Genomic DNA, 60948 nt, shown 5'->3' with positions numbered 1-60948 from the left:
TAATACTAAATAAAACGACAGACAAAATACTACCTTGAGGGACACCCTGAACCTGATTGTAATGATCAGACCGGGTTGAACCCACTCGGACTTGAAATTGCCTGTTTTTAAAAACTGTGGTATAAAAAGAGGCAAAGTCATGTAAATCCTTTAAAATACCATACTTCCAGGTCGTATCATAAGCTTTCTCGAGATCAAAGAAAATTGATACAGTATGTTGTTTATTTACTATAGCATTTTAACAAAGGATTCTAAACGTAAAAAATGATCAATGGTATTTCGATTTTTTCCGGAAACCACATGGAATATTTGTAATAAGGTTGTTGGTTTCAAGATACCAAATTAAACGATTGTTTACCATTCGTTCCATTGTTTTGCAGACACAGCTCGTTAGAGAAATTGGTCTGTAATTAGACGGAACAGAATGATCCCGTGAAGGTTTTGGTATACGGATGACAATGGCATTACGCCATGAAGATGGGGCATCCCCCAAAGTTCATATAGTATCAAAAATGTGTAGAAGTGTTTCCAAACATGATTCTGGTAAATGCTTCAAGAGCTGATAGTGAATATTATCATCTCCTGTTGCTGTATCATGAGCTTGCTCAAGGGGAGTATGTAGCTCATGTAGTGAAAATAGTTCGTTGTAATCCTCACCATTGTCTGACTTAAAATAAATTCTTTTCTTTTCTTCTTGTGTCTGGTATTTCTGAAACGCAGGGACATAGTTGGCTGAAGAGGAATGCTTAGCGAGTGTTTCACCAAGCTTGCTGGCAATGTCAGCTTTACCTGTCAATAAAGAATCACCATCCTTGACATGATAAACTGAAGATTTCGAACCTTTACCCTTGATACGTTGAATCATATTCCACACTTTTGAAATCGGTGCACGAGAACTGATTTTGGAAACATAGTTGCGCCAAGACTGACGTTTATTTTGTTTGAATGCACGTCGAGCCTTGGCATTTGAAAGTTTTACTTTATTATCAATAATAATAATAATATCAATATTATTATCTTAATTATCAACTGTTGGATGTTGACGAAAGTATTTTTCGGCTTTCTTCCTACACTTTCTGGCCTCTTTACATTCATTGGTAAACCATGGTATACGAATGTAAGGATTTGCAGAGGACTTAGCTATTGTGTGATCAGCTATAGCATTGAGCTTAGGTTATCTGAAAATAACTGAATGGGATCTTCGGTATTATTAAAATGGTCAGGAGTTAGATTTGAAGAACACAATACCTCATACAGTTGCCAGTTTGCTTTTTTAAAATTCCACCTAGATGACGATGAATCAGCATGTGGGCTGATCACTTTCAGAACAGTGGGAAAATGATCGCTGCCACAAAGGTCGTCATGAACTGACCATTGAAATTCATTTAATAAGTTGGCATCTGTAAGAGAAAGGTCCAGTGCTGAATACGTTCCAGTGGCAGGATGTACGTGTTTGAATCGTCATTAAATATGCACAGATTATTGTCATTTATGAATTCCTCGAGTATTCTCCCTTTGATGTTTGTATTTATGCTTCCCCACAGAGGGTTGTGTCCATTCAGCCCCCCACCCCACCCCCATGATAATGCAGGGCCTAGGAAGCTGATCATATAGCTGTCGAAGATCAGATTGTTGTAGTGTAGTAGATGGAGGGATATACAATGAACACAGAGTAAATACAATGTGCATAGTCAACCGTACAGCAACAGCTTGGAGATTTGTCTTAAGAGGAATGGAGCTACTTATGGCATCCTGACGAATCAAAATAGAAGATCCTCCTGAAGCCTTATCTCCCGCTGGAGAGAAGGAATCGTAACAGTTGTATCTTCTTAAAGCCAAGTCGTCAGTAGATTTAAGATACGTCTCTTGGAGACAAACTGCTATGGGCTGAAAATCTTGGACTAATAATTGTACCTCATTGAAATTTTTCCTGAGTCCTCTGCAGTTCCACTGAATGAGATATGAGCCGCTCGTGGGGGCTGAACTGGGGATCTAGGACATATAGAAGGGCCACTCCCATGCAAGATACAGTGTGAGGAAGTGATATCCATCTCAAGCTGTTCAAATGAATTATGAACCGCCACAGGGGCTTCCAAAGTGGAAGGCACCTCCAAACGCATAAACGTTTTAAGCTTTCTCTTTGAATGTTTCTTTTTATTTCTTGATAGTTGACTTTTCTCATTTTCTTGGTCACTTGTAGAATGAAAGGTATGAACAGATAGCGATTCAGAGAGATCGTCCGTCTGAGAGGCTGATGAACATTTCTGCGAAGTTGGAGATGAGATAAATTTATCAAGGCTGATCTGCTTCTCTGTCACCCAAGACATATCTGTTTGCCATGAGACAGAATCTTGAGTTTGCTGAGTTAAAGAAACTGCAGTGGAGTAAGTAGAAGCAGTAGACTGAGTTATAGTGGAAACTAATATTTCTTGCTTCACTGAAAGATATATTGTTTGTGTACCTAATTGTGAGGTTTTAAGATTTGGTTTCTAAACTGGGACAGGATTTGGATGATGCTAAGTGCTGTCCGTGACAGTTAGCACACTTGATTTCATTATTGCAGTCAGGGCTCTCATGCGCCCCGCTGCAAAGGACACAGATAACCTTGTGATTGCAAGTCTTGGTACCATGACCAAATCTTTGGTATTTAAAACATCTCAGCGGTGTTGGTATATAAACGTCCACAGCAATGTTATAATACCCGGCCTTTATAGATTTGGGTAAAGAGGACAAGGCAAATGTAAGGAGGTATGTGTGTGTTTTGTCATCTTGTTTCCTAGTGAACCGTTTTACGGATGTAACACCTTGACTTTTTAAAGCAGCTGATATTTCATCTTCTGCCATGTCAGACAGACACTTTGCATAATCCCGTACTATTCCTCTACATGAATTGAGTGACTTGTGCACCGAGACAACAACCTTGGTGTTAACAAATTGCTGAAGGTTCAGCAAATTGACAGATTGTTGCCTCCGTACACATTCAACAAGCAGTGAACCATTTCGGAGAACAGTGACATTTTTCACCTCTCCACATACACTTTGAATGCCTTTGGACACAACGAAAGAATTACGTTTTAGTGGGTTTCCATCAAAAAAAGAGATAACAATAAACTTTGGCCAAGAATTAGCTACATCTGAAGAAGCTTCTGGGGTTTTGAGAAATGGCGTGTGAATAATACTCAGCACCCTTGACCCCCACCCGCGATCGAGCGTCAACAAGGACGATGTTGCAGAGGCAACCATCTACAACACCAGAGATATAAGAGTGGTATACTCCAGGAAATACAACTTGAATAGCCATATTGCCTACCAAAAAGCACAGTCTGGCTGGTTCAGTCTTAAACAGGTAATTGGAGGCATACGGAATTCAGAGGTTGACATTACCAGATTGGCCCATGAGCCACCGCCTTCTGGCATAGGACTCTAGGCAATATAAGATCAGGAATAATTTGAAAAAAATTTGAATTACAGATATCAAAGACACCAATACCCAATTGATTAACTGTGCAAAAATAGTTCTACGCACAGGGAATGGCGTGCCCAGCCGATTGGTTGAACCGGGCCCATTCAACCTCCCGTCTAGGTGAAGTAAGGGTCGAAGGGGTTTGTTGAGCAAAGAGAATGCGGTCACAGGCCCCAGAGCCCTCAACCCCCAGACTCCCGTCCTCCACCGACACAGGGCCGCAACCCATGGCGAACGGGTTGGTGGACCAAATATGCACCCGGGTCCACTACAGGGGTGTTGGCGAGCTCTTGGCGTTACCCAGCACCCACCACGAGGAGGTGGCTCGCCACGTGTGCCTTTTGGAAAAAGAGACCTGAAATGGAAATCACAAAGAAAGGAAGTTAGGAGCAAAAACAGGAAATCCAATTTAATCAGCTAGCATAATCAAAAGAACTAGAAAATAGTTAATATTCACAGATTTGGCTATAACCCTGAAGTAGAGATCATGGGGTCGCAATTACAAATATATAAATATAAATATCGAAATAAGATATACAAATAACTAAAATAACGAGAACAATCACTGTAAGCATTTCTAAGTGCTGCCAAAGTGCACTCTCCCATATGAAGATTTCCAAAACGCCATAAGTTTTTTCATCAAGGTGACATTATTCAAAGCCTTTCAACCCCTTTTGAAAAATGGCATAGCAGAAATGTCCTACGCACTAACCTGTTGGACGGGCGTTTCTCTGTTGTCTCAGATGAACAAATAACTTATCTTTGGATGTCCAAGGTCACCTTCAAGTGAGACATATTTGTGTGTGTTTAAAGGTATATTTAATTAATGATTCATTGAACCTATAAATAATTGTCACAATGGAATGATTTAAGTAAGTTTACTGGCCTAGTGGAATTATGTGACGTACACTGGGATTAAAGTAGGGATACAGTGGATCTACAACATATCTAAGCTTACTGTGTGAGTGAGTGAGTGAGTGAGTTAACGAGTTAAAGTTTATAGTCACAGCAGAAGTATTTTAGTCATACCGGGACGTAAAAACATTATAAATTCCTGGGATTTCAAATAAAGACAATACATAATATAAAAAAGGCTGAGGGTCGCTAGTAACCTAAGGTCGATCACCTCTCTAAGAACCATGGGGACTTAGAGTACTTTGGCTACCTGCATGGACTCTAGCTGGATTTGTACCATCCTTTCAACTAATTGCGATATTACTGATATTTAGCCATAATAAAACAAGAAATATTCTAAGATCAAAATCCTGTGTAGGGCTAAACTGAATTTCCGGACTAGCGTACCCTTTCAGGAGGACAATCATTCACAGTACTTCACCCTCTTCGAGGATGGAGCTAGTAACTATCCTAGTTGATAAATTATTCTACCGATTATAAGACGTCAGTTGCAGCATACTACAAAAATCAATTTTTGACATTGCTCACTATAAAATATATAATTAGTTTTAGAATTCCTGAGGAATTTGATAATCAATGCACTGATCTGACAGGATTTTAAGACCAACAGCAGAGTTCTCATGCCCGATTGCTATTGGGGGAGATCCGACACCAACCCGCCGGCCAGCAATAGAAAGAATCTGTCTTATACCACTGATTAATCTCTAGGGGATATTAATGTGAAAGGAGTGTATATAGAAGTATGACATTTCAAGATACAATGCCTCTTAAGAGCTGGTTTGATGTTTCTGTGCTCATATTGCACACTTTACTATAACTCTTTAAAAAGAGTTGGTTGATGTAACAAACACCAGCATGTAAGAAACAACACAACAATAGAATAGTAACTCATATATCTTTACCTGTCAAGGTATGAAGTTCATTTAACCCCACAATTTGGACAATGAAGAAAAAATACTAAATGTATTTGATGCATCTGAAAAACTTATAACCATGTTATTATAAAACAGATGCGATTTTCACAGTATATGTATGACCACTAGTTGAGAGTATAATGTCATATAGATGTCGGTGTTGGACATTGATGTTAGAGGAGACTGTACAGTTGGAATCCCGCTCACTGTGTGTTGTGCTGTTTCGAGTTCTGTTGTGTTGTGATGTGATGTGTTTAACTTAATTCATATTCCTCTGAAGTGGGACTTAACCCCTCAAAAGCAACAGAATCTCTACTTTAACGTAGAAAGTGTATTCCAAAGTCAACATATGGTACACAATTAAGGAAAGACTATTAATGTTACTACTACAATTTCTTCCAATTTTCTTTATGGTTGTAGCATGGTGTGTCCATCAATGAGTTTTGACACAACTAAGGGACACAACTGTTCCAACGTACTGATATACATTGGATGTATTCATGACGGGTCCCTGCAGTGGTGCAGGATACACTCACATTTTCACCGATGTCATCACAATTGGAACGTGACTATAAACAGATGACAGGGTAGCAGCGGTACATTTCCTTAAACATTACAGTGCTATTCCGTGGCGCTGTATTGTGTAACAGTCCCGCTGTGTATTGTAATTATGACGGTTGCAGGTGTACCTTCCCTCATGGTTGTAGCATGGTATATCCATCATCGGATTTTGACACTACTAAGGGACGCAACTCTGATTCCCTAAGGATGAAGAACAGACACGAGACAGTTCTAGTGTACCCACATTATTATTGAAATCTTGTAATAAACACTGTGATAAGGATCATTACTCTGAGTCGAAAGCGTCAGCAAACTCCTTCTCCAGTACATTTTGCAAATCAGGGTCTGAAAAGAAATATTAGGCACAGATTACAATATACACAGACAACTATAGTTCAGCCATACTTCAAATCCAATCTTGCAGTCCCGAGGACTGGTTGTACATGCTTCCTGATTACGATCCTCGGTCTGTTTTCACTGTAGGACATGTTTTCATGTTGTTGATAGAATGTAATACATGAAGAACACTGTTAATATCAGCTTTAGACTTCACTTGAATATGAACATTTCAAGTTAATCTTACGTGCAAGAACGTATACAATTTTATCTGTAATGTTCGATTGTACAAAACCAGTACAATTCAACTCGTCATGTCCGATTACCTGAATCTATGGTCATGAAGTCATGGATGCTCCTCGAGAACTCCTCCAAACTCACGTTTGAATCATCTGAAATTGTTGAAATGATCAGTCCAAATCTCTTCATTACTTAAGCATTATTTTCATGTTCACAATGAAATAACTTGTGATTAAAGTCAGGGTTACAGGGACTGTATATATCGTCATTATGTGAACGGTGAGTCAAGTTTACCTTTTTCATCAGCAAGTGAAAGTAGATCCTCGGCCGTCCTTCTCTGCATCAGTTCCTCAGCTTCTGATTGGTCAATATTGCCATCCTTGTTCTTATCAAGGTCGTCAATGCTTCGCTTACCAAGTAGGGCTCCTGAAAGCGAAAATCACACGTCTTGAAGAAATCCCTTGCAGTTTCCAGTGTCACAAAGTAATTGCATCAAACAGATTTTTCCACAAACAAACAAATGGCTGCATGTTGTGTACGTTGACAGTAACATTATTCTGTCTCCTTTATTAGTCCGATGTTCTATCAATACGGATGAACCAGTACTCCCAGAAGCAGTAATTCACGGTTCGGAGTTGAATCCGCAATACATGGAAAAACACTTCTTTAACTGAAAGTGTTTTCATAGAAGTATAATCATAACTCATTGAAAAACTCAAACACCCACGAACAGCCTTGTGGAAACCTGACATGCTACATAATTTCACTAGCTCATACGTTCCTTAGACTCAAAGCACCATATACATACAAAGATATATTTGCTATGATGATGTTTATTTTTAGTGGGACGAGTTATCTTTCACACTGTTCAATATGTCATACCTCCTTGCTGTCCTTCCATCCGTTTATTGCAGAACGATCTTCAGTGTTGCCGCTGGAGACGAACTAGCATATCAGATATTGCAAATGTACTTGGAGAAACTTTAGCCAAACACTTCCTTATCGAATTATGTACCTCAATTCCAAAAATATAAACAACAGGAAACGAAAACTATTAACTTTCATTCAGATAATGGGGAAGACTACAATGAAATATTTTCTATTCATGAGTTTTGTACTGCTCTGGAACAAGCTCATGATAATGGTACAAGAGCTGATACTGCTACAGGAGCTGATAACAGACATTATCAGCTCCTGAAACACTTACTGGAATCATGTTTAGAGACTCTCTTAAACATTTCTGATGATATTTGGACCTCTGAAAACTTTCCTTTTTCATGGCGTGATGCTGTCGTTGTCCCTATCCCTAAACCTGGACGTGATCATACCGATCCTTCGATCTGTGGACCTATTTCGCTTATTAGCCGCGTTTGCAAAACCATTAAGTGCATGATCAATAATCGACTTGTTTGGTACCTGGAAATGAATAACCTAATTACAGATATTCAACGTGGTTTCCGCAAAAACAAAAGTACCGTTGGTCTCTTAGTGCGCTTGGAATCATTTGTTATAAACGCTCTACTTAATAAACAACATGCAGTGTCTATCTTTTTTTTTATCTAGAAAAAGCATACGACACAATCTGGAAATATGGCTATCATCTATCATTGGATCCAGAACAATATCGTCTCGATTACTGGACAGCTACTTTCACAGCTGAAGCTAACGCCATATTAATGCCTCTTAAATATTTTCAAAGACACCCTAAACATAAACAGTATATATTCTATTCAGACTCTCTTTCTTGCCTTCAGGCTATTAAAATATTTCTTGTGAACATCCACTTTTAATGGAAATTATTGAACTGTGTAATAATCTTGCTACTGGCCAATACGACATCGTCTCCTGTTGGTTACCAAGACATGTAGGAATCTCTGGTAACACATCGGCTGACCTGCTGCTAGAGCATCACTCAACAAATCTATTCAATGCATGTGATCTAGATGTCCAGCTGGACATTATGTACATGCCGGAAGGGACTCAACGCCAGGAGAGAAAATGGGATACAGCAAAAATAAGCAACATGTCAAAATTACGATTAACTGGTTAACGACGAGGAGTGCCGTTGTCTTTTGTTGTGCTTTGATTATATACTTAGAATAAAAAGTTAAGCGCCACCCATTTTCTTTGCCAAAATAGGTTATCTGATAGGAACTCTTTCAGAACGCTATCATAATTAGGTTTAGTACTTTCCAGTTTAAAAACAAAACCATTAATGAATTTATCCTTTACTTTAAACAGGCATTGTGTTTTTCGCAAACAAGTTCCCATATTTTGAATAGTTATTTAGCTTTAAAAAGCAGTAACATCATATCATTAGCAACAGTTCCTTTAATTTTAAATACAAGTGATTATGATATCCCTATATCAATTACTAGATGAACCTTCTCTAAATATGGATTGGCCTCAATATTTTGGCGTAACGTTTCCACAGCATCACATCACAGTTTAACTTTGTAATCTGAGTTAGCCCAAATCATTATCACAGACACCCATGACGTAAGTGAACTGATGTCTTCAACGAATATATGAAGTCTTAAACATGTTTGTAGAACATCTTCCTGTACCGGCTAACCGACGGCTGGGTTGATGATGTGTTTGTATCGCCTGTAAACTCGGTACACCCGTCCAGCGGTTCGAAGTAAACGCCGGCCGCGGACCCTCAACCTGAATCTTCTCCAGGCGTCCGATTCCGACATCAGAACCACGGCCACAAGCAGGAGGACGAGGAACAGACGCATTCTGGTCAGTTGATATTATCTGCTTGACATATAGATCATTGTGCAAATTTCAAACGCAATCAAAAGTGGAATAAACTACTGACAATATGTTTTGTCTCTTGTATCCGCTTTAACAAGGATAACACGGCAATTGTTGTTGACTATGATGATGTCTCCAGACACAATAACCACCTCTCACAAAGTAGCTAATATTTCTGTGTTAGACAATTGCGGGTGGTGCGATGTTCTCTTAAATCATCGAACAAAGAACTGATATCAACATTCAGTAAAAAGTACCGGTGATGGGATCCGCCGAATTGAGACACTTCTCAAGAGTAGCACTTAGTGATGAAATGTGGGGTGATCACTCAACATTAGTGCTGACACCAGGTGTTATCGAACATGTTTTAATTCAGGATAGGACTTCTGTGTACAAGTTCACAAATTAAGCTGCATACCCATCCAGTGTAAAAAACGTGCTTCCATACATGGACAAGGATATCAGAAAAATGTTACTCACCAAAACAGACCTCAAATGGAGTTTCAACAGATACCATGTATAGACCGCACATATTTATGAATATCTGCATGAGACACGCGTGAAAACAAAAAGATAATATCTGATGTAGAATGACATTTGATTGGAGGATATGTTGGGCATCTCTACCATCATGACAAGAAACAGCTGGGAGAGAAACATTGTTTTGCCGCCCTTATCTCGAGTCTGACGTGTTATTTAGTCAGTGGTAAATGATATTTTAACACGTTCATCACAGGTTCATAGAACTTGGAATCAAGTGGAAAAACCTGAAATTTCGAAAAGTGAGGTTCTAGCAATTGAAGCTGAAGAAAATTCTTCGAATACCCAGTTTTCGGAATAACCTTGCAATATCGACCAAGTGCCAGTAAATATTGAAATATGTTTACAAATAACGAGAATATACCTCTCAAACATTGGAAACAGATAATTGAAACAGGACGATTTCTTTAAATATTTCTACATTCTGCCAAGGTGACACGACTTCGCTATTGTGCTGTCGAAAATGCTATATGAAGATTGAGCCTAAATAGAATGTTTCAGAACGTCTTCGGAAAAGTGATATAGCAGACATGTGGAGGACTATTTAATATTATACAAAACTTTTACCTGATATAGTTCCCATCCATTGAACTATTGCACATATGTCCCTAATGGAACCCCGGTCACTGAGTGTACAGTGTTGTGTTGTATTGTGTGTTTAATGTGTATTCAGTGTTTCGGTTGAAGTCGTTGCTGTCCTTCTCAGACGTATCAATTATACTTTGTCTTTCTGGTCATCATAATGGATAGTTTTATGAATTTGGGAGGTGTGTTAAAACACCTGTATAATGTCTTACGCTAACAATACTGTTCCACACCGAACATCACTGCAATATGCCAATGCTAAAGTCTTAGTTATCACAGGTAATTGCAGACAAAATGAGAATTGCATAAACGTTTCACCCAGTCATCAACAAACAGTTAATATCATTAACACACATCACAACATAACACAACACAACACAACACAACACAACACAACATATCTCATCACAACGTAATGCAAAGCTGCTTCAAAGAACACAACACACAGTGAGGGGGATTGCAACTTAGTTCTCCTCTAACAGCAACGTACAATGCCGACATCTATGTGACATCTATATTGTCAGCATGTGATCATACCAGGCGTTCACGTGAAGGTGAAAAAAGACTTTGAATAATGTCACCTTGATGAAACAACTTAGGATATTTTGGAAATCTTCATATGGGAGAGTGCACTTCAGCAGTACTTAGAAATGCTTACAGTGATTGTTCTCGTTATTTTAGTTATTTGTATATCTTATTTCGATATTTATATTTATATATTTGTGATTGCGACCGCATGATCTCTACTTCAGGGTTATGGCCAAATCTGTGAATATTAACTACTTGCTCGTACCTTTGATTATTCTAGCTTATTAAATTGGATTTCCTGTTTTTGCTCCTAACTTCATTTCTTTGTGATTTCCATTTCACTCGCGTCATTTCAGGTCTCTTTTTCCAAACTCGAACTGGTTCTTTAATTACTTGTATTTTTTTGTGTGCATCTACAACATTTCTCGTCACTATATGGCTGCAATATTGCCGATGTGACGTTAAATTTTAACTCACTCACTCACTCTTTATCCAAACTCGAAATTTCGTTTTGCTTCTTGTTACTTTGTTCAAACTTGAAGTGAAAAATAATTGATTACAGAACGTCAATGCGAAGGAATACGCCGTCTTAAATGGTCTTAAAGGAAAAGTAACTTTGAACATCATTGGAATGGATCACTGAAAATCAAATTGATCAACTCGTCAAGATTACGAAACAAAGAATAAATAATGGCTGAAGTAGCGGGAAAATACTAGCAATTTTAGAGAGTAAAAGTAAGGTAGGTTTGAAACAAAATGTTTGTTGCCAAAAAGGCGCGATTAGCACCATGGTGGGCTTGTGTTGCCATTACAGGCAGAGTGGGAACATGTGTTTCGCTGTTGCCGTCACAAACTGCTGACGCCAACAACATCCGAGTGGTCGTTATCCACCTATCTAGCCATCTGCTGGTAAACATGTTAAAATATCATTTCCAAAGACCTAAATAACACGTCAGTATGGCAATAGCTGTGTTAAATCAATATTCCACATTGACATCCATCTCTCCCAGCTGTTTCTTGTAACGATGGTACAGATACCCAACATGTTGTCCAATCAAGCGCCATTATTTGTGAGATGTTATCTTTTAGATCTCAAGTGATTTTCCTGTTTCCTTTCACGAGTTTCTGATCCATACAAGCATAAATATGTGTGGTTTATACATACAATCTGCAGAAACTCTTTTCGTCGTCTATTTTGGTAAGTAACATTTCTATGATTTCTTGATTTGATGATTGTAGTTAAACAGCAGCATCCTGAAGTACACAGTAGACCTATCCCAACAGAATCAAGACACACCACATTGCCACAGGAGTGGTTCTTCTACTGCATCAGACAACAAACACAAAGTCACTTCTTTTGTACAGAAATCAGCGGTGGTTGCCATCTGAGACATTATAATGATTAAAATGGAGCATTTTCACAATTTAGAACTTTAGAGCTGCTGATATTTTAAACGCCATTTCAACTGCCTACTGTATCCATATAAGCGTCCCCTTCATAAATGAAAAAAGAAGTTACAAACAAGAGAATATATCAGTCATGCCCATGACATACCTATAAAGGCCTATCTCGTATTTCACGTCATTATCTCAAGGTATTATTGTCTGAAACAGTTGTGATGAATAATAAGCGTGTTATCCTTCTAAAGGCAGATATAGGAGACAAAAATATTGTCAGTAGTGTGTTCCACTATTCATTGCGTTTGTAATTTGCACAATGATCTATATGTCAAGCAGATAATATCAACTGACCAGAATGCGTCTGTTCCTCGTCCTCCTGCTTGTGGCCGTGGTTCTGATGTCGGAATCGGACGCCTGGAGAAGATTCAGGTTGAGGGTCCGCGGCCGGCGTTTACTTCGAACCGCTGGACGGGTGTACCGAGTTTACAGGCGATACAAACACATCATCAACCCAGCCGTCGGTAAGCCAGTGCAGGAAAGTGTTCTACAAACATGTTTAAGACTTCATACCTCTCAGTATATCAATATTTCTTGAGGACATCAGTTCAGTTATTTGAAGATTATCTGTGGTAATAATGTGGGATCCACTTATTTCTGCCATAAGTAGAATCAAGGCACAACAGAAGACAATGGTAGTCGTCGTCGTTTAGAATGTAATCAAAGTTTGGACATTTTTGGCATGCATTAGTTTTGCTATATCGCATTTTCTCTCCTTGAGTCCCATCCGGTATCTACAAAATGTGTAACTGGATGTCAAAACCACTCTGAAAAGTATCAGAGGTCGAAAGCTATTAATACACTGTACCTTTCAGTAAGTGATGACTTTTAATAGTAAAAAGTGTCCACATTATGTGTTTCTCCTTTGTTTTCAATGTGAACATCATCAACGGATTTGAACGCCAACATACTGAAGACCGTTCACTAAGAGACTGATAAACAGGTGGAACCATTAGACTAAGAAACAAGTTAGCTTATGAAGAAATGCCAAAATTCAGGTGTCTTATTTAACAAACAAATAATGTTCTTGGGTGTTTGAGTGATCGAATGAGTTATAATTGTGCTTCTTTGAAAACACGTTCAGTTAAATAGGCGGTTTTCATTGTACTGGGGACTCAACTCTGAAACATGAATTACTGTGTTTGGAAGTACTGTTTCTTCTGTTCTGAGAGAATATTGAAATAGTCAAGGGGACAGAATCCTGTTATTATCAATCTCAACAAACCGTAGCAATTTGTGTTTGTTTTGCTTTTTTGTGTGAAAAAATTTCATTGTGTTTGTTTGAAGCCATTGCTTTGTAACTTTTGCTACTGCGCGAGAATATATTTGTGTGTTCTTTGCTTTCAGGAGCCCTAGTTGGTAAGCGAAGTATTGACGACCTCGATAAGAACAAGGATGGCAACATTGACCAATCAGAAGCTGAGGAACTGATGGAGAGAAGGGCGGCCGAGGATCTACTTTCACTTGCTGATGAAAACGGTAAACTTGACTCACCGTTCACATAATGACGATATATACAGTCCCTATAACCCTGACTTTAATCACAAGTTATTTCATTGTGAACATGAAAATAATGCTTAAGTAATGAAGAGTTTTGGACTGATCATTTCAACAATTTCAGATGATTCAAACGTGAGTTTGGAGGAGTTCTCGAGGAGCATCCATGACTTCATGACCATAGATTCAGGTAATCGGACATGACGAGTTGAATTGTACTGGTTTTGTACAATCGAACATTACAGATAAAATTGTATACGTTCTTGCACATAAGATTAACTTGAAATGTTCATATTCAAGTGAAGTCTAAAGCTGATATTAACAGTGTTCTACTTATATTACATTCTATCAACAACATGAAAACATGTGCTACAGTGAAAACAGGAAGCATGTACAACCAGTCCTCGGGACTGCAAGATTGGATTTGAAGTATGGCTGAACTATAGTTGTCTGTGTATATTGTAATGAGTGCCTAATATTTCCTTTCAGACCCAGATTTGCAAAATGTACTGGAGAAGGAGTTTGCTGACGCTTTCGACTCAGAGTAATGATCCTTATCACAGTGTTTATTACAAGATTTCAATAATAATGTGGGTACACTAGAACTGTCTCGTGTCTGTTCTTCATCCTTAGGGAATCAGAGTTGCGTCCCTTAGTAGTGTCAAAATCCGATGATGGATATACCATGCTACAACCATGAGGGAAGGTACACCTACAGGCGTCATAATTACAATACACAGCGGGACTGTTACACAACACAGCGGCACGGAATAGCACTGTAATGTTTAAGGAAATGTGGCGAGTTGAGTTGATTGTACCGCTGCTACCCTGTCATCTGTTTATAGTCACGTTCCAATTGTGATGACATCACGTCTCGGTGAAAATGTGAGTGTATCCTGCTCCACTGCAGGGACCCGTCATGAATACATCCAAAGTATATCAGTACGTTGGAACAGTTGTGTCCCTCAGTTATCCCTGGATATGTATATTCGTTGACAACGGACATACATTCACCTTTAAAGTAGCATTTCTTTGTAGCTGCCGTTAGGCCACCCTTACGAAGAACAACATTTTTGGTCTTTTCAAGATTAACGTCAAGTCGCCAGTTATCTGAATAATGTGATAGTCTATTAATTTGCCTCTGAAGGCCAAAATAGTGCTTGGCATTAGGATCACATCGTCAGCAAAAAGTAAAATAAAGAGTTCAGCAAGATCAGGAGATAATTGGATGCCATGCCTGCCAGAGTGTATAATGTCAAAATATAGTTCGTTAATAAAGAATGAAAAAAGTATGGGGCTTAGAACACAACCTTGTCGTACACCAACAGGGTAATCAAAATAGTCGCTGAAAACATTATCGCATCGAACGCAAGACTTTACATTTGAATACATTGATCTGATAATATCAAACATTTTGTTTTTAAGACCCCCATTTCCAAGGCATTTCCACAGTTTATTTCTATCTACGGAATCAAAAGCCTTTCTAAAATCAACAAAAGGTACATACAATTTTCTTTTACTAAAAAGTAAACGTCGCTCGACTACTGAGTATAGAGTCAAAATATGATCAAAGGTTGAGTATTCTTTTCTAAACCCAGGTTGTGAATCTGGAATCAGGTCTCTCATATTTGACCATTGGTCTAGCTTATTATTGATAATGGATACAAACGTCTGTCCAATGACACTTGTCAGAGAGATGCCCCGATAATTGTTAGGATTATATGTGTTTCCGTTTTTAAATACTGGAACAATTATTCATTTAGCCCATTCAGACGGGAAACATCTGGAGTCAAATACCAAGTTAAAGCCTTTAATAAGGAACGTCATTATCTCAGGCAAGGCAGTTTTGATCATCACTGGAATAGCACCATCCACCCCAGCAGACTTTCCAGCTTTAAGACGAGATATTGCGTTAACTATTGCTAATTCTGTAATAGGAGACCCAAGTAGAGACTTATCAACATCACTCAACTCGTCACATCCACGATCTGTATCTGTTGTATCATCATGTGCATCATAGATAATATCGTCCTTAGAAAACAAGTCCCTGAAGTGGCAAAACCCTTCTGCCTGTGATATACTCGATAAGGGTAGGGAGCCTCTTTGGAGGGTGCGAATATTTTGCCAAAATAGCTTTGGACTGTGGAGGGTACTATTCAGTCGAGATATCCTTGTGTTTTGCACTTCCCGCTTGAAAGCTCTACAGGCACTCTTATACTTATTTCTGATTTTACAATACCTTCTACGATCCTGCACAGAGCGATAACGTCTAAACTGCCTAAGGGCCTTCCTGGATCCCGATCTAGCTACAATACACCCTTCGTTGAATTTCGATTTACGGTTTAGACCACCTTGTCTAAACTGTCTCCTCATACAAGCTGCCGAATCTAAAATACACTTTATAAAATTGTCTATGCCCTCTTCAAGAGAAGTATCTAATTTACTAAATATTAACTCTTCGTTGACATCCAGACTTTGAGAAACATTATATAATCATCCTGCTTGGAAGCATCCCATACAAATTTCCTAAAACTCTCAGCGCAATCCACTGTCTGGTTAGACCGGTAAGTAGAAGGGAACGTGAGAGACAGCTCCAGAGGAAAATGGTCACAATCAGATCTATCACCAACGTTTAATTTTTTTACGAATTCAAACAAATCAGCACATAAAGAAAATAATCGACACTTGAGCCATTTTCTCCAAGAAACGTAAACTCTCCACCTCTGCCTCCTTTTGCTGTGTCGTTCATTATGAACAAGCGACAAACGTAACACAGATTCAGTAACACACGCCCGAATTTGTTAACCACACTGTCGTGGGACACGCGCTGGTCAACAGGAACATTATCTACATCTGTAGAGACATCATCATTACCAAGTTCATCACGGTCTTCGTAGATAGGATTGTTTTCATTACTAGTGCGAGCATTAAAATCGCCATATAACAGTACGTGTGAAATAGACATATCAGACCAGTTGTCATATAAAAACGACTCTAGTCTATCAATGAGACATCTTGAATCAGTACTTCGGTCATCGAAAGGGGAGTTCGCAGGGGGTACATATATACAAACAAGAAATAAGTCATTTGGTAAATTAAACACAGATCTGGGGAACTTCAAACACACACGATTGTTGATTTCGGCCTTGATTTGTTTGCAATGTCCTGTCTCACACATACACATACACCACCTGAATGTCTGCCAGATGTCGACAGCTTAGCTGCAGGGGCGAAAAACAATCGGTATCCTGTTAACCAGTTTAGATTTATGAAGTCTGTGATGAACGTTTCCAGCAAACATACAACGTGAAATGAATGAAGGTAATTAACAAAATCATTGTCAACAAGTTTCTTATATAGACCATGAATGTTCCAAGATAGGAAAGTCACGTGATTAGTATTACCGGTGTCTAACTTCGTAGTTCCCTCTGTGAAAGGGCCCGGGGCCTGACCTGATTGCTACCTCCTCTTCTTTGGTCGTTGGTCGTTCCCTTCTCACGGGTGTCTCCGTTTCGCGTGGAGTTTCATCATCGCGTGGCCTTGTAATCAACTTTCCATTTTTGAAGTATCCTATCAGTCCCCGTTCCTTCGCATCCTTTAGCTGTTCACGTTGTCTGACAGTGAGGTCACTGGATACGCCGTAGCCGTTACTCTTCAGTAAACTGTAACTTAGCAATGAGAGGTCTTGGTCTGGAACCATCACTACGGGGAGCACCGAGTCGATGGGCACAGAGGACATCATTATTATTCCATGTTTTAGTCTTTAACATTTTCATTCCAGACATCGATCACTTTGGACTTACATTTGGTGTAGGATTCGTCCCTCTCTTCCGCCACGTTGTAGATAATGACGTTAATCCCGCCTGCTGAAGGAGTCCAACTTGTCGAACTCACTGTCTAACTGAGTGACCTGCTCCATGTAGTCCTTCTCCGCTACCAGACTGACGTCCTCGTTTATGAGTTCTTGGTTGTGGAGTATGTTATCCAAGTGGCTTTAAAGATTAGATAACTTAGTTTCCAGGTTGTCGAAGAGTTTTCCCAGGTCTCGGACCTCGGTAGAACGTGTGGTAATTTGATTTCCAAGTTCACGTTTCACATTACGTACTTCCTTCAGGAGAGTTTCCTTGACTTCTTCAAGCGTGAGGGGCACGGGATTCATCTCTATGTCGTTAGAACAAAGGATCCTATGATGAACAACCCCAGCCGGCACAGGGTTACCACCAAGAAAACATTGGTCCAGCGTCCCCTGAGGGTAAACTGGCCAAGCTGGCCAATCAGTGTCTCCTGGCGATACGTCACTGACGGAAAAAAACTTCATAAATATGTTCTTGTGGTAAATATGAATATAAATCAAAATTTCACAGGTGGAAACAAGAGCAAAACTCATTCCGAGATACAGCGAAAATAGCATTGCACACAGGAAAAGTCTAAAATGTAGATCATACACGACAACTGTTGGTGAATACTCGCCATGTTTTTCGAGTGTTACTTGGCGGGTGCCTCTTGGTTGTTTGAATAGTCCAATTCTTGCCCTGTAGACATCGATGGAAACCATTTTGTAGCGAAGATGTTAACTGATGCTCCGTATATCACTTTGTCACATGCTCATGTCTTCATGAATGTCAAAAATCATGTTTAATTCAACTTTTAGACATTCTAAAGTAGAGATTCTGTTGCCTTTGGGGGGTTAAGTCCCACTTCAGAGGAATTTCACCAGTGGTCATACATATACTGTGAAAATCGCATCTGTTTTATAATAACATGGTTATAAGTTTTTCAGATGCATCAAATACATTTAGTATTTTTTCTTCATTGTCCAAATTTTTGGGGTTAAATGAACATCATACCTTGACAGGTAAAAATATATGAGCTACTATTCTATTGTTGCGTTGTTTCTTTTTAAAAGAGTTATAGTAAAGTGTGCAATATGAGCACAGAAACATCAAACCAGCTCTTAATAGGCAATGTATCTTGAAATGTCATACTTCTATATACACTCCTTTCACATTAATATCCCCTAGAGATTAATCAGTGGTATAAGACAGATTCTTTCTATTGCTGGTCGGTGGGTTGGTGTCGGATCTCCCCCAATAGCAATCGGGCATGAGAACTCTGCTTTTGGTCTTGAAATCTTGTCAGATCAGTGCATTGATTATCAAATTCCTCAGGGATTCTAAAACTAATTATATATTTTATAGTGAGCAATGTCAAAAATTGAGTTTTGTAGTATGCTGCAACTGACGTCTTATAATCGGTAGAATAATTTATCAACTAGGATAGTTACTAGCTCCATCCTCGAAGAGGGTGAAGTACTGTGAATGATTGTCCTCCTGAAAGGGTACGCTAGTCCGGAAATTCAGTTTAGCCCTACACAGGATTTTGATCTTAGAATATTTCTTGTTTTATTATGGCTAAATATCAGTAATATCGCAAATGGTTGAAAGGATGGTACAAATCCAGCTAGAGTCCATGCAGGTAGCCAAAGTACTGTAAGTCCCCATGGTTCCTAGAGAGGTGATCAACCTTAGGTTACTAGCGACCCTCAGCCTTTTTTATATTATGTATTGTCTTTATTTGAAATCCCAGGAATTTATAATTATTTTAAGTCCTGGTATAAATGAAATACGTCAGCTGTGACTATAAACTTTAATTCGTTAACTCACTCACTCACTCACTCACACAGTCAGTAAGCTTAGATATGTTGTAGATCCACTGTATCCGTACTTTAATCCCAGTGTACGTGACATAATTCCAGTAGGTCAGTAAACTTACTTAAATCATCCCATTGTGACAATTATTTATAGGTTCAATGAATCATTAATTAGATATACCTTTTAACACACACATAAATATGTGTGTGTTGATGTTGTTGGTATTCCGCTGAGGGTGCAAACACATTATGAAACGAGAAAAGGGATGGAAATTACATTCCCAAGCCTCCCAGGGTATTATCTCTCATCATAACCGCAAGTCTCTCATGCAGCCCATTTCCTCGATCGTTATCAACAAAAACGGCAAGCTATCTGCAAGGTCAAAAGTCCGGACAATCAGAAACTTGGGGAGCTAATGGCGCCTTAGCAACGAGCCATATCACGGTGACGGAAAAATGCGATCTGTTTGGATGAAGAACGATCAGTAGTAACCATGCATAATGATGTGTTGTGTTGTGCTAGGTGTAGTAAGTGTTATTAACTGTTTGTTGATAACTGAATGAAAAGTGTATGGAATTCTCGTTTTGTCTGCAGTTATCTGTGACAGCTGATGTTTAGGTGTGTGGCATCGATGTTCGTTGTGTAACAATGTTCTCAATGTAATGCATTGTATGTAAATAATAATAAAGGTAATCTTGCATAGCTCCTGTTCCAACGTATTGATATACTTTGGATGTATTTATGACGGGTCCCTGCAGTGGTGCAGGATACACTCACATTTTCACCGAGACGTGTTGTGTTTACAAAGAAAATGTGATATTAGAGCCTGCCTATGATGAAAAACCATCTTTTAACTGTTAAATTTGTTTATACGTCCTTGCTTTTCTTCTATCATCTTATTGCTGTACGATCATCAGAGTGTTGCCGTTCAAACCCGTTGATGATATTCACATTGAAAACAAAGGAGAATAAAATAAAATGTTCCTGATGAAACCCCGGTCACTGTGTATACAGTGTTGTATTGTGTATTTAATGTGTATTCAGTGTTTCGGTTGAAGTCGTTGCTGTCCTTCTTAGGCCAGGAGACCGTCGGTAGTTTGAAGATACCTTTGTACTAGATTGTTTATTAATTATACTTTCTCTTTCTGGTCATCATAATAAATAGTTTTATGAATTTGGGCGGTGTTCCACATTGTTCCACAACGAACATCACTGCAATATGCCAATGCTACAGTCTTAGTTATCACAGGTAATTGCAGATAAAATGAGAATTGCATAAACGTTTCATCCAGTCATCAACAAACAGTTAATAACGTTTAACACACATCGCAACGCAACTCGAAAGAACAAAACACACAGTGAGCGGGATTGCAACTTAGTTCTCCTCTAACAGCAACGTACAATGGCGACATCTATGTCACATCTATATTGTCAGCATGTGATCATACCAGGCATTCACTTGAAGGTGACCTTGGACATCCAAAGATAAGTTATTTGTTCATCTGAGACAACAGAGAAACGCCCGTCCAACAGGTTAGTGCGTAGGACATTTCTGCTATGCCATTTCTCAAAAGGGGTTGAAAGGCTTTGAATAATGTCACCTTGATGAAAAAACTTATGGCGTTTTGGAAATCTTCATATGGGAGAGTGCACTTTGGCAGCACTTAGAAATGCTTACAGTGATTGTTCTCGTTATTTTAGTTATTTGTGTATCTTATTTCGATATTTATATTTATATATTTGTAATTGCGACCCCATGATCTCTACTTCAGGGTTATAGCCAAATCTGTGAATATTAACTATTTTCTAGTTCTTTTGATTATGCTAGCTGATTAAATTGGATTTCCTGTTTTTGCTACTAACTTCCTTTCTTTGTGATTTCCATTTCAGGTCTCTTTTTCCAAAAGGCACACGTGGCGAGCCACCTCCTCGTGGTGGGTGCTGGGTAACGCCAAGAGCTCGCCAACACCCCTGTAGTGGACCCGGGTGCATATTTGGTCCACCAACCCGTTCGCCATGGGTTGCGGCCCTGTGTCGGTGGAGGACGGGAGTCTGGGGGTTGAGGGCTCTGGGGCCTGTGACCGCATTCTCTTTGTTCAACACACCCCTTCGACCGTTACTTCACCTAGACGAGAGGTTGAATGGGCCCGGTTCAACCAGTCGCCTGGGTACGCCATTCCCTGTGCGTAGAACTATTTTTGCACAGTTAATCAATTGGGTATTGGAGTCTTTGATATCTGTAATTCAAAATATTTTATTCCTGATCTTATATTGCCTAGAGTCCTATGCCAGAAGGCGGTGGCTCATAGGCCAATCTGGTAATGTCAACCTCTGAATTTCGTATGCCTCCAATTACCTGTTTAAGACGGAACCAGCCTGACTGTGCTCTTTGGTAGGCAAATATGGCTATTCACGTTGTATTTACTGGAGTATACCACTCTTGTATCTCTGGTGTTGTAGATGGTTGCCTCTTGCAACATCGTCCTTGTTGACGCTCGATCGCGGGTTGGGGTCAAGGGTGTTGAGTATTATTCACACGCCATGTCCAAAAACCCCAGTCCTAGTTCATTGAAGGCAAATAAACGTTGCCACGTAGAATCTTTATCCTCTGATGAAGAAGTTTCTTCAGATGTAGCTAATTCTTGGCCAAAGTTTATTGTTATCTCTTCTTTTGATGGAAACCCACTAAAACGTAATTCTTTCGCTGTGTCCAAAGGCATTCAAAGTGTATGTGGAGAGGTGAAAAATGTCACTGTTCTCAGAAATGGTTCACTGCTTGTTGAATGTGCACGGAGGCAACAATGTGTCAATTTGCTGAACCTTCAGCAATTTGTTAACACCAAGGTTGTTGTCTCGGTGCACAAGTCACTCAATTCATGTAGAGGAATAGTGCGGGATTATGCAAAGTGTCTGTCTGACATGGCAGAAGATGAAATACCAGCTGCTTTAAAAAGTCAAGGTGTTACATCTGTAAAACGGTTTTACTAGGAAACAGGATGACAAAACACACACATACCTCCTTACATTTGCCTTGTCCTCTTTACCCAAATCTATAAAGACCGGGTATTATAACATTGCTGTGGACGTTTATATACCAACACCGCTGAGATGTTTTAAATACCAAAGATTTGGTCATGGTACCAAGACTTGCAATCACAAGGTTATCTGTGTCCTTTGCAGCGGGGCGCATGAGAGCTCTGACTGCAATAATGAAATCAAGTGTGCTAACTGTCACGGACAGCACTTAGCATCATCCAAATCCTGTCCCAGTTTAGAAACCCAATATAAATTCCTCACAAATAAGTACACAAACAATATATCTTTCAGTGAAGCAAGAAATATTAGTTTCCACTGTAACTCAGTCTACTGCCTCTACTTACTCCGCTGCAGTTTCTCATCAAACTCAAGATTCTGTCTCATGGCAAACAGATATGGGAGTGGTCCCTCTACATGTCCTAGATCCCCAGTTCAGCCCCCACGAGCGGCTCATATCTCATTCAGTGGAATTGCAGAGGACTCAGGAAAATTTTCAATGAGGTACAATTATTAGTCCAAGATTTCAGCCCATAGCAGTTTGTCTCCAAGAGACGTATCTTAAATCTACTGACGACTTGGCTTTAAGAAGATACAACTGTTACGATTCCTTCTCTCCAGCGGGAGATAAGGCTTCAGGAGGATCTTCTATTTTGATTCGTCAGGATGCCATAAGTAGCTGCATTCCTCTTAAGACAAATCTCCAAGCTGTTGCTGTACAGTTGACTATGCACATTGTATTTACTCTGTGTTCATTGTATATCCCTCCATCTACTACACTACAACAATCTGATCTTCGACAGCTATATGATCAGCTTCCTAGGCCCTGTATTATCATGGGGGGCCTGAATGGACACAACCCTCTTTGGGGAAGCATAAATACAAACATCAAAGGGAGAATACTCGAGGAATTCATAAATGACAATAATCTGTGCATATTTAATGACGATTCAAACACGTACTTACATCCTGCCACTGGAACGTATTCAGCACTGGACCTTTCTCTTACAGATGCAAACTTATTAACTGAATTTGAATGGTCAGTTCATGACGACCTTTGTGGCAGCGATCATTTTCCCACTGTTCTGAAAGTGATCAGCCCACATGCTGATTCATCGTCATCTAGGTGGAATTTTAAAAAAGCAAACTGGCAACTGTATGAGGTATTGTGTTCTTCAAATCTAACTCCTGACCATTTTAATAATACCGAAGATCCCATTCAGTTATTTTCAGATAAGCTAAGCTCAATGCTATAGCTGATCACACAATAGCTAAGTCCTCTGCAAATCCTTACATTCATAAACCATGGTTTACCAATGAATGTAAAGAGGCCAGAAAGTGTAGGAAGAAAGCCGAAAAATACTTTCGTCGACATCCAACAGTTGATAATTTAGACAAAGTAAAACTTTCAAATGCCAAGGCTCGACGTGCATTCAAACAAAATAAACGTCAGTCTTGGTCCAACTATGTTTCCAAAATCAGTTCTCGTGCACCGATTTCAAAAGTGTGGAATATGATTCAACGTATCAAGGGTAAAGGTTCGAAATCTTCAGTTTATTATCTCAAGGATTTTGATTCTTTATTGACAGGTAAGGCTGACATTGCCAGCAAGCTTGGTGAAACACTCGCTAAGCATTCTTCTTCAACCAACTATGTCCCTGAGTTTCAGAAATACCAGACACAAGAAGAAAAGAAAAGAATTAATTTTAAGTCAGACAATGGTGAGGATTACAACGAACTATTTTCACCACATGAGCTACATACTCCCCTTGAGCAAGCTCATGATACAGCAACAGGAGATGATAATATTCACTATCAGCTCTTGAAGCATTTACCAGAATCATGTTTGGAAACACTTCTACACAGTTTTGATACTATATGGACTTTGGGGGATGTCCCATCTTCATGGCGTAATGCCATTGTCATCCGTATACCAAAACCTTCACGGGATCATTCTGTTCCGTCTAATTACAGACCAATTTCTCTAACGAGCTGTGTCTGCAAAACAATGGAACGAATGGTAAACAATCGTTTAATTTGGTATCTTGAAACCAACAACCTTATTACAAGTATTCCATGTGGTTTCCGGAAAAAATCGAAATACCATTGATCATTTGGTACGTTTAGAATCCTTTGTTAAAATGCTATAGTAAATAAACAACATACTGTATCAATTTTCTTTGATCTCGAGAAAGCTTATGATACGACCTGGAAGCATGGTATTTTAAAGGATTTACAAGACTTTGTCTTTGAGAGGCCGTTTGCCACTTTTTATACCACAGTTTTTAAAAGACAGGCAATTTCAAGTCCGAGTGGGTTCAACCCGGTCTGATCATTACAATCAGGTTCAGGGTGTCCCTCAAGGTAGTAGTTTGTCTGTCGTTTTATTTAGTATTACGATCAACAGTTTATTAAAAGGTTTTAAATGATTCAATTGATGGCTCGTTATTTGTGGATGATTTTAATATTTCTTCTCGTGGTAACAATATGCACACTATTGAACGACAACTGCAGTTGTGTCTAAACAGAATAAATAAATGGTGTCTCGAAAACGGCTTTACATTTTCTAAATACAAAACTAATTGCATACACTTTTGTAGACAATATAAGCAACATACGGACCCTGAACTATCTTTAAATGGCACTCCCATCAAAGTTGTAAAGGAGGCCAAATTTGGGGGCTTAATTTTCGATTCTCATTTAACGTTCATACCACACATTAAATCCCTTAAAGCTAAATGCCTGAAGGCACTGGACTTGTTAAAGGTTGTTTCAAATTCACTCCTTCAATTATACAGATCATTAGTACGATCTATACTTGATTACGGTTCCATCGTATATGGTGGAGCCTGCAAAAGCAACCTTAAACTTTTAGATTCCGTCCACCACCAGTGTCTAAGATTTTGTCTTGGATCTTTCAGAACTTCGACAGTTGACAGCCTTATGTCGAGGCTGATGAGCCATCTCTTGACCAACGCCGTATAAAATTATCTTTGCAGTATATCACAAAACTATGTTCCAGTGAGTCACATCCTGCATATGACTGTGTCTTCAATCCTCTCTGTGAGGATTTGTACAATAAGAAATCTTCTCTTCTTCCGCCTCTTGGGCTCAGGATTAAGCCATTTATTATTGCTGCCGGCATTGATATGAAAAATATATCTCCTTCCCGTCTTCTTTCTTCTCCCCCTTGGCAATTGGTTAGGGCACAAATCGATTTAACTTGAACTATTTTTAAGAAATCAGAAACAAATAAACTACAATACAAACAAGAATATATTCAATTAAAAAATAAATACTACAAATCCTTATTTACAGATGGGTCCAAGGACGGTGGCGCAGTTGCTTGTGCCACTGTCATTGGATCCAGAACAATATCTTCTAGATTACCACAGAACAGTTCTATATTCACTGCAGAAGCTAACGCCATATTGATGGCTCTTAAATAAAAAACACCCTAAACAAAACAATATGTAATCTATTCAGACTCTCTTTCTTGCCTTAAAAACATCCACTTTTAATAGAAATCAATGAATTGTATAATGATCTTGCTACTGGCCAATGCGACATCGTCTTTTGTTGGTTACCTAACCACGTACGCATTTCTGGGAACACACTGGCTGACCTTGCTGTCAAGGCAGCACACAGCACATCCGTGACACCACTTCTTTTTCCCTACACTGATTATAAAGCTACTATTAGATGTTACATGCATGATCTGATGCAGAAGAGGTGGGACACTCAAGTAGGTATAAATAAATTAGATGAAATAAAACCCTATATCGGTTATACCTACTTGGGTTGTCAGTCCAGATTTGAAGAGGTCATCATGCGACGATGTCATATTGGCCACACCAAATGTACCCACAACTACCTACTGAAAGGTGAGGATCCTCCGTTCTGCGTTCCTTGTGATGAAAGAATCACAGTCAGGCACGTGATGACTGCTTGACTGTGTTGAATACTCCATCACAAGGAATACCTATTTTAAATCACGAACTATGAAGGATTTTTTAACAATATAAGTTCTCATTTAATTATTGGATTTTTAAAAGAATTGGATTTGTTGACTGATCAGTAAATAGATCAGTATTTTATGATTGGAACTTTAAATTAATAACTGGGTAGTGGCAGTACCCTCAAGGGAGGTTGAAGTACCGTAAAATTATTGTCCTCCTGAGAGGGTAGGTAAGTCCCAAAACATTTAACGTAAAATTTAATCTTCCACACTTTTAGATGTAATATTATTGTCATTTTAATTCGTGGCTAAACTTGCATACAATCGCCAATAGGTGAAGGGATGGTGTAAATCCAAATAGGGATCATGCAGGTAGCTAAGGTACTGTGAGTCCCCATGGCCCCTAGTATGGTGATCTACCTTTAGTTGTTGGTGATCAATAGCCAATTTTTATTTTACAGTCCGTCGATGACTGGTTCTTTAATTACTTGTATTTTTTGTGTGCATCTGCAACATTTCTCGTCACTATATGGCTGCAATATTGCCGGTGTGACGTTAAATTTTAACTCACTCACTCACTCTTTTTCCAAATTCGAAATTTTGTTTTGCTTCTTGTTACTTTATTCAAACTTGAAGTGAAAAATAATTGATTGCAGAACGTCAGTGCGAAGGAATACGCAGTCTTAAATGGTCTTAAAGGAAAAGTAACTTTGAACATCATTGGAATGGATCACTGAAAATCAAACTGATCAACTCGTCAAGTTTTTGAAACAAAGAATAAATAATGGTTGAAGTACTAGGGAAAATACTAGCAATTTTAGAGAGTAAAAGTAAGGTAGGTTTGAAACAAAATGTTTATTAGCAAAAAGGCGCGATTAGCACCATGGTGGGCTTGTGTTGCCATTACAGGCAGAGTAGGAACATGGGTTTCGCTGTTGCCGTCACAAACTGCTGACGCCAACAACATCCGAGTGGTCGTTATTCACCTATCTAGCCATCTGGTGGTAAACGTGTTAAAATATCATTTCCAAAGAACTAAATAACACGTCAGTATGGCAATAACTGTGTTAAATCAATATTCCCCATTGACATCCATCTCTCCCAGCTGTTTCTTGTAACGATGGTACAGATACCCAACATGTTGGCCAATCAAGCGTCATTATTTGTGGGATGTTATCGTTTAGATCTCAAGTGATTTTCCTGTTTCCTTTCACGAGTTTCTGACCCATACAGGCATAAATATGTGTGGTTTATACATACAATCTGCAGAAACTCTTTTCGTCGTCTATTTTGGTAAGTAACATTTCTATGATTTCTTGATTTGATGATTGTAGTTAAACAGCAGCATCCTAACTACATAGCAGACCTATCCCAACAAAATCAAGACACACCACATTGCCACTGGAGTGGTTCTTCTACTGCATCAGACAACAAACACAAAGTCACTTCTTTTGTACAGAAATCAGCGGTGGTTTCCATCTGAGACATTATAATGGTTAAAATGGAGCATTTTCACAATTTAGAACTTTAGAGAGCTGATATTTTAAACGCAATTTCAACTGCCTACTGTATCCATATAAGCGTCCCCTTCATAAATGAAAAAAGAAGTTACAAACAAGAGAGTATATCAGTCATGCCCATGACAAACCTATAAAGGTCTATCTCGTATTTCACGTCATTATCTCAAGGTATTATTGTCTGAAACAGTTGTGATGAATAATAAGCGTGTTATCCTTCTAAAGGCAGATATAAGAGACAAAAATATTGTCAGTAGTGTGTTGCACTATTGATTGCGTTTGTAATTTGCACAATGATCTATATGTCAAGCAGATAATATCAACTGACCAGAATGCGTCTGTTCCTCGTCCTCCTGCTTGTGGCCGTGGTGCTGATGTCGGAATCGGACGCCTGGAGAAGATTCAGGTTTAGGGTCCGCGGCCGGCGTTTACTTCGAACCGCTGGACGGGTGTACCGAGTTTACAGGCGATACAAACACATCATCAACCCAGCCGTCGGTAAGCCAGTACAGGAAGATGTAGAATGTAGAAGATAGAATGTAATCAAAGTTTGGACATTTTTGGCATGCATTAGTTTTGCTATATCGCATTTTCTCTCCTTGAGTCCCATTCGGGATCTACAAAATGTGTAACTGGACGTCAAAATCACTCTGAAAGGTCTCAGAGGTCGAAAGCTATTAATACACTGTACCTTTCAGTAAGTGATGACTTTTAATAGTAAAAAGTGTCCACATTATGTGTTTCTCCTTTGTTTTCAATGTGAACATCATCAACGGATTTGAACGACAACATACTGAAGACCGTTCACTAAGAGACTGATAAACAGATGGAACCATTAGACTAAGAAACAAGTTAGCTTATGAAGAAATGCCAAAATTCAGGTGTCTTATTTAACAAACAAATAATGTTCTTGGGTGTTTGAGTGATCGAATGAGTTATAATTGTGCTTCTTTGAAAACACGTTCAGTTAAATAGGCGGTTTTCATTGTACTGAGGACTCAAATCTGAAACATGAATTACTGTGTTTGGAAGTACTGTTTCATCTGTTCTGAGAGAATACTGAAAGTCAAGGGGACAGAATCCTGTTATTATCAATCTTAACAAACCGTAGCAATTTGTGTTTGTTTTGCCTTTTTATGTGAAAAAAATCTCATTGTGTTTGTGTGATGCCATTGCTTTGTAACTTTTGCTACTGCGCGAGAATATATTTGTGTGTTCTTTGCTTTTAGGAGCCCTAGTTGGTAAGCGAAGTATTGACGACCTCGATAAGAACAAGGATGGCAATATTGACCAATCAGAAGCTGAGGAACTGATGGAGAGACGGGCGGCCGAGGATCTACTTTCACTTGCTGATGAAAACGGTAAACTTGAGTCACCGTTCACATAATGACGATATATACAGTCCCTGTAACCCTGACTTTAATCACAAGTTATTTCATTGTGAACATGAAAATAATGCTTAAGTAATGAAGAGATTTGGACTGATCATTTCAACAATTTCAGATGATTCAAATGTGAGTTTGGAGGAGTTCTCGAGGAGCATCCATGACTTCATGACCATAGATTCAGGTAAATCGGACATAACGAGTTGAATTGTACTGGTTTTGTACAATCGAACATTACAGATAAAATTGTATACGTTGTTGCACATAACATTAACTTGAAATGTTCATATTCAAGTGAAGTCTAAAGCTGATATTAACAGTGTTCTACTTAGATTACATTCTATCAAAAACATGAAAACATGTGCTACAGTGAAAACAGACCGAGGATCGTAATCAGGAAGCATCTAAAACCAGTCCTCGGGACTGCAAGATTGGATTTGAAGTATGGCTGAACTATAGTTGTCTGTGTATATTGTAATCTGTGCCTAATATTTCTTTTCAGACCCAGATTTGCAAAATGTACTGGAGAAGGAGTTTGCTGACGCTTTCGACTCAGAGTAATAATCCTTATCACAGTGTTTATTACAAGATTTCAATAAATAATGTGGGTACACTAGAACTGTCTCGTGTCTGTTCTTTATACATAGTGACGTAGAGTTGCGTCCCTTAGTCGTCTCAAAATCCGATGATGGATACACCGTGCTACCACCATGAAGCAGGGGAACTCTAACAGGTTGGGAATGGGCAGATACATCCGTCTTGATCAGACAGCTGTGCCTCTCAGTAGCATATAGTGAACCATATGTAATCTTTGGATTACTTTCCACAAAAGTACAGACTCTATTACTTTGGTTGGGTAGAGTCCTACTGGGACAGGCTACACTTCAGTGTCACGCACGGTGTATGTGTTTTTATGAAATATCGAGGGAGATTATCTGTTTAACTGAAATCACTTCTCCCAGATACACGATTGAAACATGTAGGAGACGATCCGTGCTGTGTTATTATTTCGGAAACTACTTCTTATATATCTACAACTGTACGCTCGGTTTTCTCATCACTTTTTTTCATAAAGAAAATTGTTACATGCAGATCGAACACATTTACCTATTCAACAACTCTAAACAGTCGGACCATAGCTATAGGAAGTAGGTTAATGTATATATTTTGTGGTGTTATAACATTGTATGATTTGACTCTTGATTTATGAAATATTTGGAATAAAACCTTTCTTACTACGGTTGTATATATTATACTTGACTAAAATAATTTTCGCATTAAGTAAATAGTTCTGTTTTCCTTTTATCCCAAACATTACCTGGGAATTGAAACTCAATAGTACATATCCAGTTCTGAGCCATATTTTCATTTCACGCCATATGCTTTCCACTCTGTCCCACTCCCGGAAGATATGATAGACTGTTTCGTCATAATCGTTGGGAAAGGTACATCTAGGGCTACCCACATAGTTTATTTTGTAGATGAAATGTCTGGTTGGCAATATTGTGTGAATGATTCTGTACTGCAACCATCTTTATTCAGTACTTGGAGTACATGTATTTGCGATCAAGTTTAAACATTTTCCGTCAAGGTCCGAGTAGTGCAAACAAGTGACATATCAAAGCAAGGGAGTTTAACAAAGCGTGGATCTGTTAACATATCATATACTTTCTGGTGGCCGATGTACATTTCATTATAAGCGGATACTCATGATTACATAGATTACATCCGGATAAAGTATACCTATTGAATTTGCGTAACATATAACAGCTCGATTAACGCCCCGTTCTTAAGAAAGTCTGTGGACGTATAAGGCACAAATTCTTCCTTAAACTGAAATCTGCCGTCGTTTTCATTAAGTAAATCGTTTACGGATGTTACACCTTGTTATTACCGGCCTCTATAACAAATATACTCTTCAATAAAGTAGGGGAAGTGGACTTTGAAGTCTGGTAGAAAGAAAACCCTTTGAGAAACGTTACAATGACATTCACCTTGTGTATGCAGCATCATTTCACGTTATCCCCACACGTAAACACAATGCATGGGAAGCACCCGCACAGCGTGGGAGCCTCCTACACGTCCATGGGGTGTCATTATGAATCTTGACGTTTTCAGGCAGGTTGATAAATCACTGTAGACCAAATATGACATATGTTCCATTTGACCACTTTCTAAATGGAATCGTGTAATCAATTTTTGAACGCTTCAAAAGCAATTAGTAATAGTAAACCAGGAATTTGGAAAGTTTCAGTATGGTCCATAATATCATAACTTGGTCTGGTTATTTCCACATATATTTATCTTCTACAAAACCTTTTTTCTTCATGAATTACAAAAGAAGGAATACTTTTAATTTGGTTTGCCGCTGCTCCAATATTGTAAGATGAATTTAGAAGTGAAAGAGGGCGCCAGTTCTTTAAATACTTTGGGGGGGCTGTTTCCCTTAAAGATACTAAATTATACCTTGCTTTTGTGAAACTGAAAGTGTTCGCTCTTCGTAGGCATCTGTTGTATACCGGCTCAAATAGTCCAAAAATCCGCCATGTTGGTTCTGACGTCATCAAACACCTGCGTGACCTCATTTCGTCAATGACCTTGGAAAACACTATGGTGGTGACGTCATTTTCACCACGACCTTGAGCGGTCCTCACAGTCATGGGTATATTATTAGGTCAGAGGCCTAGCAACCGTACAGATAGATCAACCGCTTTCATCCGGTTTGACAGTGGGAATACATAAAACCCCTATTCCAGGCCTCTCTCTCTCCCTCTTGAAAATGGAAGCTACTCACCGGGATACCCTGAGGAAGAATCATTCTGGCCTCATGCAAGTGATACAGAGAGTAGAATAGGTGTTCGACACTGGAACCCCAACCAGGGAGGAGGAAGAGGGGACACCCATCAGGAAAAGGGACTCCCCTCCTAGCTCCCCGTGAGTACGCTTTACTTACTGAGTTACACTCTAGCCTGTGTAGAGGTCGCCTAGAAGTCTTAGGTCTACAAGTCTTAAGACTAAGAGAGCTGTTTTAGACCCCCTAAGCATGGAGAGCGCGAAGCCAGTTACAGAGTCACTGACTCATGTTGGTTTTTTATTCATTTGTTTCAGAACAATCATCCCCCGACCTCATTCTGAATGAAGTGGTGCAAACGGTTTCATGAAAACAGATTTTATAGTGTGTTCAATGTGATGTCATTCTCAAGAACTGGGAAGGCGATAATGATCCCTGGGTCGAGCATGAAAAGTGGTCTCCAGACTGTCATTATTTGACCCTGGTGGGAGTCCCTCGGACAGAGATGGCCCATTTGGGTAGTCATGTGGATTTACATGTTTAAGAGATAGACTGGATGTGTTTGTGACTATTTGGTTATCATTGGTTGATTTAAATGTCTTAACACAAGACAGATGCAGGTACAGCAGAGTGGCGCAGCTGAAGCGCACTGGGCTCATAACCCAGAGGACCGTGGATCGAAGCCACGCTCTGCTCCTTTTTGAACACGAGGGGAGTTCTATATAAAGGACTACAAGGGCAATCTAGCTTCATTTAGTCGTGGACCCGTGATAGTGACACTTCATCTCTCAGTATTCAACTACAACAAGGAAATGGACAGGAGATACTGGAGACCCTATCTGGATGAAGAAATGGACCAAATATTACTACTTGCAGGCCAAGGGCTATCCCAGTCCATTTACGAATGTAGATGATTATGTCATCTATTACGAGAAACAAGAGGTCAAGATGGACTTACCACTTCTACAGACACGTTTGCTCTCACGTCTCCCAAACCAACAAGTCGTTCAAGAGGCGAAAGCCAAGTTGAACGAAAAAAGTGTCGTCCATAGGGAAAACACCATGGAAGCAGTGCCCACAAAACGAATGAAAACAGATTTTTAAATAGAAACAAAAGGCTAAATGTGTCATTTGTAGTGGGACTGTCACCACATGAACATGTATTCCTGTCCAGTATGCTACAAACAATATGTTTGGGCTCATGACTTGTCCCGTCATATTCGAACAAAACATTCAGGAGAGCAGCAGCAGCAGCAGCAACAGCAGAAGCAGCAGCAGCAGTAGCAACAGCAGAATCAGAAGCAGAAGCAGCAGCAGAAGCAGAAGCAGCAGAAACTCCATGTGGGTGATGAATGTAGGTTGTGACACCCATTTACCATGATCGTCTCTGGGTCGACCTACTGTGGAAAAACCTACTTGGTGAAGCAGCTTCTAGAACGGATGAACATTAAATCTTATCCTGAACGTATTCTATGGCTCTACAAACGATGGCAACCCTTGTATAATGTCGTTCAAAGTCGTGTTTTTCCCTACGTTGAATTCCATCAAGGTATTCTTCTGGAAAAGGATGCGTTTCTGGACCCCCAGGTAGTGAATGTCGTTGTGCCTGATGACTTAGTGTCCATAGTCAGCAAAGATCCACGTATTACAGATCTGTTTACGGAAGGAAGTCATCATCGGAATCTCTCAGTAATTGCCTTGAACCAAAACATGTATTACAGTAAGGATCCCACACAACGAAGGAACTGTCATTATCTACGTCTGTTCAATAATCCTATTGATCAACAACCCATAACGACTTTGGCGAGACAGATGTATCCAGGAAACTATAAATATTTCATGGACCAGTTTCAGAAGGTAACTCAGAACCCGTATTGACACTTGCCGGTTGATCTAAAACCCCAAACACCTCCCCATTTGCGACTTTGTCCTAATGCGTTCAGTTTAAGAGGAAACCTCCAAGCTAGGACGATTCAGTCAGAGTTCGACGTTCATTGTGAGCAGACGTGTGAAGAACAGCTCTCAGCCATGCCATCTTGTGATGACTGCGGACTCATGTCTCAAGATCCTTCTGATTTGCAAAAACACAGGCGGAACTGGTGTCATGAAAAGTCCAATGGGGGCACTCCTGAAATACCCCAAGTTAAAAGGAAATGGGAGGAGGACAGCTCTGTGAAGAGACCACATCCTCTGTCAGAATGTAACTATTGTGGTGAAGTGTTTAGCATTAACCATAACTTACAATGACATTTACACGACAAGCAATGTCCTGAACTGGAACAGGATGATTATGATGATGATGAATCATTAAGCAATGTCAACAACTGGAAAAATAAGATGGCTGATCTCGAAGAGCAAGGTATCCGACAAATGGATTCACATACACGTGAGCTGAATAGAGATGTACTGGATGAGAAACGCCAGCTGTACACGAAAAGAGGTTTTAGCGAGGATGTAATCCAAACCAGACTGAAAAAATTAACCTGGATCGCGTTTAAGGAGACGTATGCTCGCTTTATTACTTATTTGTTTCATATGCAGTGGGGTCCAAAAACACACGGAATATAAACAGAAGTAAAAGATAGCAATAATATGTATCATGATGTGTTTTCCAAACTGTACAAATACAAGGCTTGGGTGGAAGGGTTGACTGAGGATGATGATGATGATGATGATGATGATGATGATGATGATGATGATGATGATGATGGTGGTGGTGGTGGTGGTGTTGATGGTGATGATGATGAACATGGGGCTTGCTCCTATCCCATAGTTTTACTCATTTGAAAACAGAGCTAATAAACCATGAAATCTATATACCTTTTGTGTTTCTTAATGTGTGGTACCCACTTTTAGTCAGAAGGTGTGTGCCAAGTGGATGCTCCCATTGAGTTGTCCATTGAGCATGGGATCATGCAACTATTTACTCCAATGTGTTGTCCTACACTTTAAAACTTTCCTGATGGAAGTCTAAGGAAGCGCACGTACAAAGCGCAGCAAAGTTAGAACAAGTGAGTGAGTTTAGTTATACGCCGCACTCAGCAATATTCCAGCTATATGGCGGCGGTCTGTAATTAATCTAGTCTGGACCAGACAATCCAGTGATCAACGACATGAGCATCAATCTGCACAAATTGGAACCGATGACATGTGTCAACCAAGTCAGCGAGCCTGACCACCTGATCCTGTTAGTCACCTCTTACGACAAGCAGTAACCTTTTATGGCAAGCATGGGTTTTAAAGTTAGAACAAAAGCTGTACATCACTATATGAGTATATTCAAATTATAATTTATGTTTGTTTTAAAATGTCTTATCACGAGGCATTCATTCAATCCTATTTAGCCAGAGCAAGTTCATAATTCCATCATAGTAACGCTGTCAACGGCCTCGTACGCATACACTCAATGCTGTCACCAGTGTAACAGTCGACAGAGACATGATAGCCCCTCCTCGCTAGAGCAATGTGGATCACCACGTGTTTAAATGCAGCCTAGCATTGCTTTAAGCCGACCCTAAAGGTTAAACCCGTTGAAACTTGTAATTGTATGGCAATACTGTCTAGCTAGTCTAGCGCGTGGCAGTGCATGGACGGTTTCTGATGAAACTTATTAGAGACTTGTGCCAGTCTCACCAAGACTTGTTGGCGCTAATATGTGGCGGTGACTGAGAGATACACAGATGTGTATTTTCATCTCATGTGCTTTGGTGGTTGATTCATTCCATACAATCACAAACATATGAGGTTTGGGTTTTACATGTCAATATCATCCTTAAACTCGCACCTCCCGCATTGGATACACTGGTTTAGTATGAAATTTTGGCATGTTGGCATTCCCTGGCAAGATACGGAAAGTAACCATGGCATAACAGTAAGTCATTTTGATTCGTTTAAACATGTAGTATGGCAAATGTGTCCTTAAGCCTGCGAACTATTTACATATGTGTATGTTTCATCTCTGAATGTGTATGGATCCAAACAAACCACAGCAGGGAGAAAATATAACATGAGAGAGAACAGTTTGAGGAGATATCATATGACGCCTTGGTTGAGTGAGCTCTCTCGGCTGCAGACTGAGAGTGCACCATGCCTCAACGTCGCTCACAATGAGATATGCGACAGAAAAGGTGATTGAGTATGGAAACATGTAAACATGGTGTAAAGACAAGTCAAGTGATTATTGTCAGCGGTGTTCAAATAAAAACCGGATGAAACTGGTTTGTAAACCAGTAAGTATTGATACTTGCTGATTGGTCCAAAAGAATGGGGTGATGTCATGGCGTGATGTGTCATGCCGGTTTCCACGAGGCCACCACCACGGTGTTCAGTGAAAATGAGGTCACGCAGGTGTTCGATGACGTGATGCCAGTTTCCCACGGGTGCCCGCTCATCGACCTCAGTGAGCCACCTCGGGGGTGTCAACCCCAATGAGTCACCAACCACGTCAGACGTCTAGACTGATGAGGTCACACAGGTGTTCGTTGGCGTGATGTCAGTTTCCCACGGGTGCACCGTCATTGAACCCCAGTCAGTCCCAGATGTGTCACCCCACAGTCATTCACCCTCCGAACCCGTTTCCCACGGGCTTCAATGAGTCAACACGCTGGTGTTCTCCAAGGCCATTGACGAAATGAGGTCACGCAGGTGTTTGATGACGTCAGAACCAACATGGCCGATTTTTGGACTATTCGAGCCGGTATAAAACAGGCATCATTTAGTGAATTAAATAGAATTATACCCATATTTTAGAAAAGAAATTTAAAATTCCGATGTAAAATCTTCAGGACCAGGACTCGTTTCGTTTTTCATTTCTTTAAGCGCTTTTGTTAGTTCGGCTATGGTCAATTTTCCTTCTAAAGTTTGTTTTTGAGTTTCATTTAATTTAGGTACATTGCATCTTTCATAAACTTCGTTTCAATCAATTTGGAGAACACCTTCGGATTGGTAAAGTTTTCTGTATTAACGTTTTAGTTTCATTTATAATACTTTCATTATCTGTAAGCCGAGATCCGTCTGGTTTTTCGATTTCTGTAAAGGATTTATTTAGGAAATTCCTCGATTCTAGTTTCAAGAAGTATTTTGTGGGGATTTCTCCCTTTTCAATCCACTTAGCTTTTGACCTTGTCAGCATTCCTTGTATTTTACTATACTGAATTCCATCTAACCTTAATTAAATATCATTGATGGTATCCAACAAACTAGTCTTATCATTTTGGCTGTCTACTTTATCTAGGCTTATTTCCAGATAACTTAGTTCTTTTCCAAGATCAACTTCCGTTTTATTTTATTTTATGGTTTCTTTAATCATATCCACATGTGTTCTGTCGTACAATAATGAATGGTTGAATTTCCAAAAACTCTACCACGTGGTAGTTCAAAAGATTTTAGTATTAACTCAGCAACAGAATGGTCAAATTCAATGCTAGGTGTTATTTCACATTTATCCACGGGGGGGATATACATTGTATGACAAGACGGAAAAAACAACCAGGGCTTGTTTTAATGGTGTATGTTGTCGCCAAGTATATCTTGTGGAATCTGGATTCTTTTCTCTCCACGCGTCTTAGATCAAAATAGTCAATCATTTCTAAAAGGGTTGTTAATATTTTTGTAATTACATATATCTTTTTGTGGGTCCATAACAATGTTGAAATCACCACACAGACATATTTCGTCACTATCACAATCTTTGATAATGTTTTCAATATGGTCATAGAAACCTGGAGAATCTTTGTTTGGGCCATAAATGTTAATAATTGTGTAGCATATATCTTTTACCAAGATTCTGAGGGGGACATAATTACCACATTTATCGTATTTATTTTCTAGAACCTTCAAACCCAAGTTGTTGTTAAATAATATTGCAGTACCTCTAGCGTCATTGTACATGAACTAACATAGTATGCGTTAAAACTCCACTGTTGTTTAACTGTTTTAATTTGTTTTGACATGAAGTGCACATCTTATAAAAAACAATATATGTTTGCCTTTTCTTTCTAGGAAATTCGAAGGCTTTTTTCGTTTAAAATTATTTTGTAGGCTTCTCCAATTATGACTGATTATTTTCAGGTTAGACATTCATATCTAACAAACAAGAGGTATCTTAAATGTGCACGTGGAAAGAATTGCAATAAGGTATACCTGCATGCCAATACCTGTGTTTTCTAATAAGAGACTCCCAAAATACAATGTGGGCAAAAAATATAACATAATAGTGACAAATGAAATTTGAGCTCCGCGGGAAGTAGTCAGGTTACTCCTAATTTATATATTAAAAGTATGTTAATATGCATATTATGCATGGCTGATTGTTTGAAGATGATCAAAACACTATACACTGAGTTAAAAAAGAAACTTCACAACTTCACAAACTTCGCCTTTCAGACGGACGATCTCTCTGAATCGCTATCTGTCCATGCCTTTCATTCTACAAGTGACCAAGAAAATGAGAAAAGTCAACTATCAAGAAATAAAAAGAAACATTCAAAGAAAAAGCTTAAAACGCTTATGCGTTTGGAGGTGCCTTCCACTTTGGAAGCCCCTGTGGCGGTTCATAATTCATTTGAACCGCTTGAGATGGATATCACTTCCTCACACTGTATCTTGCATGGGAGTGGTCCTTTCTATATGTCCTAGATCCCCAGTTCAGCCAAAGCGAGCGGCTCATATCTCATTCAGTGGAATTGCAGAGGACTCAGGAAAAATTTCAATGAGGTACAATTATTAGTCCAAGATTTTCAGCCCATAGCAGTTTCTTTCCAAGAGACGTATCTTAAATCTACTGACGACTTGGCTTTAAGAAGATACAACTGTTACGATTCCTTCTCTCCAGCGGGAGATAAGGCTTCAGGAGGATCTTCTATTTTGATTCGTCAGGATGCCATAAGTAGCTCCATTCCTCTTAAGACAAATCTCCAAGCTGTTGCTGTACGGTTGATTATGCACATTGTATTTACTCTGTGTTTATTGTATATCCCTCCAGTTCATGACGTCCTTTGTGGCAGCGATCATTTTCCCACTGTTCTGAAAGTGATCAGCCCACATGCTGATTCATCGTCATCTAGGTGGAATTTTAAAAAAGCAAACTGGCAACTGTATGAGGTATTGTGTTCTTCAAATCTAACTCCTGACCATTTTAATAATACCGAAGATCCCATTCAGTTATTTTCAGATAAGCTCAATGCTACAGCTGATCACACAATAGCTAAGTCCTCTGCAAATCCTTACATTCGTAAACCATGGTTTACCAATGAATGTAAAGAAGCCAGAAAGTGTAGGAAGAAAGCCGAAAAACACTTTCGTCGACATCCAACAGTCCATAATTTAGACAAAGTAAAACTTTCAAATGCCAAGGCTCGACGTGCATTCAAACAAAATAAACGTCAGTCTTGGCGCAACTATGTTTCCAAAATCAGTTCTCGTGCACCGATTTCAAAAGTGTGGAATATGATTCAACGTATCAAGGTTAAAGGTTCGAAATCTTCAGTTTATCATCTCAAGGATGGTGATTCTTTATTGACAGGTAAGGCTGACATTGCCAGCAAGCTTGGTGAAACACTCGCTAAGCATTCCTCTTCAACCAACTATGTCCCTGTGTTTCAGAAATACCAGACACAAGAAGAAAAGAAAAGAATTGATTTTAAGTCAGACAATGGTGAGGATTACAACGAACTATTTTCACCACATGAGCTACATACTCCCCTTGAGCAAGCTCATGATACAGCAACAGGAGATGATAATATTCACTATCAGCTCTTGAAGCATTTACCAGAATCATGTTTGGAAACACTTCTACACATTTTTGATACTATATGGACTTTGGGGGATGTCCCATCTTCATGGCGTAATGCCATTGTCATCCGTATACCAAAATCTTCACGGGATCATTCTGTTCCGTCTAATTACAGACCAATTTCTCTAACGAGCTGTGTCTGCAAAACAATGGAACGAATGGTAAACAATCGTTTAATTTGGTATCTTGAAACCAACAACCTTATTACAAGTATTCCATGTGGTTTCCGGAAAAAATCGAAATATTATTGATCATTTGGTACGTTTAGAATCCTTTGTTAAAATGCTATAGTAAAGAAACAACATACTGTATCAATTTTCTTTGATCTCGAGAAAGCTTATGATCCGACCTGGAAGCATGGTATTTTAAAGGATTTACAAGACTTTGTCTTTGAGAGGCCGTTTGCCACTTTTTATACCACAGTTTTTAAAAGACAGGCAATTTCAAGTCCGAGTGGGTTCAACCCGGTCTGATCATTACAATCAGGTTCAGGGTGTCCCTCAAGGTAGTAGTTTGTCTGTCGTTTTATTTAGTATTACGATCAACAGTTTATTAAAAGGTTTTAAATGATTCAATTGATGGCTCGTTATTTGTGGATGATTTTAATATTTCTTCTCGTGGTAACAATATGCACACTATTGAACGACAACTGCAGTTGTGTCTAAACAGAATAAATGAATGGTGTCTCGAAAACGGCTTTACATTTTCTAAATCCAAAACTAATTGCATACACTTTTGTAGACAATATAAGCAACATACGGACCCTGAACTATCTTTAAATGGCACTCCCATCAAAGTTGTAAAGGAGGCCAAATTTGGGGGCTTAATTTTCGATTCTCATTTAACGTTCATACCACACATTAAATCCCTTAAAGCTAAATGCCTGAAGGCACTGGACTTGTTAAAGGTTGTTTCAAATTCACTCCTTCAATTATACAGATCATTAGTACGATCTATACTTGATTACGGTTCCATCGTATATGGTGGAGCCTGCAAAAGCAACCTTAAACTTTTAGATTCCGTGCACCACCAGTGTCTAAGATTTTGTCTTGGATCTTTCAGAACTTCGACAGTTGACAGCCTTATGTCGAGGCTGATGAGCCATCTCTTGACCAACGCCGTATAAAATTATCTTTGCAGTATATCACAAAACTATGTTCCAATGAGTCACATCCTGCATATGACTGTGTCTTCAATCCTCTCTGTGAGGATTTGTACAATAAGAAATCTTCTCTTCTTCCGCCTCTTGGGCTCAGGATTAAGCCATTTATTATTGCTGCCGGCATTGATATGAAAAATATATCTCCTTCCCGTCTTCTTTCTTCTCCCCCTTGGCAATTGGTTAGGGCACAAATCGATTTAACTTGAACTATTTTTAAGAAATCAGAAACAAATAAACTACAATACAAACAAGAATATATTCAATTAAAAAATAAATACTACAAATCCTTATTTACAGATGGGTCCAAGGACGGTGGCGCAGTTGCTTGTGCCACTGTCATTGGATCCAGAACAATATCTTCTAGATTACCACAGAACAGTTCTATATTCACTGCAGAAGCTAACGCCATATTGATGGCTCTTAAATAAAAAACACCCTAAACAAAACAATATGTAATCTATTCAGACTCTCTTTCTTGCCTTAAAAACATCCACTTTTAATAGAAATCAATGAATTGTATAATGATCTTGCCAATGCGACATCGTCTTTTGTTGGTTACCTAACCACGTACGCATTTCTGGGAACACACTGGCTGACCTTGCTGTCAAGGCAGCACACAGCACATCCGTGACACCACTTCTTTTTCCCTACACTGATTATAAAGCTACTATTAGATGTTACATGCATGATCTGATGCAGAAGAGGTGGGACACTCAAGTAGGTATAAATAAATTAGATGAAATAAAACCCTATATCGGTTATACCTACTTGGGTTGTCAGTCCAGATTTGAAGAGGTCATCACGCGACGATGTCATATTGGCCACACCAGATGTACCCACAACTACCTACTGAAAGGTGAGGATCCTCCGTTCTGCGTTCCTTGTGATGAAAGAATCACAGTCAGGCACGTGATGACTGCTTGACTGTGTTGAATACTCCATCACAAGGAATACCTATTTTAAATCACGAACTATGAAGGATTTTTTTAACAATATAAGTTCTCATTTAATTATTGGATTTTTAAAAGAATTGGATTTGTTGACTGATTAGTAAATAGATCAGTATTTTATGATTGGAACTTTAAATTAATAACTGGGTAGTGGCAGTACCCTCAAGGGAGGTTGAAGTACCGTAAAATTATTGTCCTCCTGAGAGGGTAGGTAAGTCCCAAAACATTTAACGTAAAATTTAATCTTCCACACTTTTAGATGTAATATTATTGTCATTTTAATTCGTGGCTAAACTTGCATACAATCGCCAATAGGTGAAGGGATGGTGTAAATCCAAATAGGGATCATGCAGGTAGCTAAGGTACTGTGAGTCCCCATGGCCCCTAGTATGGTGATCTACCTTCAGTTGTTGGTGATCAATAGCCAATTTTTATTTTACAGTCCGTCGATGACTGGTTCTTTAATTACTTGTATTTTTTGTGTGCATCTGCAACATTTCTCGTCACTATATGGCTGCAATATTGCCGGTGTGACGTTAAATTTTAACTCACTCACTCACTCTTTTTCCAAATTCGAAATTTTGTTTTGCTTCTTGTTACTTTATTCAAACTTGAAGTGAAAAATAATTGATTGCAGAACGTCAGTGCGAAGGAATACGCAGTCTTAAATGGTCTTAAAGGAAAAGTAACTTTGAACATCATTGGAATGGATCACTGAAAATCAAACTGATCAACTCGTCAAGTTTTTGAAACAAAGAATAAATAATGGCTGAAGTACTAGGGAAAATACTAGCAATTTTAGAGAGTAAAAGTAAGGTAGGTTTGAAAGAAAATGTTTATTAGCAAAAAGGCGCGATTAGCACCATGGTGGGCTTGTGTTGCCATTACAGGCAGAGTAGGAACATGTGTTTCGCTGTTGCCGTCACAAACTGCTGACGCCAACAACATCCGAGTGGTCGTTATTCACCTATCTTGCCATCTGGTGGTAAACGTGTTAAAATATCATTTCCAAAGAACTAAATAACACGTCAGTATGGCAATAACTGTGTTAAATCAATATTCCCCATTGACATCCATCTCTCCCAGCTGTTTCTTGTAACGATGGTAGAGATACCCAACATGTTGTCCAATCAAGCGTCATTATTTGTGAGATGTTATCGTTTAGATCTCAAGTGATTTTCCTGTTTCCTTTCACGAGTTTCTGACCCATACAGGCATAAATATGTGTGGTTTATACATACAATCTGCAGAAACTCTTTTCGTCGTCTATTTTGGTAAGTAACATTTCTATGATTTCTTGATTTGATGATTGTAGTTAAACAGCAGCATCCTAACTACATAGCAGACCTATCCCAACAAAATCAAGACACACCACATTGCCACTGGAGTGGTTCTTCTACTGCATCAGACAACAAACACAAAGTCACTTCTTTTGTACAGAAATCAGCGGTGGTTGCCATCTGAGACATTATAATGGTTAAAATGGAGCATTTTCACAATTTAGAACTTTAGAGAGCTGATATTTTAAATGCCATTTCAATTGCCTACTGTATCCATATAAGCGTCCCCTTCATAAATCAAAAAAAGAAGTTACAAACAAGAGAGTATATCAGTCATGCCCATGACAAACCTATAAAGGTCTATCTCGTATTTCACGTCATTATCTCAAGGTATTATTGTCTGACACAGTTGTGATGAATAATAAGCGTGTTATCCTTCTAAAGGCAGATATAAGAGACAAAAATATTGTCAGTAGTGTGTTCCACTATTGATTGCGTTTGTAATTTGCACAATGATCTATATGTCAAGCAGATAATATCAACTGACCAGAATGCGTCTGTTCCTCGTCCTCCTGCTTGTGGCCGTGGTGCTGATGTCGGAATCGGACGCCTGGAGAAGATTCAGGTTTAGGGTCCGCGGCCGGCGTTTACTTCGAACCGCTGGACGGGTGTACCGAGTTTACAGGCGATACAAACACATCATCAACCCAGCCGTCGGTAAGCCAGTACAGGAAGATGTTCTACAAACATGTTTAAGACTTCATACCTCTTAGTATATCAATATTTCTTGAGGACATCAGTTCATTTATTTGAAGATTATCTGTGGTAATAATGTGGGATACACTTATTTCTGCCATAAGTAGAATCAAGGCACAGCAGAAGACAATGGTGGTCGTCGTCGTTTAGAATGTAATCAAAGTTTGGACATTTTTGGCATGCATTAGTTTTGCTATATCGCATTTTCTCTCCTTGAGTCCCATCCGGGATCTACAAAATGTGTAACTGGACGTCAAAATCACTCTGAAAGGTCTCAGAGGTCGAAAGCTATTAATACACTGTACCTTTCAGTAAGTGATGACTTTTAATAGTAAAAAGTGTCCACATTATGTGTTTCTCCTTTGTTTTCAATGTGAACATCATCAACGGATTTGAACGACAACATACTGAAGACCGTTCACTAAGAGACTGATAAACAGATGGAACCATTAGACTAAGAAACAAGTTAGCTTATGAAGAAATGCCAAAATTCAGGTGTCTTATTTAACAAACAAATAATGTTCTTGGGTGTTTGAGTGATCGAATGAGTTATAATTGTGCTTCTTTGAAAACACGTTCAGTTAAATAGGCGGTTTTCATTGTACTGAGGACTCAACTCTGAAACATGAATTACTGTGTTTGGAAGTACTGTTTCATCTGTTCTGAGAGAATACTGAAAGTCAAGGGACAGAATCCTGTTATTATCAGTCTTAACAAACCGTAGCAATTTGTGTTTGTTTTGCCTTTTTATGTGAAAAAAATCTCATTGTGTTTGTGTGATGCCATTGCTTTGTAACTTTTGCTACTGCGCGAGAATATATTTGTGTGTTCTTTGCTTTTAGGAGCCCTAGTTGGTAAGCGAAGTATTGACGACCTCGATAAGAACAAGGATGGCAATATTGACCAATCAGAAGCTGAGGAACTGATGGAGAGACGGGCAGCCGAGGATCTACTTTCACTTGCTGATGAAAACGGTAAACTTGAGTCACCGTTCACATAATGACGATATATACAGTCCCTGTAACCCTGACTTTAATCACAAGTTATTTCATTGTGAACATGAAAATAATGCTTAAGTAATGAAGAGATTTGGACTGATCATTTCAACAATTTCAGATGATTCAAATGTGAGTTTGGAGGAGTTCTCGAGGAGCATCCATGACTTCATGACCATAGATTCAGGTAAATCGGACATAACGAGTTGAATTGTACTGGTTTTGTACAATCGAACATTACAGATAAAATTGTATACGTTGTTGCACATAACATTAACTTGAAATGTTCATATTCAAGTGAAGTCTAAAGCTGATATTAACAGTGTTCTACTTAGATTACATTCTATCAAAAACATGAAAACATGTGCTACAGTGAAAACAGACCGAGGATCGTAATCAGGAAGCATCTACAACCAGTCCTCGGGACTGCAAGATTGGATTTGAAGTATGGCTGAACTATAGTTGTCTGTGTATATTGTAATCTGTGCCTAATATTTCTTTTCAGACCCAGATTTGCAAAATGTACTGGAGAAGGAGTTTGCTGACGCTTTCGACTCAGAGTAATAATCCTTATCACAGTGTTTATTACAAGATTTCAATAAATAATGTGGGTACACTAGAACTGTCTCGTGTCTGTTCTTTATACATAGTGACGTCGTCTCAAAATCCGATGATGGATACACCGTGCTACCACCATGAAGCAGGGGAACTCTAACAGGTTGGGAATGGGCAGATACATCCGTCTTGATCAGACAGCTGTGCCTCTCAGTAGCATATAGTGAACCATATGTAATCTTTGGATTACTTTCCACAAAAGTACAGACTCTATTACTTTGGTTGGGTAGAGTCCTACTGGGACAGGCTACACTTCAGTGTCACGCACGGTGTATGTGTTTTTATGAAATATCGAGGGAGATTATCTGTTTAACTGAAATCACTTCTCCCAGATACACGATTGAAACATGTAGGAGACGATCCGTGCTGTGTTATTATTTCGGAAACTACTTCTTATATATCTACAACTGTACGCTCGGTTTTCTCATCACTTTTTTTCATAAAGAAAATTGTTACATGCAGATCGAACACATTTACCTATTCAACAACTCTAAACAGTCGGACCATAGTTATAGGAAGTAGGTTAATATATATATATTTTGTGGTGTTATAACATTGTATGATTTGACTCTTGATTTATGAAATATTTGGAAAAAACCCTTTCTTACTACGGTTGTATATATTATACTTGACTAAAATAATTTTCGCATTAAGTAAATAGTTCTGTTTTTCTTTTATCCCAAACATTACCTGGGAATTGAAACTCGATAGTACATATCCAGTTCTGAGCCATATTTTCATTTCACGCCATATGCTTTCCACTCTGTCCCACTTCCGGAAAATATGATAGACTGTTTCGTCATAATCGTTGGGAAAGGTACATCTAGGGCTACCCACATAGTTTATTTTGTAGATGAAATGTCTGGTTGGCAATATTGTGTGAATGATTCTGTACTGCAACCATCTTTATTCAGTACTTGGAGTACATGTATTTGCGATCAAGTTTAAACATTTTCCGTCAAGGTCCGAGTAGTGCAAACAAGTGACATATCAAAGCAAGGGAGTTTAACAAAGCGTGGATCTGTTAACATATCATATACTTTCTGGTGGCCGATGTACATTTCATTATAAGCGGATACTCATGATTACATAGATTACATCCGGATAAAGTATACCTATTGAATTTGCGTAACATATAACAGCTCGATTAACGCCCCGTTCTTAAGAAAGTCTGTGGACGTATAAGGCACAAATTCTTCCTTAAACTGAAATCTGCCGTCGTTTTCATTAAGTAAATCGTTTACGGATGTTACACCTTGTTATTACCGGCCTCTATAACAAATATACTCTTCAATAAAGTAGGGGAAGTGGACTTTGAAGTCTGGTAGAAAGAAAACCCATTGAGAAACGTTACAATGACATTCACCTTGTGTATGCAGCATCATTTCACGTTATCCCCACACGTAAACACAATGCATGGGAAGCACCCGCACAGCGTGGGAGCCTCCTACACGTCCATGGGGTGTCATTATGAATCTTGACGTTTTCAGGCAGGTTGATAAATCACTGTAGACCAAATATGACATATGTTCCATTTGACCACTTTCTAAATGGAATCGTGTAATCAATTTTTGAACGCTTCAAAAGCAATTAGTAATAGTAAACCAGGAATTTGGAAAGTTTCAGTATGGTCCATAATATCATAACTTGGTCTGGTTATTTCCACATATATTTATCTTCTACAAAACCTTTTTTCTTCATGAATTACAAAAGAAGGAATACTTTTAATTTGGTTTGCCGCTGCTCCAATATTGTAAGATGAATTTAGAAGTGAAAGAGGGCGCCAGTTCTTTAAATACTTTGGGGGGGGCTGTTTCCCTTAAAGATACTAAATTATACCTTGCTTTTGTGAAACTGAAAGTGTTCGCTCTTCGTAGGCATCTGTTGTATACCGGCTCAAATAGTCCAAAAATCCGCCATGTTGGTTCTGACGTCATCAAACACCTGCGTGACCTCATTTCGTCAATGACCTTGGAAAACACTATGGCGGTGAAGAATCATTCTGGCCTCATGCAAGTGATACAGAGAGTAGAATAGGTGTTCGACACTGGAACCCCAACCAGGGAGGAGGAAGAGGGGACACCCATCAGGAAAAGGGACTCCCCTCCTAGCTCTCCGTGAGTACGCTTTACTTACTGAGTTACACTCTAGCCTGTGTAGAGGTCGCCTAGAAGTCTTAGGTCTACAAGTCTTAAGACTAAGAGAGCTGTTTTAGACCCCCTAAGCATGGAGAGCGCGAAGCCAGTTACAGAGTCACTGACTCATGTTGGTTTTTTATTCATTTGTTTCAGAACAATCATCCCCCGACCTCATTCTGAATGAAGTGGTGCAAACGGTTTCATGAAAACAGATTTTATAGTGTGTTCAATGTGATGTCATTCTCAAGAACTGGGAAGGCGATAATGATCCCTGGGTCGAGCATGAAAAGTGGTCTCCAGACTGTCATTATTTGACCCTGGTGGGAGTCCCTCGGACAGAGATGGCCCATTTGGGTAGTCATGTGGATTTACATGTTTAAGAGATAGACTGGATGTGTTTGTGACTATTTGGTTATCATTGGTTGATTTAAATGTCTTAACACAAGACAGATGCAGGTACAGCAGAGTGGCGCAGCTGAAGCGCACTGGGCTCATAACCCAGAGGACCGTGGATCGAAGCCACGCTCTGCTCCTTTTTGAACACGAGGGGAGTTCTATATAAAGGACTACAAGGGCAATCTAGCTTCATTTAGCCGTGGACCCGTGATAGTGACACTTCATCTCTCAGTATTCAACTACAACAAGGAAATGGACAGGAGATACTGGAGACCCTATCTGGATGAAGAAATGGACCAAATATTACTACTTGCAGGCCAAGGGCTATCCCAGTCCATTTACGAATGTAGATGATTATGTCATCTATTACGAGAAACAAGAGGTCAAGATGGACTTACCACTTCTACAGACACGTTTGCTCTCACGTCTCCCAAACCAACAAGTCGTTCAAGAGGCGAAAGCCAAGTTGAACGAAAAAAGTGTCGTCCATAGGGAAAACACCATGGAAGCAGTGCCCACAAAACGAATGAAAACAGATTTTTAAATAGAAACAAAAGGCTAAATGTGTCATTTGTAGTGGGACTGTCACCACATGAACATGTATTCCTGTCCAGTATGCTACAAACAATATGTTTGGGCTCATGACTTGTCCCGTCATATTCGAACAAAACATTCAGGAGAGCAGCAGCAGCAGCAGCAACAGCAGAAGCAGCAGCAGCAGCAGCAGTAGCAACAGCAGAATCAGAATCAGAAGCAGAAGCAGAAGCAGCAGAAGCAGCAGGAGCTCCATGTGGGTGATGAATGTAGGTTGTGACACCCATTTACCATGATCGTCTCTGGGTCGACCTACTGTGGAAAAACCTACTTGGTGAAGCAGCTTCTAGAACGGATGAACATTAAATCTTATCCTGAACGTATTCTATGGCTCTACAAACGATGGCAACCCTTGTATAATGTCGTTCAAAGTCGTGTTTTTCCCTACGTTGAATTCCATCAAGGTATTCTTCTGGAAAAGGATGCGTTTCTGGTGAATGTCGTTGTGCCTGATGACTTAGTGTCCATAGTCAGCAAAGATCCACGTATTACAGATCTGTTTACGGAAGGAAGTCATCATCGGAATCTCTCAGTAATTGCCTTGAACCAAAACATGTATTACAGTATGGATCCCACACAACGAAGGAACTGTCATTATCTACGTCTGTTCAATAATCCTATTGATCAACAACCCATAACGACTTTGGCGAGACAGATGTATCCAGGAAACTATAAATATTTCATGGTTCTCAGAAGGTAACTCAGAACCCGTATTGACACTTGCCGGTTGATCTAAAACCCCAAACACCTCCCCATTTGCGACTTTGTCCTAATGCGTTCAGTTTAAGAGGAAACCTCCAAGCTAGGACGATTCAGTCAGAGTTCGACGTTCATTGTGAGCAGACGTGTGAAGAACAGCTCTCAGCCATGCCATCTTGTGATGACTGCGGACTCATGTCTCAAGATCCTTCTGATTTGCAAAAACACAGGCGGAACTGGTGTCATGAAAAGTCCAATGGGGGCACTCCTGAAATACCCCAAGTTAAAAGGAAATGGGAGGAGGACAGCTCTGTGAAGAGACCACATCCTCTGTCAGAATGTAACTATTGTGGTGAAGTGTTTAGCATTAACCATAACTTACAATGACATTTACACGACAAGCAATGTCCTGAACTGGAACAGGATGATTATGATGATGATGAATCATTAAGCAATGTCAACAACTGGAAAAATAAGATGGCTGATCTCGAAGAGCAAGGTATCCGACAAATGGATTCACATACACGTGAGCTGAATAGAGATGTACTGGATGAGAAACGCCAGCTGTACACGAAAAGAGGTTTTAGCGAGGATGTAATCCAAACCAGACTGAAAAAATTAACCTGGATTGCGTTTAAGGAGACGTATGCTCGCTTTATTACTTATTTGTTTCATATGCGGTGGGGTCCAAAAACACACGGAATATAAACAGAAGTAAAAGATAGCAATAATATGTATCATGATGTGTTTTCCAAACTTTACAAATGCAAGGCTTGGGTGGAAGGGTTGACTGGTGGATGATGATGATGATGATGATGATGATGATGATGATGATGATGATGATGATGATGATGATGATGATGATGATGATGGTGGTGGTGGTGGTGGTGATGATGGTGATGATGATGAACATGGGGCTTGCTCCTATCCCATAGTTTTACTCATTTGAAAACAGAGCTAATAAACCATGAAATCTATATACCTTTTGTGTTTCTTAATGTGTGGTACCCACTTTTAGTCAGAAGGTGTGTGCCAAGTGGATGCTCCCCATGGAGTTGTCCATTGAGCATGGGATCATGCAATTATTTACTCCAATGTGTTGTCCGACACTTTAAAACTTTCCTGATGGAAGTCTAAGGAAGCGCACGTACAAAGCGCAGCAAAGTTAGAACAAGTGAGTGAGTTTAGTTATACGCCGCACTCAGCAATATTCCAGCTATATGGTGGCGGTCTGTAATTAATCTAGTCTGGACCAGACAATCCAGTGATCAACGACATGAGCATCAATCTGCACAAATTGGAACCGATGACATGTGTCAACCAAGTCAGCGAGCCTGACCACCTGATCCTGTTAGTCACCTCTTACGACAAGCAGTAACCTTTTATGGCAAGCATGGGTTTTAAAGTTAGAACAAAAGCTGTACATCACTATATGAGTATATTCAAATTATAATTTATGTTTGTTTTAAAATGTCTTATCACGAGGCATTCATTCAATCCTATTTAGCCAGAGCAAGTTCATAATTCCATCATAGTAACGCTGTCAACGGCCTCGTACGCATACACTCAATGCTGTCACCAGTGTAACAGTCGACAGAGACATGATAGCCCCTCCTCGCTAGAGCAATGTGGATCACCACGTGTTTAAATGCAGCCTAGCATTGCTTTAAGCCGACCCTAAAGGTTAAACTCGTTGAAACTTGTAATTGTATGGCAATACTGTCTAGTTAGTCTAGCGCGTGGCAGTGCATGGACGGTTTCTGATGAAACTTATTAGAGACTTGTGCCAGTCTCACCAAGACTTGTTGGCGCTAACATGTGGCGGTGACTGAGAGATACACAGATGTGTATTTTCATCTCATGTGCTTTGGTGGTTGCTTCATTCCATACAATCACAAACATATGAGGTTTGGGTTTTACATGTCAATATCATCCTTAAACTCGCACCTCCCGCATTGGATACACTGGTTTAGTATGAAATTTTGGCATGTTGGCATTCCCTGGCAAGATACGGAAAGTAACCATGGCATAACGGTAAGTCATTTTGATTCGTTTAAACATGTAGTATGGCAAATGTGTCCTTAAGCCTGCGAACTATTTACATATGTGTATGTTTCATCTCTGAATGTGTATGGATCCAAACAAACCACAGCAGGGAGAAAATATAACATGAGAGAGAACAATTTGAGGAGATATCATATGACGCCTTGGTTGAGTGAGCTCTCTCGGCTGCAGACTGAGAGTGCACCATGCCTCAACGTCGCTCACAATGAGATATGTGACAGAAAAGGTGATTGAGTATGGAAACATGTAAACATGGTGTAAAGACAAGTCAAGTGATTATTGTCAGCGGTGTTCAAATAAAAACCGGATGAAACTGGTTTGTAAACCAGTAAGTATTGATACTTGCTGATTGGTCCAAAAGAATGGGGTGATGTCATGGCGTGATGTGTCATGCCGGTTTCCACGAGGCCACCACCACGGTGTTCAGTGAAAATGAGGTCACGCAGGTGTTCGATGACGTGATGCCAGTTTCCCACGGGTGCCCGCTCATCGACCTCAGTGAGCCACCTCGGGGGTGTCAACCCCAATGAGTCACCAACCACGTCAGACGTCTAGACTGATGAGGTCACGCAGGTGTTCGTTGGCGTGATGTCAGTTTCCCACGGGTGCACCGTCATTGAACCCCAGTCAGTCCCAGATGTGTCACCCCACAGTCATTCACCCTCCGAACCCGTTCCCCACGGGCTTCAATGAGTCAACACGCTGGTGTTCTCCAAGGCCATTGACGAAATGAGGTCACGCAGGTGTTTGATGACGTCAGAACCAACATGGCCGATTTTTGGACTATTCGAGCCGGTATAAAACAGGCATCATTTAGTGAATTAAATAGAATTATACCCATATTTTAGAAAAGAAATTTAAAATTCCGATGTAAAATCTTCAGGACCAGGACTCTTTTCGTTTTTCATTTCTTTAAGCGCTTTTGTTAGTTCGGCTATGGTCAATTTTCCTTCTAAAGTTTGTTTTTGAGTTTCATTTAATTTAGGTACATTGCATCTTTCATAAACTTCGTTTCAATCAATTTGGAGAACACCTTCGGATTGGTAAAGTTTTCTGTATTAACGTTTTAGTTTCATTTATAATACTTTCATTATCTGTAAGCCGAGATCCGTCTGGTTTTTCGATTTCTGTAAAGGATTTATTTAGGAAGTTCCTCGATTCTAGTTTCAAGAAGTATTTTGTGGGGATTTCTCCCTTTTCAATCCACTTAGCTTTTGACCTTGTCAGCATTCCTTGTATTTTACTATACTGAATTCCATCTAACCTTAATTAAATATCATTGATGGTATCCAACAAACTAGTCTTATCATTTTGGCTGTCTACTTTATCTAGGCTTATTTCCAGATAACTTAGTTCTTTTTCAAGCTCAACTTCCGTTTTATTTTATTTTATGGTTTCTTTAATCATATCCACATGTGTTCTGTCGTACAATAATGAATGGTTGAATTTTCAAAAACCCTACCACGTGGTAGTTCAAAAGATTTTAGTATTAACTCAGCAAAAGAATGGTCAAATTCAATGCTAGGTGTTATTTCACATTTATCCACGGGGGGGATATACATTGTATGACAAGACGGAAAAAACAACCAGGGCTTGTTTTAATGGTGTATGTTGTCGCCAAGTATATCTTGTGGAATCTGGATTTCTTTTCTCTCCACGGGTCTTAGATCAAAATAGTCAATCATTTCTAAAAGGGTTGTTAATATTTTTGTAATTACATATATCTTTTTGTGGGTCCATAACAATGTTGAAATCACCACACAGACATATTTCGTCACTATCACAATCTTTGATAATGTTTTCAATATGGTCATAGAAACCTGGAGAATCTTTGTTTGGCCCATAAATGTTAATAATTGTGTAGCACATTTCTTTTACCAGGTTTCTGAGGGGGACATAATTACCACATTTATCGTATTTATTTTCTAGAACCTTCAAAACCAAGTTGTTGTTAAATAATATTGCAGTACCTCTAGCGTCATTGTACATGAACTAACATAGTATGCGTTAAAACTCCACTGTTGTTTAACTGTTTTAATTTGTTTTGACATGAAGTGCACATCTTATAAAAAACAATATATGTTTGCCTTTTCTTACTAGGAAATTCGAAGGCTTTTTTCGTTTAAAATTATTTTGTAGGCTTCTCCAATTATGACTGATTATTTTCAGGTTAGACATTCATATCTAACAAACAAGATGTATCTTAAATGTGCACGTGGAAAGAATTGCAATAAGGTATACCTGCATGCCAATACCTGTGTTTTCTAATAAGAGACTCCCAAAATACAATGTGGGCAAAAAATATAATATCATAAGTACAAATGAAATTTGAGCTCCGCGGGAAGTAGTCAGGTTACTCCTAATGTATGTATTAAAAGTATGTTAATATGCATATTATGCATGGCTGATTGTTTGAAGATGATCAAAACACTATACACTGAGTTAAAAAAGAAACTTCACAACTTCACAAACTTCGCCTTTCAGACGGACGATCTCTCTGAATCGCTATCTGTCCATGCCTTTCATTCTACAAGTGACCAAGAAAATGAGAAAAGTCAACTATCAAGAAATAAAAAGAAACATTCAAAGAAAAAGCTTAAAACGCTTATGCGTTTGGAGGTGCCTTCCACTTTGGAAGCCCCTGTGGCGGTTCATAATTCATTTGAACCGCTTGAGATGGATATCACTTCCTCACACTGTATCTTGCATGGGAGTGGTCCTTTCTATATGTCCTAGATCCCCAGTTCAGCCCCCACGAGTGGCTCATATCTCATTCAGTGGAATCGCAGAGGACTCAGGAAAAATTTCAATGAGGTACAATTATTAGTCCAAGATTTTCAGCCCATAGCAGTTTCTTTCCAAGAGACGTATCTTAAATCTACTGACGACTTGGCTTTAAGAAGATACAACTGTTACGATTCCTTCTCTCCAGCGGGAGATAAGGCTTCAGGAGGATCTTCTATTTTGATTCGTCAGGATGCCATAAGTAGCTCCATTCCTCTTAAGACAAATCTCCAAGCTGTTGCTGTACGGTTGATCATGCACATTGTATTTACTCTGTGTTTATTGTATATCCCTCCAGTTCATGACGTCCTTTGTGGCAGCGATCATTTTCCCACTGTTCTGAAAGTGATCAGCCCACATGCTGATTCATCGTCATCTAGGTGGAATTTTAAAAAAGCAAACTGGCAACTGTATGAGGTATTGTGTTCTTCAAATCTAACTCCTGACCATTTTAAATAATACCGAAGATCCCATTCAGTTATTTTCAGATAAGCTCAATGCTACAGCTGATCACACAATAGCTAAGTCCTCTGCAAATCCTTACATTCGTAAACCATGGTTTACCAATGAATGTAAAGAAGCCAGAAAGTGTAGGAAGAAAGCCGAAAAACACTTTCGTCGACATCCAACAGTCCATAATTTAGACAAAGTAAAACTTTCAAATGCCAAGGCTCGACGTGCATTCAAACAAAATAAACGTCAGTCTTGGCGCAACTATGTTTCCAAAATCAGTTCTCGTGCACCGATTTCAAAAGTGTGGAATATGATTCAACGTATCAAGGTTAAAGGTTCGAAATCTTCAGTTTATCATCTCAAGGATGGTGATTCTTTATTGACAGGTAAGGCTGACATTGCCAGCAAGCTTGGTGAAACACTCGCTAAGCATTCCTCTTCAACCAACTATGTCCCTGAGTTTCAGAAATACCAGACACAAGAAGAAAAGAAAAGAATTAATTTTAAGTCAGACAATGGTGAGGATTACAACGAACTATTTTCACCACATGAGCTACATACTCCCCTTGAGCAAGCTCATGATACAGCAACAGGAGATGATAATATTCACTATCAGCTCTTGAAGCATTTACCAGAATCATGTTTGGAAACACTTCTACACATTTTTGATACTATATGGACTTTGGGGGATGTCCCATCTTCATGGCGTAATGCCATTGTCATCCGTATACCAAAATCTGGACGGGATCATTCTGTTCCGTCTAATTACAGACCAATTTCTCTAACGAGCTGTGTCTGCAAAACAATGGAACGAATGGTAAACAATCGTTTAATTTGGTATCTTGAAACCAACAACCTTATTACAAGTATTCCATGTGGTTTCCGGAAAAAATCGAAATATTATTGATCATTTGGTACGTTTAGAATCCTTTGTTAAAATGCTATAGTAAAGAAACAACATACTGTATCAATTTTCTTTGATCTCGAGAAAGCTTATGATACGACCTGGAAGCATGGTATTTTAAAGGATTTACATGACTTTGTCTTTGAGAGGCCGTTTGCCACTTTTTATACCACAGTTTTTAAAAGACAGGCAATTTCAAGTCCGAGTGGGTTCAACCCGGTCTGATCATTACAATCAGGTTCAGGGTGTCCCTCAAGGTAGTATTTTGTCTGTCGTTTTATTTAGTATTACGATCAACAGTTTATTAAAAGGTTTTAAATGATTCAATTGATGGCTCGTTATTTGTGGATGATGTTAATATTTCTTGTCGTGGTAAAAATATGCACACTATTGAACGACAACTGCAGTTGTGTCTAAACAGAATAAATAAATGGTGTCTCGAAAACGGCTTTACATTTTCTAAATCCAAAACTAATTGCATACACTTTTGTAGACAATATAAGCAACATACGGACCCTGAACTATCTTTAAATGGCACTCCCATCAAAGTTGTAAAGGAGGCCAAATTTGGGGGCTTAATTTTCGATTCTCATTTAACGTTCATACCACACATTAAATCCCTTAAAGCTAAATGCCTGAAGGCACTGGACTTGTTAAAGGTTGTTTCAAATTCACTCCTTCAATTATACAGATCATTAGTACGATCTATACTTGATTACGGTTCCATCGTATATGGTGGAGCCTGCAAAAGCAACCTTAAACTTTTAGATTCCGTCCACCACCAGTGTCTAAGATTTTGTCTTGGATCTTTCAGAACTTCGACAGTTGACAGCCTTATGTCGAGGCTGATGAGCCATCTCTTGACCAACGCCGTATAAAATTATCTTTGCAGTACATCACAAAACTATGTTCCAATGAGTCACATCCTGCATATGACTGTGTCTTCAATCCTCTCTGTGAGGATTTGTACAATAAGAAATCTTCTCTTCTTCCGCCTCTTGGGCTCAGGATTAAGCCATTTATTATTGCTGCCGGCATTGATATGAAAAATATATCTCCTTCCCGTCTTCTTTTTTCTCCCCCTTGGCAATTGGTTAGGGCACAAATCGATTTAACTTGAACTATTTTTAAGAAATCAGAAACAAATAAACTACAATACAAACAAGAATATATTCAATTAAAAAATAAATACTACAAATCCTTATTTACAGATGGGTCCAAGGACGGTGGCGCAGTTGCTTATGCCACTGTCATTGGATCCAGAACAATATCTTCTAGATTACCACAGAACAGTTCTATATTCACTGCAGAAGCTAACGCCATATTGATGGCTCTGAAATATATTGAAAAACACCCTAAACAAAACAATATGTAATCTATTCAGACTCTCTTTCTTGCCTTAAAAATATTTCTTGTAAACATCCACTTTTAATAGAAATCAATGAATTGTATAATGATCTTGCTACTGGCCAATGCGACATCGTCTTTTGTTGGTTACCTAACCACGTACGCATTTCTGGGAACACACTGGCTGACCTTGCTGTCAAGGCAGCACACAGCACATCCGTGACACCACTTCTTTTTCCCTACACTGATTATAAAGCTACTATTAGATCTTACATCCATGATTTGATGCAGAAGAGGTGGGACACTCAAGTAGGTATAAATAAATTACATGAAATAAAACCCTATATCGGTTATACCTACTTGGGTTGTCAGTCCAGATTTGAAGAGGTCATCATGCGACGATGTCATATTGGACACACCAGATGGACCCACAACTACCTACTGAAAGGTGAGGATCCTCCGTTCTGCGTTCCTTGTGATGAAAGAATCACAGTCAGGCACGTGATGACTGCTTGACTGTGTTGAATACTCCATCACAAGGAATACCTATTTTAAATCACGAACTATGAAGGATTTTTTTAACAATATAAGTTCTCATTTAATTATTGGATTTTTAAAAGAATTGGATTTGTTGACTGATTAGTAAATAGATCAGTATTTTATGATTGGAACTTTAAATTAATAACTGGGTAGTGGCAGTACCCTCAAGGGAGGTTGAAGTACCGTAAAATTATTGTCCTCCTGAGATAGTAGGTAAGTCCCAAAACATTTAAAGTAAAATTTAATCTTCCACACTTTTAGATGTAATATTATTGTCATTTTAATTCGTGGCTAAACTTGCATACAATCGCCAATAGGTGAAGGGATGGTGTAAATCCAAATAGGGATCATGCAGGTAGCTAAGGTACTGTGAGTCCCCATGGCCCCTAGTATGGTGATCTACCTTCAGTTGTTGGTGATCAATAGCCAATTTTTATTTTACAGTCCGTCGATGACTGGTTCTTTAATTACTTGTATTTTTTGTGTACATCTGCAACATTTCTCGTCACTATATGGCTGCAATATTGCCGGTGTGACGTTAAATTTTAACTCACTCACTCGCTCTTTTTCCAAACTCGAAATTTTGTTTTGCTTCTTGTTACTTTATTCAAACTTGAAGTGAAAAATAATTGATTGCAGAACGTCAGTGCGAAGGAATACGCAGTCTTAAATGGTCTTAAAGGAAAAGTAACTTTGAACATCATTGGAATGGATCACTGAAAATCAAACTGATCAACTCGTCAAGTTTTTGAAACAAAGAATAAATAATGGTTGAAGTACTAGGGAAAATACTAGCAATTTTAGAGAGTAAAAGTAAGGTAGGTTTGAAACAAAATGTTTATTGGCAAAAAGGCGCGATTAGCACCATGGTGGGCTTGTGTTGCCATTACAGGCAGAGTAGGAACATGTGTTTCGCTGTTGCCGTCACAAACTGCTGACGCCAACAACATCCGAGTGGTCGTTATTCACCTATCTAGCCATCTGGTGGTAAACGTGTTAAAATATCATTTCCAAAGAACTAAATAACACGTCAGTATGGCAATAACTGTGTTAAATCAATATTCCCCATTGACATCCATCTCTCCCAGCTGTTTCTTGTACCGATGGTAGAGATACCCAACATGTTGTCCAATCAAGCGTCATTATTTGTGAGATGTTATCTTTTAGATCTCAAGTGATTTTCCTGTTTCCTTTCACGAGTTTCTGACCCATACAGGCATAAATATGTGTGGTTTATACATACAATCTGCAGAACTCTTTTCGTCGTCTATTTTGGTAAGTAACATTTCTATGATTTCTTGATTTGATGATTGTAGTTAAACAGCAGCATCCTAACTACATAGCAGACCTATCCCAACAAAATCAAGACACACCACATTGCCACTGGAGTGGTTCTTCTACTGCATCAGACAACAAACACAAAGTCACTTCTTTTGTACAGAAATCAGCGGTGGTTGCCATCTGAGACATTATAATGGTTAAAATGGAGCATTTTCACAATTTAGAACTTTAGAGAGCTCATATTTTAAACGCCATTTCAACTGCCTACTGTATCCATATAAGCGTCCCCTTCATAAATCAAAAAAAGAAGTTACAAACAAGAGAATACATCAGTCATGCCCATGACAAACCTATAAAGGTCTATCTCGTATTTCACGTCATTATCTCAAGGTATTATTGTCTGACACAGTTGTGATGAATAATAAGCGTGTTATCCTTCTAAAGGCAGATATACGAGACAAAAATATTGTCAGTAGTGTGTTCCACTATTGATTACGTTTGTAATTTGCACAATGATCTATATGTCAAGCAGATAATATCAACTGACCAGAATGCGTCTGTTCCTCGTCCTCCTGCTTGTGGCCGTGGTGCTGATGTCGGAATCGGACGCCTGGAGGAGATTCAGGTTTAGGGTCCGCGGCCGACGTTTACTTCGAACCGCTGGACGGGTGTACCGAGTTTACAGGCGATACAAACACATCATCAACCCAGCCGTCGGTAAGCCAGTACAGGAAGATGCTCTACAAACATGTTTAAGACTTCATACCTCTTAGTATATCAATATTTCTTGAGGACATCAGTTCAGTTATTTGAAGATTATCTGTGGTAATAATGTGGGATACACTTATTTCTGCCATAAGTAGAATCAAGGCACAGCAGAAGACAATGGTGGTCGTCGTCATTTAGAATGTAATCAAAGTTTGGACATTTTTGGCATGCATTAGTTTTGCTATATCGCATTTTCTCTCCTTGAGTCCCATCCGGGATCTACAAAATGTGTAACTGGACGTCAAAATCACTCTGAAAGGTCTCAGAGGTCGAAAGCTATTAATACACTGTACCTTTCAGAAAGTGATGACTTTTAATAGTAAAAAGTGTCCACATTATGTGTTTCTCCTTTGTTTTCAATGTGAACATCATCAACGGATTTGAACGCCAACATACTGAAGACCGTTCACTAAGAGACTGATAAACAGATGGAACCATTAGACTAAGAAACAAGTTAGCTTATGAAGAAATGCCAAACTTCAGGTGTCTTATTTAACAAACAAATAATGTTCTTGGGTGTTTGAGTGATCGAATGAGTTATAATTGTGCTTCTTTGAAATCACGTTCCGTTAAATAGGCGGTTTTTATTGTACTGAGGACTCAACTCTGAAACATGAATTACTGTGTTTGGAAGTACTGTTTCATCTGTTCTGAGAGAATACTGAAATAGTCAAGGGGACAGAATCCTGTTATTATCAATCTTAACAAACCGTAGCAATTTGTGTTTGTTTTGCCTTTTTATGTGAAAAAAATCTCATTGTGTTTGTGTGATGCCATTGCTTTGTAACTTTTGCTACTGCGCGAGAATATATTTGTGTGTTCTTTGCTTTTAGGAGCCCTAGTTGGTAAGCGAAGTATTGACGACCTCGATAAGAACAAGGATGGCAATATTGACCAATCAGAAGCTGAGGAACTGATGGAGAGACGGGCAGCCGAGGATCTACTTTCACTTGCTGATGAAAACGGTAAACTTGACTCACCGTTCACATAATGACGATATATACAGTCCCTGTAACCCTGACTTTAATCACAAGTTATTTCATTGTGAACATGAAAATAATGCTTAAGTAATGAAGAGATTTGGACTGATCATTTCAACAATTTCAGATGATTCAAATGTGAGTTTGGAGGAGTTCTCGAGGAGCATCCATGACTTCATGACCATAGATTCAGGTAATCGGACATAACGAGTTGAATTGTACTGGTTTTGTACAATCGAACATTACAGATAAAATTGTATACGTTGTTGCACATAACATTAACTTGAAATGTTCATATTCAAGTGAAGTCTAAAGCTG

The 60948-nt window shown here is 39.1% G+C and overlaps 5 protein-coding genes across 5 annotated transcripts in view; 4 read left to right on the top strand and 1 right to left on the bottom strand.

Annotated features, from left to right (window-relative positions):
* Positions 1 to 6139: 6139 nt before the first annotated feature.
* Positions 6140 to 9187, bottom strand: LOC137296684 (uncharacterized). The gene is made up of 4 exons (XM_067828504.1): positions 9005 to 9187; positions 6724 to 6855; positions 6516 to 6581; positions 6140 to 6198 (listed from the first exon to the last, which is right to left on the bottom strand). Exons 1-4 carry the CDS (start codon positions 9168 to 9170, stop codon positions 6140 to 6142), a joined length of 423 nt encoding a protein of 140 aa, XP_067684605.1. The 5' UTR covers positions 9171 to 9187.
* A 2834-nt stretch (positions 9188 to 12021) lies between these two features.
* Positions 12022 to 14402, top strand: LOC137296629 (uncharacterized). The gene is made up of 5 exons (XM_067828441.1): positions 12022 to 12040; positions 12580 to 12764; positions 13648 to 13779; positions 13922 to 13987; positions 14287 to 14402. The coding sequence occupies exons 2-5, from the start codon at positions 12599 to 12601 to the stop codon at positions 14343 to 14345; spliced, it is 423 nt and encodes a 140-aa protein (XP_067684542.1). The 5' UTR covers positions 12022 to 12040; positions 12580 to 12598; the 3' UTR covers positions 14346 to 14402.
* A 13310-nt stretch (positions 14403 to 27712) lies between these two features.
* Positions 27713 to 29960, top strand: LOC137296612 (uncharacterized). Its single transcript, XM_067828422.1, has 5 exons — positions 27713 to 27732; positions 28270 to 28454; positions 29186 to 29317; positions 29460 to 29525; positions 29844 to 29960. The coding sequence occupies exons 2-5, from the start codon at positions 28289 to 28291 to the stop codon at positions 29900 to 29902; spliced, it is 423 nt and encodes a 140-aa protein (XP_067684523.1). The 5' UTR covers positions 27713 to 27732; positions 28270 to 28288; the 3' UTR covers positions 29903 to 29960.
* A 13330-nt stretch (positions 29961 to 43290) lies between these two features.
* On the top strand, positions 43291 to 45689 carry LOC137296607 (uncharacterized). The gene is made up of 5 exons (XM_067828417.1): positions 43291 to 43310; positions 43849 to 44033; positions 44915 to 45046; positions 45189 to 45254; positions 45573 to 45689. The coding sequence occupies exons 2-5, from the start codon at positions 43868 to 43870 to the stop codon at positions 45629 to 45631; spliced, it is 423 nt and encodes a 140-aa protein (XP_067684518.1). The 5' UTR covers positions 43291 to 43310; positions 43849 to 43867; the 3' UTR covers positions 45632 to 45689.
* A 13146-nt stretch (positions 45690 to 58835) lies between these two features.
* The window catches only part of LOC137296611 (uncharacterized), a 2422-nt gene continuing 309 nt past the window's right edge, over positions 58836 to 60948 (top strand). Inside the window, exons 1-4 of the mRNA XM_067828421.1 lie at positions 58836 to 58876; positions 59415 to 59599; positions 60484 to 60615; positions 60758 to 60823. Of these exons, the coding sequence (XP_067684522.1) occupies positions 59434 to 59599; positions 60484 to 60615; positions 60758 to 60823 (364 nt within the window). The 5' untranslated portion in view covers positions 58836 to 58876; positions 59415 to 59433. The remainder of the gene's footprint in view (positions 58877 to 59414; positions 59600 to 60483; positions 60616 to 60757; positions 60824 to 60948) is intronic.

Source organism: Haliotis asinina, chromosome 9 (assembly GCF_037392515.1).
Source record: "Haliotis asinina isolate JCU_RB_2024 chromosome 9, JCU_Hal_asi_v2, whole genome shotgun sequence".
NCBI lineage: Eukaryota > Metazoa > Mollusca > Gastropoda > Lepetellida > Haliotidae > Haliotis > Haliotis asinina.
This window is presented reverse-complemented; position numbering and strand designations above follow the sequence as displayed.

What these genes read in the sequence shown, in the direction of transcription:
- LOC137296684 (XM_067828504.1), bottom strand. Translation starts at nt 9,170, where the DNA reads ATGCGTCTGTTCCTCGTCCTCCTGCTTGTGGCCGTGGTTCTGATGTCG. An exon ending in CATCATCAACCCAGCCGTCG is followed by an intron (nt 6,856 to 9,004) that starts GTTAGCCGGTAC and finishes TTTCGCTTTCAG; the next exon opens with GAGCCCTACTTGGTAAGCGA. An exon ending in CTTCATGACCATAGATTCAG is followed by an intron (nt 6,199 to 6,515) that starts GTAATCGGACAT and finishes ATTTCTTTTCAG; the next exon opens with ACCCTGATTTGCAAAATGTA.
- LOC137296629 (XM_067828441.1), top strand. Translation starts at nt 12,599, where the DNA reads ATGCGTCTGTTCCTCGTCCTCCTGCTTGTGGCCGTGGTTCTGATGTCG. An exon ending in TTCACTTGCTGATGAAAACG is followed by an intron (nt 13,780 to 13,921) that starts GTAAACTTGACT and finishes CAACAATTTCAG; the next exon opens with ATGATTCAAACGTGAGTTTG. An exon ending in CTTCATGACCATAGATTCAG is followed by an intron (nt 13,988 to 14,286) that starts GTAATCGGACAT and finishes ATTTCCTTTCAG; the next exon opens with ACCCAGATTTGCAAAATGTA.
- LOC137296612 (XM_067828422.1), top strand. Translation starts at nt 28,289, where the DNA reads ATGCGTCTGTTCCTCGTCCTCCTGCTTGTGGCCGTGGTGCTGATGTCG. An exon ending in CATCATCAACCCAGCCGTCG is followed by an intron (nt 28,455 to 29,185) that starts GTAAGCCAGTAC and finishes CTTTGCTTTTAG; the next exon opens with GAGCCCTAGTTGGTAAGCGA. An exon ending in TTCACTTGCTGATGAAAACG is followed by an intron (nt 29,318 to 29,459) that starts GTAAACTTGAGT and finishes CAACAATTTCAG; the next exon opens with ATGATTCAAATGTGAGTTTG.
- LOC137296607 (XM_067828417.1), top strand. Translation starts at nt 43,868, where the DNA reads ATGCGTCTGTTCCTCGTCCTCCTGCTTGTGGCCGTGGTGCTGATGTCG. An exon ending in CATCATCAACCCAGCCGTCG is followed by an intron (nt 44,034 to 44,914) that starts GTAAGCCAGTAC and finishes CTTTGCTTTTAG; the next exon opens with GAGCCCTAGTTGGTAAGCGA. An exon ending in TTCACTTGCTGATGAAAACG is followed by an intron (nt 45,047 to 45,188) that starts GTAAACTTGAGT and finishes CAACAATTTCAG; the next exon opens with ATGATTCAAATGTGAGTTTG.